The 52188-nt window shown below is 45.8% G+C and overlaps 1 protein-coding gene, 1 long non-coding RNA gene and 3 pseudogenes across 7 annotated transcripts; 2 read left to right on the top strand and 3 right to left on the bottom strand.

Annotated features, from left to right (window-relative positions):
- Positions 1-9594: 9594 nt before the first annotated feature.
- Positions 9595-11202, bottom strand: Hnrnpf-ps2 (heterogeneous nuclear ribonucleoprotein F, pseudogene 2; annotated as a pseudogene). Its single transcript, XR_015675438.1, has one exon. The product of XR_015675438.1 is annotated as a heterogeneous nuclear ribonucleoprotein F, pseudogene 2 (transcript).
- Positions 11203-14689: 3487 nt separating this feature from the next.
- Pgam1-ps9 (phosphoglycerate mutase 1, pseudogene 9) lies at positions 14690-15455 on the top strand (annotated as a pseudogene).
- An 8474-nt stretch (positions 15456-23929) lies between these two features.
- Positions 23930-25226, bottom strand: Cbx3-ps4 (chromobox 3, pseudogene 4; annotated as a pseudogene).
- Positions 25227-31485: 6259 nt separating this feature from the next.
- Positions 31486-39980, top strand: LOC147996340 (uncharacterized). Its single transcript, XR_015676191.1, has 3 exons — positions 31486-31797; positions 37578-37691; positions 38945-39980. It is a non-coding gene; the product is annotated as an uncharacterized LOC147996340 (long non-coding RNA).
- On the bottom strand, positions 36164-49048 carry Etv3l (ETS variant transcription factor 3 like). 5 transcript variants are annotated; one of them, XM_087630761.1, is made up of 7 exons: positions 48552-49048; positions 46651-46736; positions 42750-42848; positions 42436-42673; positions 42038-42227; positions 41514-41625; positions 36164-37109 (listed from the first exon to the last, which is right to left on the bottom strand). In XM_087630761.1, the coding sequence occupies exons 3-7, from the start codon at positions 42808-42810 to the stop codon at positions 36754-36756; spliced, it is 957 nt and encodes a 318-aa protein (XP_087486887.1). In that variant the 5' UTR covers positions 42811-42848; positions 46651-46736; positions 48552-49048; the 3' UTR covers positions 36164-36753.
- Between the last annotated feature and the right edge of the window lie 3140 nt (positions 49049-52188).

Raw genomic sequence — 52188 nt, 5'->3', positions numbered from 1 at the left:
TTATATTATTGAATGGTTTGTTTTTGTAAATGTCCCATGTTTCTGCTTTTGGGCAAAGTGATCTCTAAGTGTCAGCTAGGACAGTTTAGTTGATAGCACTACTCAGTTCTTGCTTTTGTTTTGTCTTTAAGTTGCATTTACTGCTTTCCTCTCCTGCTCTATCGGGAAGAGATGGAAAGGGGGAAGCTTGAATCTTTCAAGCGCAATTATGGATTTGTCTGCTCTCTGTTCTCCCCATTTCTCTTCATGTAACTTTTGCCATTAAATGTCCAATAGTTAGAATTACTTGTCCTGAGACTTGATGTTTGAGGGTGAGGGGACACCAGAGGGGGCCCTTACCTACTCAGAAGGGGAGGGGCATGGGGGCAAGGACTGTGGGAGGGGGTGACTGGGAAGGGAGCAGTGAGAGGATGTAAAGTGAATAAGTAAAACAAACGAAAAGTAAAAATCAAAAAACCCAAACAAAAAACAAAACAAAGCAAAAGAATTATTTATCCCTTTGACAAATTGGCCCCTTATCACTTTGAAGTGATCCTCACCATCCCAGATGACATTCTTGCCTCTGAAATACATTTTATCTGACACTAGCAGAACCACTCTTGCTTTCTATAGTACTTTCTGTAGTGCTCTGCAGAGGGCTAGCATGACGAATCTTTTCCTAACCTTTCACTTTTACAAAAAATTGTTTCTTTATATTTAATGTAAGTTTTAAGTAGGCACATGTATTTGCTCCCACTGTTATCTGACAGTTACATTCCTTTTAAATATATTTATTTTTATGACTTTTAATTATGCATATATGGATATGTGCACATAAATGGAGTTTCCCAGAGAGGCCACAGGGATTGGATCTCCCTAGAGCTGAGTTACAGGCAGTTGTGAGCCATGTGTTGTGATTGTTGGAAACTAAGCTTGGGTCCTCTGAGAGTAGTTTGTAGTATTCGCTCCTAAGTACTGAGCCATCTCTCCAGCCTTAAGCTCTGCCTTTTATTAACTTGTTAACACATGTGGTGGTTTGACTAAGAATGGTCTCCATAGACTCGTGTGTTTGAATGCTTGGCCCATAGGGAGTGGCTCTACTAGGAGGTGTGGCCTTGTTGGAGTCGGTGTCATCCTCTTGGAGGAAGTTGTGTCACTGTGGTGATGGGCTTTGACTTCACATAAGCTCAAGCTATGCCCAGTGGCACACAGTGTCCTGCTGCCTGCCGTTCAAGATGTAGAACTCTTGGCTCCTCCAGAACCACATCTGCCTGCATGCTGCCATGCTGATAATGGAGTAAGCCAGTCCCAATTAAATGTTTTCTTTTACAAGAGTTGCTGTGGTCACTGTGTCTCCTGGCAGCAATGGAAACCCAAACTAAGACAACACATTTACGATCAACGTGATTACTGATGTCATCTGAGTTAGTACCTACGCGTTTCCTACCTGTTTCTTCTTATCCCATTTGTTCTTCCTTCCTCTCCTCTTCTTTCCGTCTTGGGTGTGAACTAATTGAGATCTCTGTTTTTATTTGTGGCAGTTGGGGTTGATTCTAAGATTCATGTGTTAAGCAAGCACTCTACACCAGAACTGTATCTAAACCCACCCTAAATATTTTTTATTGTATTAAGATACATACTGTGTTTGTAGCATAGAATTTACAGCCTGCTCGCTGTTGACTGCACAGCTCAGTGGTTACGTGCGTTCAACACTGTGCAGCTGCCGTGCCATCCGAACTCCAGAGTGTGCTCATTATTACGGCAGGGCCTGTGCCTACTCAACAGTCACCTCATTCCTCATTTCTCGATGCCTCTAATGTTTGTGCCCATTAATTTTTGTATTCTAGATACTGCATATAAATGAAGTTAGACAATATTTGTTCTTTCATGGCTGGCTTACTTTGCTTAGCATAATATTTTCATATTTGGATCATGTTATAGCATATATTAGCATACCATTCCAATCATGAACACAGCACATGACAGTAAATAATGGAAAATCAATCAAGAAGGGGCCAATGAGATGGTTTAGCAGGCAAAGGCACCTCCTGCAAAGAACGGTCACCAAGACTCACTTGGTGGAAGAAGAGACCAAGTACCACAGATTGTCCTCCGACCTCCACACGAGTGCTGTGGATGTGCATACCACACACATAGATGTGCAAATGCCTTACAACATAAATAGATGAAACATTAAAAATCCCATTCCCATTTCTGTCTATTGTGAGTATATACTACATTTTGTTTATCTGTTCATCTGTTTTATCTATTATAAACAATCTGCTAGTCACATATGTGTATAAGTGTGTGTACAAGTGAGTCCTTGCTGTCAGTTCTATTGGACAGGTCCAGGTGTAGGATCACTGGATCACACTGCAGTCCTATTTAGTTATTAAAAGTGTATGATGCTCAGTTAGAGCAATAGTATTATTCAAATGATTGTTTTCTTGAGCATACTTTTAAAATGTATGTCTTTTGTGTATCATGTGCACTTGTTTTTTTTTTAATAAATATTTTCAGAAATTTCTTTTAAAAGATGTATGATGCTAGTAACCAAACCCAGGCCTCATATATGCCTGGCATGTATGTGCTGCAAAGCTGCACTCTGGTTTTGTGGGTGAGTGTTTGAAGAACCAGTCAGATCCACAACGGATGCACCATCTCAGCCATCACGAGTACACAAGGCTCTGTATTGCCATATCCTTTCTAGCATCTCTTTCCTGTTATTCAGTCGCTGTCATCTCCAGTAAGTAGCACCTTGCTGGCCATCTGTGTGGCTTGTTGGGGAAATATCCATCCAAGTCTTTTGTCTAGTTTGAGTCTGATTTTTTTAAAATGCTTCTTCCTAGTGTGCCCCTCTCCCACCTCCTCCTTATTTTTCTCTTTCTCCACAATAGGCTGGCCTAGAACTCATAACCTTCCCATCTTAGCCTCTAAGTGCTGGAATTTCTGGTATGTACAGTTTCTGATTTACAGTCTGGATATATTAATATTGTCAGTTAATGAATTTGAACTATTACTTAATTCTGTGTAGTATCTTTTCACTCTTTTCATAGTGCCTTTTAACACTTGAATTTCTATTAAGTTCAATTTATTTTTTGTGGCTATGCTTTTAGTATCATATTTAAAATAACTATATTACTAAATTCAAATTCATAAAGATTTTCTCATTTTCTGAGATTTTAAGATAGGTGTTCTGCCTGCACATATACCCTGGTACCATGTGTGTGCCTGGTGCCCACAGAAGTGACAAGAAGGTTTTGGATCCTTTGGAGCTGTTGTTACAGACAATTGTGATCCATTGTATGTGTGCTAGGGAATCAAACCTTAGTCCTCTGGTGCTCTCAACTACTGAGCCATCTCTCCAGCCTCCTAAGAATTTAAATTTAGTTGAATCATTTTGAGATGTTTTTGGCATATTATATAAGAGATATAAATATACAATTCTGAATATGAACATCATGATTCCCAATCACTGTTTGTAAAAACATTGTCTTCCCCCTATATAGTGGCCTTGTTATCATTGTTGAACATTGATAACCTTGATTATTGAGAAGGTTTGTTTTGACCTCCCTATTTTACTGTGTTGGTTTGTATGTCTGTCTATCCTTGGTAGAACCACACACACTATTTGATTACTGTTACTTTGTAATAAATTTTGAAATTTAAATACTTCAACCTTGTTCTTAAAATTTTTTTTCACATTTAAATTTTACCTGCATGCACATATGTGCCAATGGAGGCCAGATGAGAATGGTGGATCCCCTGGAACTGGAGTTACAGATTGTCCTTAGCTGTCATGTGACTACTCTGAACAAAGACTGCGTCCTCTTTGTTGTGTGACGAATCTTTTCCTGGGGAAATGCAGCACACATATCTACTCACCCCAGATAGGAAACTCAAGACAGACCACAGAATGGATATCACCAAAATTCAACTTGGTGAACCAATGAGTTTTATTGGAGTTACTTATAGGACAATGGGTAGGGGTTTACTTAAAGGAGCAGAAATAGCTCAAAGACAGGCATTAACAAAGCCCACCCCAGCATGGGTGACAGTTCACAAAAGCTAGGAACCTAGAGCACACTGCACAGCCTTCAGGCAGCTCAACAGGTTCCAGAGAGTCCCTTCCAGGTGCCTCAGTTAGGCAAAACTTCTTCCAGTCAGATAGGATGATTCCTACTTCTTGCAGGTTTAGAGTCTTTGCTGCTCTACTCTGCTTTGCAGTTCTGAAAGGGATTATCAGCTTTTATTGCTTACTTTGGCAGGGAGGAGCCTAGCAAATCTAGTCAGTTTCAGGGACTTCCTGAAGCTAGTTTGAGTAGTTTACCTTCCTGTTTAAGGAGCTTCCCTGCAGGAGTGAATGTTTCAATCTCTAAGGAAAATGCTACACAACACTCCATAAGAGTGGCAAGTGTTTTTTTTTAACCTGAGTGGGTTCTCCAGCCAACCCCTAAACTTTGTTTAGAATTTTCAAGTTACCTTAAAATCCATATGCATAAAGGGAAGGAGTTGGATGTATGATCAAAATGCATTATATGAAGTTCTCAAAGAATTAATAAATATATTTTTAAAAGTCCATACACCTTTTATTTTGAACGTTTCCATTTGTGTGCTTGGGATTTTGTATTACATGAGATCTTTAGATGGCTTTGGATATTGTGCTGGCTAGTTTTATGTCATCAACAAGACACAAGCTAAAGTCACTTTGGAAGAGGGAACTTCTATTGACAGAATACTTTTACCAGTTTGGCCTATGGGCATGCCTGTGGTACTTTTTTTTTTTTTTGATTGATTGATGACTTATGTGAGATGTGCCAGGTCACTGTGGGCAGTGCCACCCCTGGGCTAGTAGTCCTGGGAGCTATAAGCATGCTGATTAAGCCATGGGGAACAAACCAGTATGAAGCATTTCTCCATGGCTTCTGTTTCATTCTCTACCTCCAGGTTCCTGAGTTCCTACCCAGACTTCTTTTGATGATGGACTGTCATGTGGAAATGTAAGCATAAATAAATCCTTTCCTCCCCACTCTTTCTGTCATGGGGTCTATTGTCTTCTTAAAGTGCCAGGATTTCTAACCCACTGCTGTGGGTCTTCCTTATTTGTTCAGGTCTTCATTTATACTAGAAATGCTTTGCTTGTTTTATAAGATTGTTTTACATTAGAAAATTTTTGTTTAGTAAATTTTATTTTCTTCAGTGCTGGGAACTGAATCCAGGGTCTTGCACATCCCGGGCAAGCAATGTCAGTCACCAAAAGTGGGCTTCATCTCCAGAACTTACATCCCATTCTTCTCGGTGATGTTGTAAATGGGACAATTAAACTTTTTTTCATATTGAAATTGTCCATTATAAGTCTTCATGTGGTGATTCTGTGTCTAACAGTGCTGCTGAATTTGGGGCATATGTTTTCTTTAGGGTTTTCTGTATATGTGATTGTACCATTGGTTAGTAGAGATCATTTTACTTCTCCCTTAGCATTTGAATGAGTTTTATGTATTCCTTTGACTGAATTGCTGATGCTGGAATAGAAGCAATGAAAGTGTGTGTGTGTGTGTGTGCATGTGTGTGTGTGTGTGTGTGTGTGTGTGTGTGTGTGTGTGTGTTGCTAATTAGGAAAAAAAAGCTCTCTGCCGCTCACCTCATCACTGGCTGCCAAGCTGGGAGGATTTTGCATTTGTTCTTTATTATTGCTATGGTATAAATATGAACCAACCCCTGGAGGCTTGTGTGCTAAATGCTGGCACCCAGTTAGGGCCATTCTCTTGGTGATTCTGGACATGTTGCCAGATGGAGCCTATCTGGAGGAGTAGATTACTAGGTGTGTGTTCCTCACATTTCCTCATCCCATCCACCATGAGGTTAGGAGTTTCTTGTCTGTATGTTCTGTTCTATCATGTTCCCAGAATCAACACAGGTAAGGGCCATGGACTGACATCTCTGACTATTAAACAAAAGTAAAAATTCCATTCTTTAGGAGTTGGAGAGATGTCTCCGTGGTTAAGAGCACTGGCTGCTTTTCCAGGGGACTGGGGTTCAGTTGTCAGCATCCACATGGCCACTCACACAATCTGAAATTCCAGTTCTGGGGGTGGATCCAAATGCCCTTTTCTCACCAGGCATGACCACGGTACACATGCATACATGCAGGTAAAGCACCCACACACATAAAATAAAATGATAAAAAAAGTGTTCAACCTTTAAGTTGTTTTCTTGGATATTTTGGTCATAGCTATGTGAAAATAACTAACACAGAAAATTGGTGCCAGAAAAGTAGAGTTGTTGCTGTGGTTAAATCTGCCTGTGTAGCTCCTAAGTCTTTGTAACTACCTTGTTGGCAGGTTTTAGAAAGGTTTGGTCTCTAAAGAAGAGTAAACAGTTGAGGCTATAATAATATCTGAAGAAATACTATTTTTTCTAATTTAATAAGGTTCTATATGTCAGTCATTGTTCATATTTCCTGAGTGATCAGAGTCCCATTCAGAAAGTTTGTACCTATGCCCAGATCTTGAAGTGTCTCCTTCTATTTTTAACTCTATCAGTTTCAGATCTTATGTTGAGGTCTTTGCCATTTGAGGTTCAGTTTTGGGCAAGGTGAGAGATGAGAATCAAGTTTCCTTCTTTGTGCAGATACCTGGTTTCCCCAGCACCATTTGTTGAAGATGTTGTCCTTTCTCCAATGTAGATTTTTGGCATCTGCCTTAGTTTGGGTTTTATTGCTGTGAAGAGACACCATGGATTCTGTATCAGTTATTTCTCTGTTTCTGTAGACAAACACCATGACTGAGGCACTTTATAGAAGAAAGTGTTTATCTGGATAGTTCCAGAGAGACAAGAGGTCATTATGGTGGGGAAACATGGCAGCAAACAGTAGGCATGGTAGCAAGAAGCTAAGGGATCAATCTTGTGCCAAAAGCATGAAACGAAGAGAGTAAGAGAAGTAGCGTAAGGCTAAGAACTCTTAAAACTAGCTCCAGGGTCATGCTTCCTCACCTAGACCTCCACAGAGAGTCCACAGCTGGGGACTAAATGTTCAAATGGGGGACATTCTCATCTAAACCACCATGTTTGTAATTTACAACATATGCTGAACCATCCTTGCATCTTTGGAGAAAGCCAACTTAAACATGGTGAATAATCTTCTTGTGTGTCCTTGAATTTGGTTTGCAAATATGTTTTTTATTTGCATCTACAGTCACCAGTGAGATTGGTCTGTAATCTTTTTCTTTTCTTCTGGCTATGTCTTTCTCTTGATTCTGTATCAGGGTAATACTGGCTAGCTTCATAAAAATCATTGGATCATGTTCCTTCCTTCCCCGTCTTGTGGAATAGTTTGAGATGTATTGCTGTGTTAGCTTTTTTTGAAGGTCGGATAAAGCTCTCATGTAAGCCCTTCTGGGCCTTGACTTTCTTTGGTTAGTAGATTTCACGTCATTGTTGTTGTATTACTGTACTTTATAGATCTGCTTAACCATTCTTCTCAGTTTAGTCTAACTTTGGTAGGTCAGATGCATCTGAAAGTCATTCACTTCATTTATATTTCCCAACTTAGTGGATCCAATATATATATTTTAAGGGAAGACCTAATGATTTTCCAAAATCCATTGGTATCTTCTGTAATGGCTCATTTTTATCTCTAATCTTATTAATTTTGACTTTTTTCTTTTATTTGGCTGATTTGGCTATGGGCTTGTCAGTCTTACTTAGTTTTTCAAAGAACCAACTCATTAGTCATATATATACACACATATATTTGTGTGTGTGTCTGTGTGTGCGTGTGTCTAGGTTATAGAACTAAGGCTGTCTCTGGATATGTAGACCAGGCTGGTCTTGAACTCACAGAGATCCACCTACCTCTTCTTTGCCTCAGCCATCTAATGTTGTAGCCTTGAGGTTCCTGGAGCTGGTCTTTGGTCTATGTTAGAAGTCCAAAGAAGCTGGTTCTAATATCAGTACATGAGTGTGTCACTGGCAATGGCAGGCAACGGCAGAGTGAAGACAAGCAGGGAAGACAGGAGTTTCCTTCTGTCTCCATTTGTCTGGGTTGTCAGCAGAGGTACCTCCCATGTGTAGTGTGTGTCTTCCCACGTTAAATAATTTTATATATAAAAAGTCCTACCCAGGAGTGCCTTGCAGCTTGTCTGTCAAGAAGACAAGCCAGATTAGCCATCACACTTATCAAAAAGTGAATTTTTAAAAACACAGATCCTCCACTCCCACCCCACTAGTTGGTAAATATTTTTTTCATTATTTCAAACTACCACATTAGTCTGGAACTCAGTCTGTGGCTCAGCAGTAGAGCATATGCAACGCTATGAAAGGTCCTAGGTTCAATCTCTAGTCCTTCAAATAAAGAAAAAGGGAGAGCAGAGAGAGGAATTTAGACAGTTGCTGTACATGGTGGTGCACATCCTTAATGCTGAATTCAGGAGGACCATGAGTTTCAAGCCAGTAGTAAGACCCTGTCTTAGTTAGGGTTCTGTTGCTGTGAGAAAGCATCATAATCAAAATCAGCTTGGGAGGAAAGGGTTTATATTGCTTAGACTGTCTTGTCACCGTCTATCATCAGAGGATGTCAGGGTGGGAACTCAAAGGAGGATGCCAAGGCAGGAGCTGAAGTGGAGACCATGGAACAACACTCACTGGCTTGCTTCCCATGGCTAATGCAGTCTGCTTTCTTCTATCAACCAGGACTATCTGCCCAGGCGCGGTAAGCCCACTCTGGTCTGGGCTCTCCCCAGTCATTAATCAAGAAAATGCCCTGAACTTGCCTCAGTCTGAGGGAGGCAGTTTCTCAGCTGAGGTTCCTTTTCACAGTAACTCTTGTTTGTGTTGACCTGATCAGAAACCAACCAGGACAAACCCTATCATGTAAAGTAAGACACTTTAAAGAATTATCACATCAGTGACATAATTGCAGTGTCTTCTGGTTTTCCTTGGTGTTGACAAGTCAGCTGTCAGTATAATTGTTGTCCCTTTGAAGGCAATGTGTTGGCCTTTCCTCTTCTTCTTCTTTTTTTTTCATTGTGAAAAAGTCTTTAAGAAAAAAAATTTAGTTAACAAAAAATTTAACAAGTTTCACTTAGCAAAATACACCCAAAAGGAAATCACAGTACAAAGAAAGCTTTAAGTCAAGGCCTCACCAATTCCTACCGTATTAGTATTGTGTCTCAATTCTCAAAACTACCTTTAAAAAGCTTAAACTTAACCTAAAGATTTTAAATGGAAATATAAACTAGAATGAACATGAGAAATGCTTCTCTTTGCATCAGGGATCTAGCACCTTGAGTTCTCCAGAAAAGTGCATACCCGCAGTGTGTTCACTGTGGTGTGCTGAAGGATCCACTCACCACACTTAAACTGCTCAACTCAGATAACACCACTCTTAAGTATATTACCAAAAATGTTAACTGAGAAAAGCGGAAGAAAATAGTTTTAGTTTACTCAGTATTACATGCTAGAAGAAAAGTTTGCATGAGAAACACCGAACAGGTAATTTTTTAATCCAGATTTCACAAACTCATGGTGCAAAGTGGATCCTCCAGTTTCCTCTAGAGTTATAAACTGCTCTTGACTGTTTATTGGCTGCCTGTGAAATTTTCTGATTGAAATAACTCAAATGTTCCTACAATACTCATCATATCCACTCATGCTGTTTTGACCGCTGGAGCTGGCCCCGTAACACCCACTCATTGACTGGCTCTCCAGGCCACTGTAAGTTGCCTGGGCAACTGACACACCCATGCCTGCATCACCTGGCTGCTATAGGCCCCACTGCTAGCTCCTGTTGTTGAATTCAGGAAGAGTTGTATGTATCTGTGCTGCATTTGGCCCTGTCCTTGGACATGGCTGCCACTGCTTCTTCATGAGTAGCAAACTCAGCATCAGCTTCTCCAGTCACTCTTCCATCAGGACCAATCTCAGTATGAACCCTCACAGGGTTGAGTGGAGAGAAGAAGTTGTAAATGTCGTTCTCTGTTGCTTTGTAGGGCAGACCTCTCGTGTGGACGCAGTGGCCGGTGGCACTCTGCACTGTGAACTCACTGTCTCCGTATCTGTGGTCATACATTCCTGAGAGATAAGAGCTGAGGTCTCTGCCAAACAGGTCAGTGGTGAAGCCATAGCCATCACTGAGGCCACTGTGTTCTTCATAGCCCCCAGAGCCTGCACTATGGCACCAGACCTCATCCTATCCAGGCCTGCCTGTCTCACAATGCCAACGTACCTCCGGGCTGTGCCAGGCCTGTCATAAGGCCCAGGCCTCTGCACAGACATAAACTTCAGAGGTGGATCTGAGTGTGACCTAACTTCCTCCTGACTGCTCTTGAACACTTCAATATACCTGTGCCCTATTCTCTCCTTGTGCTTTCCAAAAGCTTTCTCGGCTAACTCTTGTGAGGCAAACTGAACGAAGGCCTCCCCTGTAATCTTGCCTTCCAGGTACACAGGTAGTGTGTTCCCATTTGGCACAATTTCCAACCCTGAGAAGAACTGAATGGCTTCTTCCTTTGTGCATCCACATGGGAGTCCCTGAAGGCTCACAAAGCCATCATTGGCACTGTAGGCACTGTTTGGACCACTGCGCTTCAACACCCAATCCATCCCGGTTCTGTGTGGCTTGAACACCTCAATATACCTGTGTCCCATGCTTTCCCTGTCTTCTTTCAGAGCCAATTTTACATCCTCTTCTGACTCAGGTTTAACAAAAGCCTCACCACTCTGCCTGCCTTCTCTAGTATAAATGAAATGAACACCTACGACCCCATCATGAATTGTGCAGTCGGAGAGGAAGTTTTGCACTTCCGGAATTGAGCAGGACCAGGGTAGGCCGAGGAGTTTGACCACATAGCCTTCACCTCCCTCAGGGCCCAGCATCATGGACACTTGACAGGGCTGATGTCACACAAGCTTGGACAATTTTTTGTAGCTTAAAGAACCACCACAGATGCCTTCCCAACTCCACCTGATGCCTTAAAAACGCAGAGGGCTCCGGGGAAAGTCCAGGTGCATCTTCTTTTTGTTCTCAACCTCCAGGAAGATGAGGAGCAGTCCTCCTTCCATGACGGAGCCGACGGAGCCAGAAGGATGCAAGACGGTGGTGGGGTGGAGCCTCAGGCAGCGGACATCCGGGCCGACTTTTCCTCTTCTAATCATTAAAAAGACCTACCCCCACTATTATTTCAATTTGTGACTCTGATAAATAATAAATATTTGTTTTTGTAATGATACTATCAGTATGCCAAAAATTTAGCAGCGGTTTCTTAAATTACCAAATGTTCTGTGTTCAAATTTCTAATCTTATAAATGCCATTTGCTTTTTTAAAAAAAATAATGATTTTAAGCTGAAACCATATAGATCTAACTGCCTATAGATTATAACTTGATATTTAAAGGTGAGCTGATAGCACAAACTTCATTTGGTAAGTGAAAGCAGAAAGACAAGAAGCTTGGAGCCAGTCTCAAGTACATACTGAAGCTGCCTTAAACCCTGTCTCAACGAAGAGGAACGAGGAGGAAAAGGATAATAAGGAAGAAGGAGAAGAAGAGGAGGAGGAAGAAGAGGAGGAGGAGGAGGAAGAGGTGGTAGAGGAGGAAGAAACAGCAGTTTAATTGCTTAGCTGTTTTTATGTGTATAGATGTGATCTTGCACCACATGTGTGCTTGGTATCTAGAGAGACCAACAGAGGGCATCAGATCCCCTGAGACTGCAGTTACAGACAGTGGCGAGCTGCCGTGTGTGTGCATGGAATTGAGCTGGAGTTCTCTGCAGGAGCAGAATATGCTCTTAACCATGGAGCCATCTTTTCAGTCTGTGGCATAATCTTTAAAAGCATACTGCTTTTAATTTAATATTTTTCTTATTGTGATGTCACAGTCTTATAGTTAAGATGTGGGCATGCGTTGTATGTGGGTGTGTGCATACGGCAATGTGCATGCTGGGGTCGGAGCAGAGGAAACTTGTGGAGTCATTGCCCTCTTCCCACCTTTGCATAAGTTTCAGAGACAGACTCAGCTGAGACAGTCTGGCTTGTGCCATCTTACCAGCCTCTCAGATGAGTTGTTAACTTCAAATTACTTCTCTGTAAAACATAGAAGGTAATATGGCTCCTATTATAGTGCTGCTATGAGATGCAACAAGCTTGGCTATGAGCGAAGTTAAAATGACTCCCCTCACAGAAGCATCTTCCAGTCTCCCAGCTTTCAAGAGGTAATAGATTATTTCTAAAAATTATTTTCACTACTTTATATTTCTGAGTGTCTGCCTTGCATGTCTGTATGTACACCATGTGAATGCCTGGTGTTTACAGAGGCCAGAAACAGGCATGCGATCTAGAGTTATGGACAGTTGCGAGCGAGCGAGCCACAATGTGAGTGGTAGGAATAAAACCCTGGTCTTCTGGAAGAGGAGCCAGTGTTATTAACTGCTGAGCCATCTCTCCAGCCCCAGAAGCGATACATCACCTTGACTGAATTCTGCAAATCGGAGAATCTTGAAAAGTAGTCATTTAGAAGATCTTTGGTTTTCTTCATTTTATCACTTCTTTCTGATTGATGGTACTGTCCGAGGTGCTGAAAGTGCTCCGTAACTTTGTGGTTCGTTTTGTTTTGCTATGAGATAGAGCCTCTCTATGTAGGCCTAACTGTCCTGCAACTTGCTATGTAAATCAGGCTGGCCTGGAACTCACAGAGATTCACCTGACTCTGCCTCCCAAGTGCTGGGATTAAAGGCTTTTGCCACCATGCCCCATTCCAGTAATTATTTTATCTCTGACTAGAATCAATCCAGTTAGAGGATTTTGGGATTAACTGGGATTAGTTATTTTTAAAAAATATTTTAATTTATTTTTGACAAAGCCATACTCCTCCAATATCCCCTCTTTTCTCCCTCAAGCACCTTCTTCACCACAAGTCTCCTTCCTACTGTTGTGACTTTTTAAAATGGCTCACTGAGTTTAGTTATGGCTTATTGTATGAGCATGGATATTATTTAATGGAGCTTGGAAACGTATCAGTTTCTATAGCCCAGAGCACTATGGCTTCCAAACTGTCAACCATAACTGCCAATAATTGCCTGCCAATAACTCCTTAACTAGGGGTGGGGCCTCATGAGCCCTTACTCAGTCATGATAAGGATGTCCTGGAGTGCAGGTCTGATGCAAGTATGACAAGTGCCATAAATGCAACAGCCACATGGGATCTAGAAGACAATGTCTCTTAGCATCCCTCCTCTAGCTTCTGGATTTTGCATTTTTTTATGCCCCATCTCCCTCAACATTTCCTGGGCTTCCATGGTGATATGGTTGTCCTATAGAGCTGAGGGCAGCATTGATTTATGGCTATAAACATAAATAGTTAGAAGGTGGTTCGACAACATACCTATTTAACAAAGTAACATGTTCCTCTCTAGGGCTATGACCTCTCCAGCCATGGGCCTTCGACCAGGTTTTCAATATGAAACATAAATTCCCTCTATGAAGTAGGCATAGAATCCAATTTGAGGACTATGTCATGATTCCAGGAGGTACTATCCAGGCTTCCAGAGGAGACAAGCAGCTAACCAACCCATACAGTCCTGACACCCATGAATCACAGTGATGACCAGCATGGCACAGTTACAGTAAGGTGCAGTAGTGGCACATGCCTTGGTGGAAACCAACAGGTCTCCAGTAGGAAATGAGACCTGCTCACTAAGACAGCAATCATGCCTAGACAGAATCTGGCCAATTACACGTGGCTAGAGAAGTTGTGGATCTTGGAGGAGAGTCTGAAACCATTACTTTTTTTTAACTCAGCACAGTCCCTAACTACATTATAAATATTTATCCTTACACCCACAGATAAGTGAAGTCCTCACGTCCCACCGAGGAAGTGTCACACTGCAAGAGATGGAGACAATTACAGAAAACCAAGACCAATCAAAATACAGAGTTTTAGAATCCGGTTTCAGTGGACACATCTACAAAGCATCCCCATACCTAAGGCTTAAGGAACAGCATAGGAGAGGAGGTAGAGTGAGAGGGTTAAGAAGTTTTGCTGTGAGATTGTGTCTGCTAAGAATGTCACATCTACATCCATAGAGTCTCACCAACACGAGTGCCTAAACATGACCTGAACAAGGACCACACTGATAGACATGCTAATGTGGAAGGAGGAAAGCCCAGGGGGCCTAAATACTACATAAAGAACTACAGGTAATTAAGGGATGCTAAGAGGAGGAGATCTTCCTCAGGGAAGAGCACACCAAAACCAAATGGTCAGCACTAAAAAAAATACATGCAAGCAGCATTATACAGACTGAGCAGGGCTTATTTATATATTTAGACATAATATGTAAATATACATATATAAAATAATTTTAAAAAGAGGTAATAAATTTTAAAACTGGGCATGAGCATTTGAAGAAAGGAAAAGAAAAAAAAGGGAAATGATTCCGTTATAATCTAAAAAAATAATAAAAATAATGTAAAGAGAAATTATTAAGAAATTTTGGAATTTGCCTGGGGCGCATGCACATATGGGACAGGCACAGGTCTGTCTAGCGAGTGGAAAGGTTTCAAGGAGAAAGTGAGCAGGAGAGGGACGGGAGAGTGCAAGCAGGCAAGCGTGATTGGGTGGTGGCTGCGGTGGTGGTGGCAGCGGCAGCTGTGGCCTGGCCACCGAGGAGAATCTCAGCGATCCTCAGTTGCTGCCGCATCCTCTGGTAGTCGCCATGGCTGCCTACAAGCTAGTGCTGACCCGGCCTGGCGAGAGTGCCTGTAACCTGGAGAACTGCTTCAGCAGCTGGTACAATGCTGACCTGAGCCCAGCGGGCCACGAGAAGGAGAAGTGTGGTGGGCAGGTATTGCGAGATGCTGGCTATGAGTTTGACATCTGCTTTACCTCTGTGCGGAAGAGAGCAATCCGGACCCTCTGGACAGTCCTGGATGCCATTCACTAGATGTGGTTGCCAGTGGTCAGGACTTGGTGCCTCAATGAGTGACGCTATGGGGGGTCTAACGGGTCTCAATAAAACAAAAACTGCTGCTAAGCATGGTGAGGCACAGGTAAAGATCTGGAGATGATCTTACAATGTTCCGCCGCTTCCAATGGAGCCTGATCATCGCTTCTACAACAACATTAGCAAGGATCGCAGGTACGCAGACCTTACTGAGGACCAGCAACCCTCCTGTGAGAGCCTGAAGGATACTACTGCCAGAGCACTGCCCTTCTGGAATGAAGAAATTGTCCTCCAGATCAAGGAGGGGAAATGGGTCTTGATTGCTACCCATGGCAACAGCCTTTGGGGCATCAGCAAACATCTGGAGGGTCTCTCAGAAGAGGCCTTCATGGAGCTGAACCTGCCAACTGGCATTCCCATCACCTATGAATTGGACAAGAACTTGAAGCCCATCAAGCCCATGCGGTTCCTGGGAGATGAGGAGACCGTGCGTAAAGCCATGGAAGCTGTGGCCGCTCAGGGCAAGGTGAAGAAGTGAAGGCGAGGAAGCAGACTCCTACCCCACACCCTCTCCCCCTGCCTGTTCCTGCCTCCTGCACCCTCCCCTGCACCTGCCACACTGACTACATCTTTAGGATCTTCAGTTTAAGTGGTAACTGCAGATGGGGACCTGTGGCTCCCATTCTCCTTTTAGTATTTTATCCCCTGCACCCACTCCCTTCACAGAATCTAGTCAGAATAACACCTCTGGCGTGCAGGCTCTTGGTCCACATCCAGGGACGGCTCCCTGTACCAGGAGAGTTGAGAGATAGTAATTATAGTTTTTCTTGGTTCTTTGTTTACTAAAGATTGCTAAGGAAGGAGTCAGGGAGGGACTGTACTGTGGTATGACCAATGAGGAGAAGCTGTGGTCCAGTTTTGTCCCTGTAACCTGCCCTGCACTCTTCCCACAATTAGGTAATTGAGGGCACAGTCATTCCAGTGGAGAGTGAAAGTAACATCATGGTGATTAAAAGACCCTACTTTCTCTCTGACCCTAAAGGAGCTGCTGGCCCTAGAAGGTTGGGATCAATCTTGTCAAGTCTATGTGCTACATTTACTTTTACAAAAATAAAGTATATATACATATATCAGCACAAAAGCAACTCGGAGGTTGCTAGTGGCAGTTGAAACAGTCCTATGTGGTCACCAGAAAATAACTCATTCCCCATATCAAATGGGATAAACTCCTTGTACCTCTTGCTGTGTTTGGGTCCCTTTGCCTTGTTTTGTAGAGGTGAGGTGCCCCTTGATCGTGTCCAAGCAAGTTTTTGTCTTTCACTGTCTGAATCATGTCCCAGCTGCTTGACCCTACTGTGTGGGCTCAGAACTTGTTTGGGCATAACAACTAAATCTCTTTCCAGATCAGTATGATAAAGGGGTGATGTGCAATACTTTAAAAAAAAGAAATTTTAAGGTAGAGCTTTTTTTGAAATTTTAAGAAAATTTTGAAAATAAAGATAAAAATGGTTAATAAATTAAAAGAAAGCAGAAGCTGGGAGGTGATGGTGGTGCCTTTAATCCCAGCACTTTGGAGGCAGAGGTGGGCAGATTTCTGTGCGTTCAAGGCCAGCCTGGTCTACAGAGTGAATTCCAGGACAGCCAGAACCATACAGAAAAACCTGTATAATAATAATAATAAATAATAATAATAATAATAATAATAATAATAAATCAACCACCCCAGTCCCAAAAGCAGTTGGTTATTCCCACAACAGTCATGTCACCATTGTGTCAGTGGGCATATGATGTAATATTGCATTATTCAAGGTCCACCATAGGGCACTGCTATTAATGCCTATTTTCTACCTCCACAGTAGCCTGTACAGCATCTTTGACACTTTGGAAGTTGGCCAGTAGTGGGGAAGCATTTGCCTTAGTTCTAGCTTTATTTCTCAATCTTCTGTACCCAAAGTATATGGTATTTTCAACAATATGATTTTACCATCTAGTTCTGTTAGGCAACCAAGAGTAAGGGTAATAGTCTGTATTGTTTGGTTTCATTTAATAACCTATAGCTTTTGGGAGCACCATTAACCTACTTTGATGTTTTAAAAGTCTCTTCACTTATAGATTACCTGTCACCACAATAGATACACACAAACATACTTTTCCCGCACCCCTAGTAGGTCATTTTTTGAAGCTGCTTGTCTTGCAGAGTTGAATTTTTTTGGTTATTGTTTAGTGGTATCTTTTGGGCAGGATCAGTTGGTAGGATCTTCTGTTATGGGACATGTAATGCTTAGTGGGCCATGCTAGTAGGGATTTGGAAGACAGTGTTGAGAGCTATGCCAATTGTGTTGGTCCAGGTCAAGAGGTTTCAGAGAACTATGCCAACAGCTGGGATGGAGACTGTTCTTAGGACATTTTGGCAAAGACTGTGGCTGTTTCCTGCCTTGTCTTAAGAAGTTTCCCTAAGCTAAATTAAAAAGTAATGAGCTGGTTCTTTTAAGTGGAAGAGACTGAGACAGCCTGATGTCGACTGTGATGTATGGTTGTTAGTAATCACGCTTACGTGTGTCTGCATGGAAAAGAGGCAAGTGATACAGAAAGAAATACTAAAACTGTACAGCTCAGAGAGAAAAGGACACAGGCAAGCTAAATGCCTCCATAAGATGGGTCCGCACATAAGTATGAAAGGCATTTTCTTGATTAATGATGCAGAAGGGTCCTGAGCAGTGTCATCCCTGGGTAGGTAGGTGGTCCTGGGGTAGATAAGAAAGTTAGTTGAGCAAAACATGATAAGCAAGCCAGTCAGCTGTGCTCACCCATGGCTTCTGCCTCTCAGTTTCTGCCTTGAGTTTCAGGCCCTGATTTCTCTCAGCAATGAGTGCTACCAGAGATTTGTAAAGATGAAATGAACCCTTTCCTCCTCAGGTTGCTTTTGGTCATGGTTTATTGTTGCGGTAATGGAAATCCTGAGACAGACGTGTGCCTGAGTGACAGACGTGTGCCTGAGTTGTCTGCAGAGGCAACAAGGGCTCTTCACCACTGAGCCATCTTTCCAGCCTCTTTGTAGTATTTTTAAAATGTAATCTAACTATGAATCTTCCTGTCAGAGCTGCATTACTAGTCTCTCAAATGTTATGCTGCTAGAAATGTTTAATTTGGTCCAGTCAGTGGTGGCACTCATCTTTAATCCCAGCACTCAGGAGGCAGAGGCAGGGGCATCTCTGAGTTTGAGGCCAGCCTGGTCTACAGACTGAGATCCAGGACAGCCAGTGCTGTATAGAGAAACCCTGTCTCAGAACACAAAATAAAACAAAACCAAAAACAAAACAAAACACAAAAAAGAAATGTTTTAACTTTCATTCTGGCTTCTTCAGTGACTCACTGGTCACTCTCAAACACTTGCATAGTTTCCGTGGCTTTTCTTTTTATTGCTTTTATTCTACTAAGATCTTATAAGATATAAGAAATCACTTTGATTCTTTTATATCTGTTGGGAATTCTTTGTGACCTTCACTGTGGTCTAGTTTAGAGGGGATTTCATCGACTTTTAACAATCATATGCATTCCGTATCTGTTGGATGGAATGTTTAACAGACACCTGTTAGTCCGTTTTCTCTATGGTGTAGTTAACTTGTTGATGTTTAGTTTATGTGGCCTATCTGCAGAGGAGAGTGGACTACTTATTATATAGTTATTTGTCTTATTTATCTGACAAAATATCCAATAAAAGCAATTAAGGAAGGAAGGAAGGGAAGGAGGCAGGGAGGAGCTTGTTTTGGTCACAGTTCTAGGGGATATAATCGCTCATGGCAGGGATGCTGTGACATCAGCAGCAAGAGCTGGATGGTCACATTATGAATGTCTGTGCTCTCTTTTATTCAGTGAAGGACCCTAGCCTATGAAATGCTGTTACCTACACTCTCCATATGGAAATGCATTAGTTTGTAAGCCAATTTAAAAAATAAAAACGAAAATGAAAAAGAAACCATGTATACAAACACACATTGCACATGGCAGTTCATGGGTATCTCCAGCATTTGCAGAGACTTCTCATTTGCATTATTACGTTGGGAAGCCTTAACTATGAGAGGAGCAAGAAGTCGGGATCCTCCTCAAGCATGGAACCCTGAAAGGAAGTTCTTCCCAAACCATTCGTGTTTTTGTTTATAATTCTAAAAACAAAAGTAAATAAAACATAAGACTTCCCAAGAATAAGAAAATTCATAAAGTAGGGGTTGGGGATTTAGCTCAGTGGTAGAGCACTTGCCTAGCAAGCGCAAGGCCCTGGGTTTGGTCCCCAGCTCCGAAAAAAAGAAAAAAAAAAAAGAAAATTCATGAAGTAGACACATGTTAGAAAGAAAATTAAAATATGTAAAAGGATTTGTGTGTGTTTGTGTGTAAGAATATAGTGTTTGTTGTATGTGCACACACACATACATTTGCCTATGTGTATGTGCCTGTGTGTATGTGTGTGCATGTATGTGCCTGTGTGTGCATGCATGCATATTCTTGTGTTACATACATGGGCTCATGCAGATGCATAAGCATTCATGTAGAGGCCAGAGCAGGATTTTGGATTTCTTCCTGTATTTCTCTTTTTCATTGCTTTGAGACCAGGTCTTTAACTGACCTGGCAACTTTATTGGGGTTACAGGTATGTGCAGCCAAGTCTGGCTATCTATCTATCTATCTATCTATCTATCTATCTATCTATCTATCTATCTATCTATCTATCTATCTATCTACCTATCATGAAACAATGTCTTTTCTGTGCATCCCTAGCTGTCCTGGAACTCACTCTATAAACCAGGCTAGTCTTGAACTCAGAGATCCACCTGCTTCTTTCTCCTGAGTTCTGGAATTGAAGGTGTGTGCTCCCACCTAGTTCTGCTTTAAAAAACCACTAATTTTTATTTTTTGAATTATAACATGTCATTCCCCTCCCTTTCCTCTTCTTATGTGCCCTTCCTTTCCTTTTTTCTCACTCAAATTCACAGTCTCTTTTTATTTAATTGTGAATGCACACATCTATGCATATATATTCCTAAATATATAATAAATACAACTTAGTCCTTACAATGTTTCTTTATACATATATGTTTTCAGGGGCAGCCATTTGGTATTTGATAACCAGTAGGTGTTTTCTTCCCTGGGGAAGGTTATTTCTCCCATTCTCAACATTCTTTAGTTCCCTGTAGTCCTTTGTTTAGGGTTAGGGCCCATGAGCTTTAGCATGTTGGTGTGGTCCTTGCTTATAACACGTTCAGGCAGCCATACTGGTGAGGCTTCATGGTTATACCTTCTGTCACATTTCTAGGAGACACAATCTCAGAGCAGACTTACCGGCTCTCTGACTTTTACAGTCTTTCTGCTCTGTCTTCTGCAGTGACCTCTGAAGCTTACATGCAGGAGCTTCATTATAGATATATCAATTTGGACTGGGATCCACATAGTCCCCCTGCATTTTGATTGGTTGTGGTTTTCTTTGAAATGGTCTCAATCTGCCGAAGAGGGGGAATTTCTTTGATAGGCGAGCACTGCACTTATCTGTGGCTATAAGTATTTAGAATGTAGTAAGGATTATGCTGGTTTAGCAAAGTGGTGGTCGGAGGTTCTCCTCCAAGATCCATGGCTTCTCTATCCCCAGATAGTAGGCTAGGTTTCTAGTACCAGGCACGGTTTACCTCTTAAAGAGCATCTCTGAAGTCCAATTAAGGAAAGTGGTTCTTACCGACATGGCAAGGTACACATGCCATTTGCATCCTTAGGGTTATCCTGCCATGTTTCATGTTGTTTTAGTTCATAGGCACCATAGCTTGGTGGGCTGTTTGCTTCCTTCCCGTGGAAGCTTGCATGGTGCCTACTGGTGCTGTGAAAGCTCATCCTCGGGGAGAGGCTTCTAGGGCAGATCCAGCTCGGGTCCTCTGGGTCCTGTGTAAAAGTGCATGGTGTCTTCAGCAGCAGGGACTTATCTCTTACCTCTGGGTGGCAACCAAGGCAACAGAAATAGTCCACAATGTTCTGGGAGTGTCTTGGACAACCCTAAGCGACCTATCAAAAGGAAGCTTCTCATGCCTGGCTTTGTTAAGTAGTTTATGGCTTTTACAGGGAGTGCTATCAGATAGGAAAATTTTCACTTAAACAATAAATTTATGTATACATAGATGTATATGTAATTTTAGGTAGATAGATAATATGATTCTTTATGTCTTTCCCACACATCTTTACTGTTAGTTTTCTCTCCTTATTCTGTGTTAATTTCCCCTTTTCTCCCTCACTAAAGCCTTTCCCCCACTTTCTCCATTAAATCACTTGTACCTCGATATTCTTTCTAATACTCTCTCCTGGCATGGCCTCCTTTACTGTCCTGGTTTCCGCAGTTACTACAGGCTATCTAGTTACATCCAAAAAACTTGGAGTTAGGAACTGAAGGTGAGAGATGCAATGGCTGTCTCTCGGGGTGTGGGACCCCTCCCTCCCTCAATATGAACATTTCTAGTTTCATCCAGTTGCCCGAACAATTCGTGATGTCATTTTTCTTTGAATAGTACCCCATTGTGTGCATGGATTACACCTCGTTGTCTGAGTGTCATTTGAAGGATATTCAGGCTGTTTCCCTTTCTCAGCTGTGTGGGCAGAAGGACGATGGCCACGGCTAAGCAAGCATCTACAGCCTGTAACACGGATATCGGCCGTCTGAGTTCAGGTCTTCCACCTTATGGACAAGTCACTCTTCCTGACTGAGCCATCTTTCCAGTTTCCACAAAAGATTTTTTTAAATGCCAATAAGACAAGATTAAGAAAAGAAGCTATTAGAATTATAGGGGATAGGAAAAGGGGAGTAACATGGGGGACAGGGGAGAAAGAAAAGAGTTCACCTAATATGAAAAATGTACATACACAGTGTCACACATATAAAAGAATAAATAAGTATATAAATCTTGAAAAAATATGAAACAATACTACTTAATATACAAGAGAGCTGGGAATATTCCTCAGAGCAGGGAGAGCGTGGTTACTTAGCATGTGCAAGGCCCTGGATTCAATCTCAAGAACCAAAAATAAACAAGTAAATAGAAGACATAATAGAAAAAAAAGGCAAAATATGGTGGGAGGAAAGTGAAAGAGATAAAGAGAGAGAGAGAAAAGAGACAGCAATGAAAGAAGGGTGGCATGGGAATAAAGAAGTAGAGGTTTTTTTTGTTTTGTTTTGTTTTTTCTTGGCTTCTTTCAGGACCTTGAAGCTTTCTGCCAGATCTACGCTCTGCATGTATGCATGGGTGCGTGGGTGGGTGGCTGGTTGGCTTCTTGGCTTTGTGGCTGTGTGTGTGTGTGTGTGTGTGTGTGTGTGTGTGTGTGTGTGTGTGTGTGTACGTGTGTACATATGTGAGTTCTTGTCTCGCCCATGACTGAGGCTTCTGTGGAGCCTTACTTGGACAATTGCCTGTCAGAGCTGCCTTCATTGTAGCACCTTCCCTTCTTTGCAGACTGGAAGGCTCTGTTGGCTACACTTCGCTTTTCAGCATGTAGTCCGGGTGTATTCTCCCAACACTAACCATTTTGCACCCCTGGGGTGGTTATTCTGGATAGAGTGTCTCTGAAGTTAGACAGTCAGAATGCCCATCTGCTTTCTAAACTAAGTACTTGTTAGGAGTCTGATGAAGGGAGCAGCTATTGACACCAAGTAGAGTTCTAGGGCTTCAGAGTCCTTAGACTGCAGGGGAGCTCGGAGCATGTACATAACTCAGAGGACAAACTCCTCGCTGACCTCAGCTCATGGCTGCCAACCTTCAGAGTTGTTTGCAATAATGAGGTGTAAGAATGAGGCCACCTTTTCTCCCTTTCTGCCCATTTCACTGGGCTTTCTTCACTTTTTTTTTTAAAAGGAATACAAAACTCTTTATTGACCACTGTTCACTGTTATTTACAATAAAGTAAATATACAGTTGGATGACATTCATTCTGACACTACAAAGTTCCTTTGCTGGCTAATTGAACCAGAATGCAAATACTGAAAAGATTGATCCTACCAGTAAGGAATGAGTCAGGGTAAAGGAAAAGCATGCAGGGCACTAATTGATATTAGCAAATTTTGTTCACTCGCTTAGTCAGCAGGTCTTAAATCGCCAACATCAGCTCCAACCATGATTCTATTTCCACATCAAACAGATTCCATGAATCATAACCTTTTAGTACAGATTTTAACTTTCTACAAAGGAATGGTTCACCAGAGGAACCTTTACACAGACCGGCTGACCTGGACCTGCCTCTGAAGACCAGGGGCCTCTTAAATCACAGCTCCACCTGCCTCTAGAGCGCTGGGATTAAAGGTGTCCACCACCACACTTGGCCCAAGTCTTGTAATTTAATCACACTACTACTTTGTCTAATTCCATTTTCTGAAGGGGGAGTTGGTATGGACAACATTCTGTAAATAAACTCCTGGATCAACTTGATAATACATCAATTCTGATGGGGTTGGTTTTAAACTATCCAAAAAATTACAGGCTCTGCTTAATCTGAAAGTTTATAGTTTCAGGAAAATGTTCACAATGATGGAATCTCATCAACTTCTGTTTTCATCCTCAGTTCTTTTGAGTATTAAAAACAAGACAAAACAAACAAGTTATGTGTTTTATGCATATGCCACATACAAACAAACAAACAAACAAAAAACCAGAATGGTCCTTCTGTGTCCCAGTTAAAAGTAAGTTCTGACTTGAGTAATGACTGTAAGATCTCCCCAGCATTTAAGAAAAGCTGCTCTTCAAAGCTGAGGAAGCACAACATGGTGTGGTTAGAGGGAGCAACTACAGGAATCTCTTACTTGCTCAAAGGAGTCAGTGCCTTTTGATCAAACCAAAAATGGGTTTGATCAAACCCAAAAATATCCCAACTACTCTCAATACTTTCGAAACCAGCATATCAAACTTGATTTTTCATTTAGAATGCTATTTTTCCACACTAGTAATTCAAAACCCATATATATAAATACATATATATGTATATATATGCAAATAATTATTGTGCTTCATCTTCGAGGCAAGAATGCCAAGCCAGCCTCTCCTCACAGATGGCAATGACAATCTGAGGACACTTCATAGTCCCCTCCTTTGCCAGTACCAAGTCAGCCTCCTCTGAGTCCTTCTATGAGAAGTATTAATTCTCCACTGCTGTCTGTGGCACCCATTTATTCGTTCAGGATCAAGACCTCTGGCAAAGCCTCTGGGTTTATTAATAGCATCTCCTTTCTTCTTTGATTGGCTCTCATCAGACTCACTGTAGATAAAGATTCCCTTTTCCTACCATCTTTTTCTTTACCAGACTTTTTTTTTCTTTTCTTTTTTTCAGAGCTGGGGACTGAACCCAGGGTCTTGCGCTTGCTAGGCAAGCGCTCTACCACTGAGCTAAATCCCCAACCCCCAGACTTTTGAGAATTAAGAAATGCTTCAATTAATTCTGGGCAATCTAAATTTTCTTCTGGTTCCCAAGTATTATCAGCACTGTGAACCCCTTCTGAAGAAATAAAACTTCACAGATATGAGGGAAAAAAGTTATAAAAACAAGGTTTTGAGAAATAACATCTAGTGGTCAGGATGCCTATGACAAACTTGTGACTTTTCTGAGAGATACATCTGACATCAGGATGCCCAGTGATATAAGTTTTTGGTGATTAAGATTCTGACTAAGCTAATTAAGACAAAGCAAAGCAAAACAAAACAAAACAACTGTTCTCGGAAAGACCCCCTTGCCCCTCCCTGTGGTAAATTCCAAGAACAACCGCAAGATGTCATCCTGACCACCCAGTTCACCCCACTTCTAAGGGCGTGCCAACTTAGCCCTTTCCCAGTGATTCTTCAAGGCCAGGTGTAGGGCTGGACGAGGAAAGTGACAAATTGAGCCAAGAACAGTCCCTTGAGCAGGCCAGCCAATACCTGACCAGATCCTTTGTCCTGTGTACCACCAATGAGAATAGGCCAGCTAACTCTGTTGCTGAAGTCTGCCCTCTGTAACGAATGAAAGTTGTGTGCTTTTTGGGTTCGGGGTTGTCTCTTCCTGCGTGGATGAGCAACCCCACTTATGTGGGTTAAAAACCTTATACCCTCATGCTATTGCAGCGGTCACTTTGTCAATCTGTGCTCTGTGGGTGGCGCTCCTGAGGTAGGGCCACTATGGGGTCTTACAACACTTCCACTTCAGGAAATGCTCCACCTTCCTATTCACTACATGATGGCCCAATACTTTTTCTACCACAGATTCTTCAGGCTCTGCCTCTTCAACTTTTTTTTTACTCTTTCCATTCTGTTTCTTTCCCATTTTTTTGGAGGCCACTTTTAAAACTTAATCGGAGACTTGAAGAATTCACCACTAGATGCTCAGGGTTGGGAATTCTGTAGTCTCCTTTCTTCACTCTCTAGTTTGTCAGCATACACTTCCCGACTCCCACCTCACCGCTCCCCCTCCACTGCTTTCCAGGCTGTCATCTAGGAGCTGTGGCAGACTGAGTTCGTGCTCCCTGCCTTGTGACTCTTCTGTCAGACCCATGGTTACTCAGTACCTAGCAGAGCTGGGAGAACTCTTCACTACTGACTAAAGCTGCTGGAGGAGTCACTGTCTCAGCGAGCTCTATGGCTGGATTTGAGGTGGGGGAGAGCACTTGTCTTATGCATAGGCCCGCAGCTCCCTTTTACCAGGACCACGTGGCTTACCTTTCAGGTGAGCTTCTTTTTCCCATGTCCCTGTTAGGGGTCATGCTGCCCGGGGCTTCTGTGTCTCTGTGCTTTCCCCCTGCACTTCCTGTCACTCCTTGTGGCTCTCTGAAGTTCTTCTCTTTTTCTTTTGGCTACAATCTATTTCTCATCCTAATTCGTCTCCTCTGCCAAGCCATACAGAAGCAGATTCTAACCTTTCTGTGGCATGCAGCCTCTCCATTCGTCAGGGTAACGTATCTGATATAACGAACAAACTCTAAAGTCCTGATGACGCCACTAGGTACGGTCTTGGGAACTTCCTATAATCACACTAGCAGATGGCAGGAAGGAAGGTTTAAGGTCTCTCTGGTGCATATGGATACATCCCGACCTCCTGCTCACAGAGACACCATGTGGCTGTCAGTGTCCTTAACACCAACAGCACAGTTGGTGTGCCTCCTTCCTCGTGCGTTCCAGTCCTGTAGGAAACCATTTTCTTGTCTTTTTGTTCATGCATGTTTAAATTCTATGTCCCAGGAATAATTGAGATTATTCCAAATTTATCATCTGTCGCCATTTCCTCTTCCTTTGCCCTTCCCCTTCTCTTTCTTCTCCAAGTCTTGCTGGAAGGTCTGGAAAGTTTAGGCAGTGAGGCCTAGCTGCAGGAAGTAGGTCACTGGAGGTGTGTTTGGTTTCTATCTCTTCCTTACTCTCACAGGTTCCTACCTGCCAGAGCCTTCTCTATATATACCCCTCACACTATGGTTTTGATGAAGCAACCAGGGCCTAAACCTTCTGAGACTATGACCCTGATTTGTTTACAGTAGAAATCTTGTTGCAATGATGAGAAAGTTAGCAAATATTGTGGGAACAGGGCCAAGGGTGGGGGCGTGAGAGGCAATGGAGTCACAGGACAATCCTGGGAATCAGACTGGAAACCAGCATCAGGGTGCAGATCTGAGTTTATTGTACAGCGCATAAGCTTACTACAGTGTTTGAGCCAATCCCACCCCCCTAAATCCTTGGCCAATCATATCTTGTCATACCATCACTATTCTCCAATGAAAACCCTGCCTGATGACATCTGTCAGAAGCGACACTGTCATCTGTTAGGACTTCTGTGAAGACAGTGGAAGCAGCCACCATCCTGGCCTCAGTTCCTTTTGCCATCTCACTGGTGTTCTGGGAGCCATGTTAGACCTAATGCTGTGTACAACAGATGGTTACTCTTCAAGTAGTAGCAGGAGCCCGAGGCACTTTCTCTCCATCCCACCTTTTCCTTCACAATGTTGATTATCACACCCCGCCCCCCCCCCCCCGACAAAATATGACTATAAAGTTCTAGAGTATTATCTGGCATTTATTTAGCACTTGATAAAAATGATTAAGAGTTCATGAGTGTAGTCTGTATGTGTGTTGCTCATTGCGCAGTTTGTACCGGCTCAGGGCAGCGTCTGTTCACACTGGCTCAGGGCAGCGTCTGTTCACACTGGCTCAGGGCAGCGTTTACTCACATGTCTTCCCAGTTCTACATTTGCCATGGTCAGGTAGCTGGTCACTGATTGTAATGGGGGAATTTACTTCTTGGCAACTGGCAAATGCTTTAAATCAGAATTAGAATGTTCTTTTTGGAGAATAGGATCCGATTTTTTTTCAATCTAAAACAGTGCCTGGCACTTAGGAGGAATTTATTAAATACTTGTTGAATGAATACGCCTATAGTTCTGAGCACTGCTTAACATGATTCTTAAACTCTTTTCATCCATGACTTGAACTGGTAGGGGCTCCTTGCAAAAATCTTTTTTGAAAAAAAGTATTTATTTATTTATTATATATAAGAACACTGTAGCTATTTTCAGACGCAACCAGGAGAGGGCATTGAATCACATTACAGATGGCTGTGAGCCACCATGTGGTTGCTGGGATTTGAACTCAGGACCTCTGGAAGAGCAGCCAGTGCTCTTAACCACTGAGCCATCTCTCCAGCTCCCTCCTTGCAAAATTCTTAACCTCTGGAGCCTCTGACTGTGGACGGTGCTCAAGCATTGCCTGCTTCCCGGACAGTCTCCAAAAGCAAACTTTAAAACTCCTTCCTCTAAATCCCTGTCTCTTGGGGATATTGAAAAAGGGGATGAAGAATGAGAAGCAAAAGCAGCATCAGATGTGATGCACACTGATTGGGATCATCAAGTTCTCAGGGTCAGCATCTGGGGTCTGTGTTGGCTTGCTCCTTAGATTTACAGCCTTGAGGTGTTTGTGAGCTTGCTAGGCTTTGGGAATGAAGATCTCAGTCTCCGTGTGCGTGCTAGACCAAGGAGGAGCACCTGACGGCAGGTGTTCAAGGTCAAGGGTGAGAACCTCTGCATTAGAAGCAGGTGTGAGGCGTTCTGGCTGTCACTTCCCTTCATACATACGGTGGAGGGAGGTGGGTACAGAAGAAAGAACGTTTATGACACATTCGTCTTCATAATTAAACCTACCAAGACACATTCAGTGTCTGCAGAAAACCAGGCTCAGAGGATAGACTGATGACATCACATAACTGAGTAAAGCTCTAAAGGGAGAGGGTGAAAAAGAGGGTGTATCCTGTCATCTTGTCAGAGGGATGAGCAGTCACCCAAAGCACAGAGGTATGGGCAGTTGGGACACGCCACAATGATGAGTGGTGGTGAGATGTACTTCAGTCTCTGGGATGCATGTGTGGGTACAGCATGAGCCCTTGAGCCTTGTGTTGGGTGAAGTTTGGACTTGAAAGAAGCTCATGAGCCAGATGCAGAGGCACACTTAATGCCCCAGCACTTGGGGGCCAGAGACAGACGTGCAGGTGGAGGCAGAGGCAGAGGCAGAGGCAGAGGCAGAGGCAGAGGCAGAGGCAGAGGCAGAGGCAGAGGCAGAGGCAGAGGCAGAGGCAGAGGCAGAGGCAGAGGCAGAGGCAGAGGCAGAGGCAGAGGCAGAGGCAGAGGCAGAGGCAGAGGCAGAGGCAGAGGCAGAGGCAGAGGCAGAGGCAGAGGCAGAGGCAGAGGCAGACCAGATTTTTGTGAATTTGAAGTCAGAGGTTGGCATAGAATTCCAGGCTAGCTACAGCCATGGCTGTAATGAGATGGCATCTCAAAGGAGAAGGAGAATGGAAAGAGAAGTGAAGTGGAAACTCCTAGTTTCTTTGAAAAGTTAGTCATATCAAATGAAAATTTGCCCAGGGAAGCAAACACGTGAAAGACTGTTTTCCTGAGGCAGATGAGAGGATGTTTGGATACAGCAGACATGTGAAAGGACGCTGGATGAAGGAGTATGAGTATGACCCCACAGACAGTGCTGGTCTCCCACTGTGCATTGGTTTGGTTTGATCTGTCCCGCTATTCTTCGCTAAAGACACGAATGTATTTGTTTACCTTATATATCGTGACTGAGAAAAACTGCCGTTGAGAAAAACTTGCCCAAGAACTGCTCTCAAGGCTCCATGGCCTCACCTCAGGCTGATTTGGGCACCTTCAGGATTGAACCACAGCTGCTGGTTCGTGCCTGGTGTCTGTCTGTCCAGAGGACCGGTCTGCAGCTGCTGAGTTGCATTTGGTGCTCGCTACGGGACTGAACTGCTGCCAAGGAAGACCAAGCTCACCCCCAAAGAACTACTGCTGAGCAGGCCCACTCCCCCACGTCCTACTAACTTTTCTCTTCCACTGCCTCTGCTGGGTGGTGGGCTAGAGGAGAGGCTGAGCCCTTATTAAAAGTAGGTTGCAAAAAAATTTATGCCTACAGAGAAGAAATTTCTTTGGAGGGCTAATATTTGTGTCCCATTTTTAATAAGATATAAAAAAAATACACAAGTAAATCATGTCCTGGATCATCAGGATGCTTCTTTCTCACTCAATACAAGTGATGCCAGGGACTGGGTTTGACATACGTGATGAGTTAGATAGCACCTAGTACTGTGGCTTCAGTGATCTCTGCAAATGAGAAGGGGTGAGAGGAGCTTGGTGTGTGAGTGCCTCCTGAGTGCTGGGAGGGGTGCACCACCACGTCCAGCCTTGGACTGGCGTTCTACTTACTATTTTAACAAAGACGTTAATTTTACGTGTATATGTTTTGCCTGCATGTACACCACATGTCCGTACTGCCTGTGGAGGTCAGAATAAGACATTGAATCCCCCTGAAACTGGAGTTATGGGTGGTGGTGAACTGCCGTGTGTGTGCTGGGACCCAAACCTGGGACCTCTCTAAGAGCAGCAGATCCGTTTCTCCAGCCCTCAGATGAGTGTTTTAAACAGATGTACGAGTACTTTAGAATAGAGTCTGGAAAGGCACAAGGTGGGCTAAAAGGCTGAAGGCGGATGAAGGTATACCAATGTAGAGCTGTCCAGATGAGAACAGATTTGAGTGGCATTTAGGAGGTGAAACCCATAGGACTTGAGAACTGCCTGGTACAGCAGCTGAGCGGGAAGAAAACACAGGTTGACACCTTGGTTTCTGCTTGGGTGTAGATGGACCAGTCGCATCATTAACTAAAGCATTAGATAGGAGGGGAGGTATGGAAGGGAGCCCTAGATGTGAGGCCACGTGGGAAATGTAGGCAGAGATGCTCAGTAATGGCTGGGCCAGAGATCTTGATGCTTGAGCCACATGGACCTGGAAAGAGTCAGTGTTCATATTGTGAATAAGACAAGGAAAGACATGGCGAGCTTCTGGGAAGCAGGTGTAGGATACAGAGTTGTAGGCAGCCCTCTCCAGAGCACTGAAGGCCAAGGTGTAAGAGGAGCCCAAATGAGGAGGAACAGCCTAAAGAAAGAGAGAACTGGGAAGGGTTCTGGTGGCAAGGGCTTATCAGTGACGTCACATGCAGCCTAGAACTTTAAGACAGGAGTCAAAATGTACCTCATCGGATTTACTGCTGCCTGGAAGCATGGCTCCACTTACCTCCCCAAGCCTCCAGAGTAATCCTGAATCCTTTCAACTACATGCTTAGAGTGACTCCGTCACTGAACTGGAGTCAACGTAGGCGTTTTGCCTAACTGATCATCCTTACTGTTATCTATGGGGTGGATGCCGTTGTTGGTCTGGGAGCAGTGTACCTGGGCTCTGGGGGAAAAGACTGGAGAAGGTGTGCTTGCTAGTTTATGTCAATTTGGCACAAACAAGACTTATCTGAAAAGAGGGAACCTCAACTGGAAAACAAAAATGCCTCCATAAGACCCGGCTGTAGAGCATTTTCTTAGTGATAGATGGGGTGGGGCACAGCCCATTGTGGGTGGGGCTGTCCCCAGGCTGGTGGTACTGTGTTTATAAGAAAGCAGGCTGAGCAAGCCAGTAAGCAGCACCCTCCACGGTCTCTGCATCAGTCTCTGTCCTCCAGGTTCTTGTCCTGCTTGAGTTCCTGCCCTCACTGCTTTTGATGATGAACTATTATGTGGAAATATGAATAAAATAAACTATTTTGTCTACAAGTTGCTTTTGGGTATTTCGTCTGGGCAATAGTAAGTAACCCTAAATAGGACACCCAGCTACACAGGGACACCCCTCCCGTTGTATTATGCACTATTAAGCCTGTTAAAATCACTGTTAACATCAATGTCAGTCTCTTGTAAGCACCCGTGGTGTTCATTTTGCAGTAAATAAGCAGACACCTGTGGGACAGGGCTATTTGATGTCTTAATCAGCAGTGGGTGGATTTTCAGCAGCTTCAGTGAACTCTGGATGACCCTGCACCCTTTTCACACAGGCCAGAGTGGGAGCACGTCCTTTAGTGGCCTGACAGAGGGACTGCTGTGAGGGGTGCGAAAGAGGCAGGGCAATGATTGGTGCAAACACAAAGCACCATTTGTAACCAACTGTGATTGGTGCTGTGTAAGCTGGCTGCTTAGCTCTGTGAGACGCTCCCGGCTGCCTCTGCTGCCTCTCCCTGCACTGTTGCAACATGAGTAGGCAGACAGGCGAAGAAGCTGCTGAACTGTACAAGAGCAGCCGGGGCGGGGAGATTGTGGAGCCTGGGAGAAGGCTCAAGGAATCCTGACTTTCTAGGACTATGCAAGAGCTAGACCCCTTCTAGAGCAAAGGACCTAGCGTTCTATAGCCTACAGGGCGGTATCGCCAACTGCTGCCCTTCTCTGCTGTCAAATGAGAGACATACAAAGACTAGCGCTTGACGAGTTTCTCTTTTACGCCTGTGACTTCTTTCCAGATGGAGGGAAAGGTCTTGGGCTGCTGGTGAGTACACTGGAGGCCTCTGCTTTGCATTTGGCACACTGGAGCAACATGCCTGGGCAGACTGTAAAGAGACTGCTTGGGTCTGCACCCAACCTCTGCTTCCTGGCAGGAATCTGCTTGAGCAGGTTTCCTTTCTCTGTACTTGTCCTTACCTGCACAGTGGGATGATAACAGAGTCTGCCTCCCGAAACCCTTGCATTGGTTGGAAGGATATACAGGAAGCACTTAGGATGCCGCTGGTATCTTACTGGTCTGTTGCTAGGAAGAGACACCATGACCAAGGCAACTCTTATAAAGGAAAGCATTTGATTGGGGGGCTTGCCTACAGTTTCAGAGGGTAAGTCCATGTTCATCATGGTGGGAGGTGTGGCAGCCACCACAGTGACACACCTCCTCTGACAAGTATACACTTATTCCAATAAGGTCACACCTCCTAACTGTCCCCCTCCCAAGCAATTCATCAACTGGGGACTCAGCATGCAGATATATGAGCCTAGGGGGAGGAGGGTATTTTCATTCATACCATCATAGTAAGTGGTGTGTAAATGCAGTTTTAGAAAACATATCTCCTTCTGGAAGTCAGTTGAGTGACAAGTGTCTGAAGCCACTGCAGTGTCACAATTTTTCACTCAATAATTTTATCCTGTCCCTAGCCTCCTGACAGCAGTGTATACAGGTAAGCACAGTAGAAGTCATAGATGCATATATGTATGCACAGTAGAAGTCATGGATGCATATAAGTAAGCACAGTAGGAATCATGGATGATACATATATGTAAACACAGTAGAAGTCATGGCTGATACATATATGTTAAGCACAGTAGAAGTCATGGAATGGTGGCACAAACTTGTAATCCCAGCCCTTGTGTGGCAGAAACTGGTGGATTACAACTAGCCTAGATTACACAGCAAGCTCCTGGCCAGCCAGGACTACATAGTGAGACTCTGTCTCAATAATAAAGAAAATCTGAAACCAAGCAAGTAACCAACCAAAGAAACAAATTCACAATAAGCGTTTAATTCCTGTCTGTTGGATTGTATTTACTGGTGTGTGTGTGTGTGTGTGTGTGTGTGTGTGTGTGTGTGTGTGTGCATGTGTGTGTGTGTGTGTATACAGCTGTGTGAATGTAGTGAGATCAGAGTATATGTACCTGAAAGATTCATATGACCCAGTGAGATGAATGTGACACCATGACTCACATGTTTGCGGTGAATCAGTGTAAATAAACGTACTGCGTGTGCCCATTGCTGCAAGGCTGCTCACGTGAGGCATAGCAGTTCAATGGTATATAGTGCCAAAATTTTGAAAATGATTATAACTGATTTTTATTCTCTGGTAGATACGCTTCTTATCATTTTAGTTCATACCCCTACTTAGAACAAAGTACCAGGGCAGCGTATGCCACTGCCAGCAGCCTTGTGCACCGTCTATTTGCATGATAGCATCATACTGCCATTCACCATGATTGATCTCTGCCATCTGCTTTCATGCAAGACATTCAATGACATTTCTGAATGGACAGAACCCCCTAACAGTATAGAGTATATCTGACCTAAAGTGGCACATGAAGGTAGCTTCCTTAGGGAATGAAAGGAAGAGGGTAGGGATTATTCACACGGCCGTCAATTCAGGGAAGCGAACATGGGCTACTGTTTCTAAGCATCTGTGGTGGTTTGGATAGGAATGGCTCCCATACACTCTTATGTTTGACTACTTGGCCCATAAGAAGTGGCAGTATTAGGAGGAGTGGCCTTGTTGGAGTGGCTGTGGCCTTGTCAGAGGACATGTGTCACTGTGGAGGCGGGCTTTGAGGTCTCATATCCTAAAGTTAGGCCTAGTGTGGCAGTCTCCTGCTACCTACGATCAAGATGTAGAACTCTCAGCTCCTTCCCCAGCACCATGTCTGCCTGTACTCTGCCATGTTTCCCGCTGTAACTGTAATGGACTAAACCTCTGAAAGTCGGCCCCAGTTAAATGTTTTCCTTTATAAGAGTTGCCATACTCATGATTTCTCTGCACAGCAACAGACACACTGAGGCAGCCTTCAAGCCTGTGCTTAGCTGAGTATTCTAGTGCAAAGACTCCTTCCACGTCATGAGGCCCTGTAGCACTGTTCCAAGAACACCAAATTTATGCAGCACCAAACTGGCAGAGTGTTCCTGGGAAAGAAAGTGCTTACTCATGGGGCCACATGAAAAAGCCTACATGGGAGACACTTCTAAAAAGTCCCTCTCCACACATAGCAGACTCTCAAACTAATGGATTTTAAACTCTCTAGCTAAGTGAGTATGGTGACTAATGACTAAGAAATTTATATTCCTAATCTTGCTCCTCGTCCCTGTGATTCGAAACAACCCCTTTTCTCTGGGATCTCAGAGGTCTCTTCTGGCAGCCCAGGAGTTAGACTGTCTCATCTCTCAAGACCTGCTGCGTCTCCCAGGGTTTCTGGTGCCACAGAGGAAGGCCCAGGAGCAGAGTGGTTGCTGACCATGCTTTGCTGTCCTGCTCCTAAGAAACACGGAGTGCTCACTGTGCCTTCCCCACAGGAGGTCGAAGGTCACAGGGTGACAATGTGCGTGGAATCTGGGGTAGGTGGCTGACATGATTATATTAAAAACGGACAACCTCCACTGCCTGTGTTGTCGCATTAGGCAATTGGTCATTTGATAGACTGACAACTATATTTAAAGGGGCTTGACAAGGGAGAGCACTGCATCTGCATCCGCATCCGCATTTTGCAGTTCACTTCCTCATCTCAGAGGCTCCAAGTTGGAGTCATTCCTGTACCAACAGACTTTGTACACAAGTCCTGAGCTTTGAGCTCAGAGTACCGACTCCAGCCACCAGAGGGCACTCTTGCAACGTGAAGACCAACAGCTCTCTGGAAGCTACTTCCCTATTTGACAGAAGACCTGGTTTTCCTGAACTTAGTAGCTGTCCACCCCCAACCCAGGGCAGTCTCTCCCCTTTCCCCAGGGGACATTTAGCACTGTCTGGAGGCATTTTGGGTTACTGCAGTCGAATTGACGCAGGTGCTGGTGGTACTATCTGCTGGGTACGGAGTCCATGTTCTGATAAGTATTCAGGACTGTACAGGGCAGCTCTCAGTAACAACAAATTACTTAGTGGGAAAAAAATGCCTGTGGTGGCACAATCTCTTCACTGAGATCTGTGGCCTACAGCACAAAGTGCCACCTGGAAGCAAACCCTTACAGTGGGCTTTACCTAGCTGTTGGGGAAGTCATAGAATGTAGACCCTTAAAGCATTTTTCATCACTGAAACACAGGGACCACAGTGACCACACACCACTGGGGAGGACGTGGGGCCAGGTAGAGAACACATCCTTTCTTTTTACGGAGAAACCCCTGTCCTCAGGGCTAGTCACAGAACAGGACACAAGCCCGGTGGGTGTACCATCCACTTCTTGGTGCTGCAGAGCACTGCTTTGTCTCCTAACCTGGGCAGGGCAATAGGAAAGCTCTGTGCTGGGCCTCACCTACTAAGGATGAGGCATGGCCTTGGGAGGAGTGAGAGGTAGGGTGGTGGTGCTGTTTTGTTTTTGCACTGGGCTGAGGGAGGGAGACAGAGACCCTTTCTCCTGACCTAGGCCCAGTTTGGGACTGTCTTGGCCTTTCAGTGGATGAGGGTATGTCATGCCCTCTGCCGTTCTTCTTACCTGTTCTAGTTGATTGACAATGTATGGTCACGAGGCCTAGTGAGGCTGCAGGAAGTAAATGTGAGAGAGGCTCCAAGAGGAACTTGGAATGGACAGTAGAACCCCTCTGGGCCTTCCCAGATCATGAGCTGTTCCACCAAAAGGGTAGAAGACAGACCCAGGCCATGTAATTGAGAGCCTAGAGGCAGGAGAGCCGCATGGCTCAGTGACTTTGGTTGTGCTGCGTCCTTCCCCATTGACTCATCTGAGGGTAAACAGAGACGCTCTTTCTTATGTGTTCTCTTTGTTCTCTGGTACCAGGTGCTTCAAGTCAGCCCTGCTGCCCATCCTCAGGAACCCAAAGGCAGAGGACATTTAGCACCAGCTTCCTTTCCCACTTGGACCATTAGAATTTTGCCCAGAGGTCCTCTGCGGGAGTCTTAAGGTCTTTGGCAACCCCCCCCCCCAACTCTCTCTGCTGTTCTTTCTTAGGGACGGGCTTCCCTCGTTTCGTGGCTCACCACTGCCCCTCTCTCTGGTGTGACACTAGGAGCTTCGCTGGGTGATTCCGGTCCCACTCGAAGCCTTAGGCCCTCCTCTGCGTTTCCCAGCAGGACTCCTGTGTTGCATTTGGCACCACCACTGGTCGGAACAGAGAAGGAACTCAGCCAAGACCAGGGTGCACCGGAGAAAGGCTGTGGGGCCAAGGGCATTTTTATTATTTTTATTTAGTTAGCGGTGGAGTATTACACAGATGCAAGAACCAACCCCTCCCGCTCTCTGCACCTGCCTGGAGCTTGGGGTCATGGAGGCAGAATCAAGAACTTTCTTGGGACAGAGGTTCCTAGTGGCTGAGCTGACAGAGGACAGAGAAATATGTGAAGGTGTGGGAAGGGTCCAGGAAACCTTAGCCAGGGTGGGGAATGAGCGGAGAGGGAGAAAGAGACCTAAGACTCAAGCCAAAAGCCCCTTCATTCCCTCTTGGGGGTAGGCATGAGACAATTTTAGTGACAGAAACCCTTAATCTCATTTCTTTCCAAAAAAAATTAAAGAATTTAGTTAACAATGTCTCCTTTATCTGATAGCAATTTGCTAGTAGGGGAGGAGCACCACCTCTGTTTCCTCACGCCCACATTTGACCTTCCTTGGTTCAGCTTCACCCTTTGGGTCCTCCAGTGATACAAAGTGGGGGCAGGATTAAGGGGGATCCGAAGGCCACATGGCTATCATGTTCTCTGGATTGGGGGCATAGGGATTCCTTTTCCAAGTTTGAGTCCCCGAGTCGCTAAGGAGAGTCCCTCATTGGAATCCAGGTGCCTGCTTGGCCCTGGGCCAGGATTTACCACCAATTCCCGGGGCCTGAGGAACTTCAGGGGCTTCAGTGCCCTGTCTCAGCCTGGCCAGAAGGTGTAGCCCTGGAAAATGCCAGGCACCTGGCATCCACATGGGGCCGGGGAGCCGAGGACCAGGCTTTAAGGACTCCAAAAGTGGCTGCTCTGAGGAAAGAGGAGGCAAGATGGGCCCTGAGAGGTGGGCCCAGTTACAGCAGAGGCAGGGCACAGGAGCAAAGGAAGCAAAGCTGGGCAGATCACCTTGGTGGTTCCAGAAACAGCAGCAAGGGCTCTGCCAACCTGGGCCCAGGACAGAGCCAAAGCCTAGAGACAGAAAGGGAAATGGTCAAGAGGGCACCACTCCCCGAGATGCTCTGCTGCCCTTTCCCTCTCCTGTGGTGATAGTGTGGCCCAGGGAGCGGCACCATTGGGAAGTAAGGCATTTTGGAGTAGGTGTAGGGGTGGGCAATGAGACCCTCCTCCTAAACACATGGGAGCCAGTCTTCTTGCTGCCTTCAGATGAAGATGTAGAACTCTCAGCTCCTCCTGCACCATGCCTGCTTGGATGCTGCCATGATCCTGCCTTGATGACCATGGACTTTGATACTATAAGCCAGCCCCAGAGAAATTTTGTCCTTATGAATTGCCTTGTGTCTGTTCACAGCAGTAAAACCCTAACTAAGACACCTCCCCTCCCACTGCTCCCTCTTCTTCCCTTCCCTCTCCTCTCTTGCTTCCCCCTTCTCCCTCCCCCTCCCTTCCATTCCCTTTTCCTCTGACCGAATCTCACAGAGCTAGGCTGGCTTGGATTTGTTCTGCAGCTGAAGATGACCTTTAATTCCTGATTATCCTGACCCCCACCTCCGGAGTGCTGGAGTCACAGACCTTGGGTTTCCTGCATTTTAGGTAAGTATTCTCCCAATGAGGCTGGGGTGGGGGATGGAGTGTGTGTGTGGGTCATCTGTCTACCTCTTTTTGCTCATTTGGTTCATATTTCTCCTGGATGGAATTTCCTGAGACTCTAAGAGCCTTGTGGGAGCGCTTGCTCCTGCTGTCCTCTCCCACCTCACCTTTCCTGGGACACATGGCTCTGTTAGAAATCATAGTTAGGGATGTATTCTTCCCTGAATATAGTCCAGATTTAATAGATTAAGTCCACAGTAAAAATGTGTTGAGAGACTGAGTGAATATTCTGTGTTCTAACCCAGTGATTCTACCCTTTATTCTTTCTAACCCTGCTCAAAGGCTCCAGATTTTATTTAACTGGATAAAGAATTGGTTGTGGGACAGGTGCTTGTCATCTAATTATGAAGGCCTCTGTTGCCTGGTCCATAAAGTCCTCTCTCCTGGTTAAGGTCAAGTGGCATCTGCTAAGAGTATGTGTAATAAGGGGCCCATGGAGTTCATGACTATGAGCCTGGGGCTGACCATGTGTGAGAACCACAGTCCTCTTCTGTCTGATGCTGGTCCCATAATTCCCTTGCCTCCTTCCATTCCATCCAGACCCACCTTCTTCCCCTCCCACCTGCCAGGCCCCTACAGGGGTTGCCCAGGCTGGAGTTCCTGGAAATAGCTAGACAGAGCTCCACAAAATGTTTTTTTCTGTTTCAGCGAGCCTGCCTAAAGTGTTCCTCTTTCAGCAAGGTCACATCAATTTGCTAAGAGACTAGTGGGGTCACATGGGTGTGATATAGTGAATAAAACCTGGGAAAACAGATCAGGTATTAATTAATATAGATGTTCATTAGCTAGGAATATTTCTCAAGTCACATTTGTGAGGGACTAAAATAGTCAGAATGTTCTCCATGAGAAAACATGTGGACTCCTTCTGCCACCATATTCTTTCTCTGTGGGCCAGTGTCATTCTCCTTAGACCCTTAGATGAGGTAAGGGCTGTTGTCCTACAGAAAGGCTGTGAGCCCAGGAGCTCCTGGGGTCAGGGTTGTGTCCATACTGTAGCCTAATGGGCATGAGGAGGAGATATTTGGAGTCTCCCCCATTTCCTGAACCTGGTTGAGTGTCCAACAGCAACTCCCTCTCCTGGTACTGCATGATCTGAGTGAGGATGGAGGGAAAGCACGAAGTGGAACTCCAGTCGAGAAGTGTGACAAGTGACTGCTACCAGCCCTCTGCTGACCTAAAACCTTTATATCCTTCAGGACCCAAGCACAGGGAGGGAATGTGTATATTCGTGAAGGAAAGGAAAGCAGCCGGCTCCAGAGGGATAAGCTTACTATTCTCAGCACTCTGGTGCTAGAAGAAAAGGGGCTTGGAGAAACAGAGAAGCCCTCCATGTGCTTGGTAGCTCTAGGATGCCAGACTGATGGCCCAACCACGCTGCATCCATGGCCTGCCCCATGCCCTACACTGTGGTGGGTAAACGTGGGTAGTCCCTATCTTCAAAACTGCCTGAAGTGGAGGGGCATAGACCTCTGCAGAAGACACTTGGGTTGGATCTTTCCACAGAAATCCTGACCTAGTTGCTCTGAGAGTCACTGGTGTCTATCAGTGACTGCCTTCTCCTTTTACCCCATCATGAAGTACCACCGATAGCTTGCTCCCAGTCCCTCTTTCTGTTCCAGGCTTTTGACCTCCTGGTCTGTTTCCTTCCTGCAAACTCAGCTGAGCCTGTGTGCACTTTGGAAGTTGGCTCAAAGTCATTTGCTAAGGAAGTCTTCCCTGCTGTCTCTATCACCCTCAGTGTCTGCCCCCTTTGCGCCAAGCAGCAGTAACACAGCGTATCCATCAGTAGAGCCTTTAGCCTCTTGACTAAAAGCCTCAGAAAGGCAGCATTGCTCACATCTCAGCTTTAGCAGCATTGACTGCTCTTCCAGAGGACCCGGGTTCAATTCCCAGCACCCACATGGCAGCTCACAGCTGCCTGCAACTCCAGTTCCAGAGGGATCTGACACCCTCACACAGACACACACATGCAGGGAAAACAACAATACACACAAAAATAAAAATAAATTACTTTTTAAAAGTCGTATTTAAAAAAAACAGTAAAACTTTCTTCCTTAAAATCATGGTGTTTCAGGGCTGGAGAGATGGCTCAGCGGTTAAGAGCACTGACTGCTCTTCCAGAGGTCCTGAGTTCAATTCCTAGCAACCTCGTGGTGGGTCACAACCATCTGTAGAGGGATTCGATGCCCTTTTCTGGTGTGTGTGAAGACAGCTACAGTATATTTATACATTAAATAAATAATATTAGAAAATTATGGTGTTTCCTTTGGGGTCAAGGCACAGTAAACACAAGAGGACACATTAAACAGGAGGTGATTGATTAAACATCTGATGAAAGAAGAAAGAACATGAACTTTGTCTGCCCACCTCTTTTCAGCTGAGGTCCCTTCTTCACCCCATCGTCCTAGAGTCTTCTTCTTAGATTGTTTAAAAACAAACAAACAAACAAACAAACAAACAATAACCCCCCCAACCAAACCAAACTACAACAACCCTCCCAACGGAAGCTTGAGAGATGACTCAGTGGTTAAGCTACTGTTCTCAGAAGCACTGAATTCTATTCCCAGCACCCCTGTCAGAGGGCTCACAACTGTCTATAATTTTAGCTCCAGGGTGTTCAATGCCTCTGGCCTTTTGAGGGCACCTTCACTCGAATGCACATACCCGTATGCAGACACACACCCCTACACATAATTTAAAATAATAAAAAAACCTTCCAATAAGAGAATGACTTCTTCCAGGGTCCCAGCCACACACAGCCTGCATACAGATGCTCGCTGGCTCATGACAGGGTTATGTGCTGATAAACGAGGTGTGGGTTAAAAATAACCCAGATCAAGAGCGTGTGGGGTGTATATAACGAACGGAATGAGTCAGTTCAGCCGCGCAGCGTGCGTGCTGTGGAGTGCGTGCTGTGGAGTGCTGACTGTTTACTGCCCTGCTGTGTAGGTGACTGGAGAGGCGGCTCCCTGCACCTCCTATTCATAGCCAGTGGAAAGGGCAAACTTCAAACTTCTAGATATGATATCTGTCACGGAATGCATACCGCCCCGACATTGTATCATAAGGTCTAGAAACCTTCAGTCAGATCGTTTTCAGTTTGAAACCTTTTGTAGTTTATAAAGTGAAATAGAAAGCGGGGGTGTGGCTCCGTAGGTAGAGTGCTCCATGAGCTTATAAAGGCCCTGGGTTCTGTTTCCCGCACCAACAAAAACAAATAAATGAAACGAAAACCTGAACACCTCTTCCCCCTGAACTCTCCGTTCTTCAAATGGTTTCTGAGGCCTTTTGGACCCGGTGAGCTGCTGGCCTGGCAGACTGTCTCCCACGCCCCCTTTGCTTTCCCACTCATCCTACCAATACGCTTCCCAGATTTGCACAGCTCCCACTTTTCCCTTTGTGCGGCATTTTTTTTTCCTGGAGCTGGGGACCGAACCCAGTGCCTACCACTGAACTAAACCCCCAACCCTGCGCGGCATCTTTGCACTTCTCTTCTCCCAGGGATCCCAGAGCGCTCTTCTGTGCCCTCCCAGCACCCGTAGTGATGGCAGCCCTCCCATCTCTACTTCCTACCAGCCTCTGCTTCTTACTCAGCTTATCTTTCCTGTTTGCGCCCCATGCCCAGTAAACAGCTAGACTCGCTAAACACTGCCTGAATGAAGATCTCTATCTCATGCCTTCTTCGGCATATGTTTAGCCAGGCAGGCCCTGGGAGGCTCCCCACCTCTGTTTGAGATCCCCATCAATTCTGTGCTCAACACTCACTGCTGAAGCTGCTGCTGTCCTTGTCCCCAGAGGCCTCTGGTGGCTGCGGTGGGGTTCTCTCTCGAGCTGGCTGAGTTCCTGTGGCCCGTGTGCACAGCATGCTACGAAGGGGCTGAGAAGGGAGGAGAAGGAAAGCTTGGGTGGGACAGGCTCTCTCTGGAGTGTAGTCTTGTAAGTCATAGCAAGGCTATCACCCAGTTGTTAATATGATGAAATAGTCCCATACCGATCCCCAAGCAACCGGTGGCTGCTGTGGGTTGCCCACTGTCTCGGTCTCCCTGGACCCTCCCCTGCACAATTTTAGCCTTCCTTCTGGACCCACCACTAAAAGATAATACCTAGCACAGAAATCATCCTTCCTCACAGGTGGGTGTGGATCACAAAGAGCAGATCCCAAAGCTCTCAGGGACTAGAATATGGAAGACCATTGGAGACCAGGAGGGCTCTAAGGTAGTGGCCAGGGGCCTCTAGGACTGATGACTACAGGTCCTGTCAGAGTTCTGCGAACAGGGACTCATGCCTACCTCACTCTGCTCAGCCACAGGTACCAAGGCTGTCTGACAAAGGGCAGGGGGCCTCAACAGCAGGCAAGGGGTGGAGGGTGTCCACACTTTCCATGGAGGACAGTCGGCTACAATGAGCTTGCTAAAGTTGAACTTGTAGGTAAACCTCTTGCCTTTGGTCTTGTGCAGGATCCTCTTGTTGTAGTAATACCTAGAGAATTGAGAGTTGCCTCTGTGAGGAAGGGAGAGACTGGAAGGCTTCTCCATTAGTCTGGAAGTTGCTGGAGGGCACCAGCCATCTTCCCACAGTGAGGGCGTTACCCAAGCCCTGCAAGAGTGGCAAGCAGCCTGGAGTGCCAGGAACCACAGCCCTTTTCCTTGAGCTCTGCCTCTCCCGTTGCTGGCCACTGTCTTCTCACCTGAGGGCCCGGCTCAGCTTGTCATAGTTCATCTGTGGTTTGCACTTCCTGCGGCCCCAGAGGCGAGCCACTTCATCTGGATCCTTGATGACAAACTCCCCGTACTCTCCCTGCTGCCAGGCGATGACATGGCGGAACTCTTCCTTCTGCAGCAGTTCCAAGATGAAGTGCCACAGCTGGATCTGCCGGGAACCTGGCGACGACTCGGCTTTGTAGGCCCAATCCGGGAAGGCCAGACCTGTGGGGGGGCAGTGTGAGCATCACCTGCTGTCCTCAGGCCCTACCAAAGTCAGCTTCAAGGCAGGGAGGCCTACCTGAGATCCAGTAGTTGACAGGGGCAGCCCGGATGCCTTCCGAGAAGCAGTTGCAGTACATGGTGGGTGGTAGGAGAGGGTTGAGTTTGGACTGAAGGCCTGGGGAAAGTAAGAGAAAAGGGAAAAGATGGAGGTGAGGAAGGAAGGAAGGAAGGAAGGAAGGAAGGAAGGAAGGAAGGAAGGAAGGAAGGGGTTCAGGACAGAAAAGAGAAGCTAAGGCAAGAATTCTCGTATATACAGACCAGCTTCTGTGCAGACCTCCTTACTTCTCAAAGACTGCCCCAGGGCAGTGGCTTGGGTCTAAGCCCAAGGCAAATGGTCCTCCATTCTAACCCCACATGGAGTCAGACAGAGGGACAAACTGTCCATAGGGCTCAGCAGGATTTTGTTTTTACGAAGAGAAGAGGGAAGGATCCCCCTCCCCCCCTAAACTTTGAGTACAGAATGCATACCAGTGGCATAAATACACACTGGTAACGGTTTCTGTTGTTTTAGACAGGTTCTCGTGTAGTCAATGCTGAATCTCGATCACTATTTAGCTGAGGCTGACCTTGAACTCCTGATCCTGCTACCTCTACCTCCTGAGTGTTGGGATTACTGGCCAACTTGGTGGCCCATTCTAGTAACTTCACAACAATTTCACGTCGGAGAAAGGTGGGGATTTTTGTGTTGTTTCCACCGAAGCCCAAATGCCTGGTGCATAGCGTCAGTCAGCTGTACCCAGCTGGGCCATATCCCTTTCTAGAGCAGTAAAAGTTGTGTGTTCTCAGCATGGCCATGCAGACCCAGCTTTGAGAGCTTCTCGGGTTTTCTGGAGATGGCAGCCACCATGGACGAGGCCAGCCAGGTCCTAAGAGTGACTGACTCACACATCATAGATCGTCTTGGTGGGTAGCACCTCCTGGAAAAAGGAGTCTAGATCTTGATTTTGGGGCCATCAAGATATCCCAAGGAGGCCAGGTTGGCTGAAGAGGAGCCCAGTGGGGCCAAAGACAGCATGAAACCTTCATGAATTTGTGTGATGTATTTTGTGCACTGAGATGCTAATCCCACGTAGTTCCCCTTTCAGCCTATCTGTTGTTCAAGCCATCACTCAATAGGGTCACTTTTTGACAGCTGTGCTCTCCCTCAGAGCACAGGAACCCTGCTGTCTTGTTTAGTGCTAGCCCTTTGGATTACATCCTGGCATTATGCCTTGTATTCGTAGGTGCCTGGTAAGCTATGGGCAAGGAGGAAGGGTCTTGCAGTTCTCAGGGGCAGGGTGATGGGGAGCAGAGGAAGGTTTTAGAGCTATTCCAGTAAGACAGGCCTGCCTGAGGTGGGAGGAGAGGAGGCATTGAAGCAAACCTGGGTTAGAGAGAGGATGCTGGCTTCTACTGCCTCTAGTCGATGTGAATAGTGTGAAGAGGACAAGATGAATGAGAGGGGAGAAGGAGGGCCATGGAGAAGGATGTGGAACCTGCTCTTGGGGTGGCTCAGGTGGTGCTACTTTTGGCTCTGGGACTCCCAAGCTGGTGAGTTCAGAATGAAGAAAGCATTATTCTCAACTAGACCATAGTAGAGGTCTCTGGGACACATAGACATTGGACAGACATTGGTATATAGCAACCTCCTGCCATTCCAAAGGAGACTTAAGAGAGGAGGGAGGAAGAAAGGACAGGAGGGGGCAGGCAGAGAGGAAGAGAGAGACTTAACAAGACCCTTCAGCATAGCTGCATAGCTGTAGTCACAAATCTTCCTTTCTGAGTTTCCCTGGGACTTTCAAGCATGTTGTGTGTGGCAGTGTTTCTTGACTTTAATGAGAATTACAATCATCTCAAGTCTTCAAAATGTGGATACTGATCACACGGGCTGGTGGGACCTGTGATAGTACATGTCTGACATGCCCTGAGGTGTTGTGGCCTTGCATCCCTGGATGGTGGATTGAGTGTCAGAAACCTCTAGAACATAGTAGGTCTTAGAGGCCACTCTGAGCCCCAGCAGTCATGGCACTTCCCCAAGGCCTTTCTACAAGTTAAAGACTGGAAAGCAAGACCTCAGAGCAAGGCTCCTAAGATTCTAGTTGGGTATGGGCTAAAAGCCTAGAGTGTCCTGCACACAGGAGACATAGGCAGGGAGATCTTCACAGGTGGAGGCTAGCTTTGGCTACACAGAGTTCCAGGACCTGAGTTACACAGTAAGACCCTGGTTTTTAAAAATGAAGGATAAGGAGGAGGAAGAGGAAAATAAGGGAATCCAGAGCCTTGGACATGTAGGGTTAGTGACATGAATGTGCTCTGGAACTAGGCACATGTAGGGTCACGAGGGGGGATGACGGAGGGAGGGAGGGAGAGAGACAGAGAGGGAGGGAGACAGAAAGAGGGAGGGAGACAGAGAGAGAGAGGGAGACAGAGAGAGGGAGGGAAACAGAGAGAGGGGGAGAGGAGAGGAGAGAGAGAGAGAGAGAGAGAGAGAGAGAGAGAGAGAGAGAGAGAGAGAGAGAGATTGATTTACATGATCCAGCCATGGAGATAGGCAGGTTGCTGACACCTCCTCTCCTACCTGAGCAAAGGCTAAACAGTTTTAGGGCATGGCTGATCCCAACACTTGGAAAGCAGAGGCAGAAGGGACAAGAGCACAAAGGCCAAACTCAGCTACATAGCAAATTTGAGGTCTCCTCAACAAATAAAACAAAAGAGAGCCCAAAACACAACAAAAGCAAATAACCCCCAAACCTAAACATGAAACCAGAGTGGTAGGGGGTGAGGGGTGACTCTCCCACTCTTTATGCAGTAGCTTCCTCCCAATACGGGCATGTTTGCAAGTTGCTCATGAGTCCTCCAGAAGCTTGCCAGTTCTGGTGTGGAAAGCCTTAGCTCCAGGAAGTCTAGCCAAGGGTCTCCTGTAAATTCCTCCTTTCCTGCCTGCGGCCCCAAGCTGTCAGTGGAAGAACCCCAGAGAAGAGTAGCTTTCAGCTCCACTGCTAATCATATCAACTGTCTTTGTCACTTAACCCTAATCCCTTGTGTGTCACTTTAGAAAATAAATCTTTGAAAATGTATTCGTGTGTGTGTGTGTGTGTGTGTGTGTGTGTGTACGAGTGCCATGGCATGCCTGTGGCAGTCAGAGTACAACTTTGTGGAATCTGTTCTCTCCTTTCCCTTTTAAATGGTTTCAGGGATGTAACTCAGGTCACCAGGCTTGCTCTGCAAGCCCTTTATCTGCTGCCATCTAGCTGATCCCTTGTGTCACCTTAATCTACACACTGGTGTAGGACTTCCCTGGCTGGGAGCATCTTACTCTGTCTTTTCATGACCTGTTCCCTGGGCCCCGGCTCTGGCTCTCGTGGGCTATAGGCAGCATGTACAGAGATCGGGTGCATTCTGTTTACTGGCTGCGAACAGCCCTGCAGCACCCATGGTGAGATTACTACAGTGGCTTACAGGATGAATACTGGGAACCGTAAGTCAGAAAGGACCATAGCCCAGTCTGGCATGATCGTCGTTGCTCTCCAGAGCATTTTGCATTTCTGGAAAGGCTACTGCAGCAAGCCGTTGTTCTTACCATCGCCATCTGTCTGATTACTAATAATGTTAGTCCCCTTGGCCCGTATAAGCGTTCATTACAACACAAGTAGGTTCTAGGTCATTATTTAATAGAAGCAATAGAGATAACGAGGAGAACAACAGGGAAGGAGGCTTCGGCTGGGCGTGCCGCCAAAGCAAACCTCCCAAGCTGCTTCACCCTTCACTGTCGCAGGGGGTGTGAACTTGGGGCTGTCACCAGCTCAGGATGAGGTGCCGCTCCTGTTATGTTCCTTCACTAATTCCTCACAATGGCCTTCTGAGGTTGGGATTGGCTACACTTTGTAAGCTGAGGAAACAGAGGCTCAAAGGATTAAGAGACTTGCTCAAGATCTTACCAAGTGGTGGAGCTGGATGGGAACAGGTCTGTCTGACTTCAGGCACTGAACTGTGATTGGTCAACCAGGGCAGGAGAGTTGAAACTCTAAGGAGAGAGGCAAGGCTGACAGGAGGCCCTGGCCCCAAAGGAAACCAAGCCTGGGATGTGGGCTCCTTGCCAGACAAAATTTCAACAGTAGCACTAGAGAGCCAGAGGCCAGCCAACCTAATAGGCAAGCATGAGAAAGACAGAAGCACACAGAGACAGACACACATAGAGGTACACACAGACACACACAGACACATTCACACAGACATACACAGACACATTCACATAGATACACACAGACACATTCACATAGATTCACAGAGATACAAACACATACATACACACAGACAGATACACACAGAGACATCCACAGGTACACATGCAGAAACACAGATATACACATACAGGATATACACAGATACACACAGGAGCATATACATATAGGCATACACACAGATACACATGGATACATACACAGACATGTATGCATATACACACACAGACACACTTGAAAGAGACACATACATATAAACACACAGACACACATGGATGCATACACACAGACACGTGCATTTTCACACACAGACACACATGGACACAGACACACATACATACACACAGACACATACAGAGACATCCACAGACACTCATGCAGAAACACAGATATACACATATAGATACACAGGAGCAAATACATACAGGCATATACACAGACACACATGGACACAGACACACACTGATACATACACACAGACACATGTATATACACACAGACACAATTAACAGAGACAAATACACATAAACAAACAGACACACATGGATGCAAACACACAGACACATATACCTAGATAAACACACATGGGCACTTACAGTGAAAGTAATTTTTGTAGTGCTAGATAGGGTAGCTCACACTTGTAGAGACAGGATGCTTGCCCATAGTTCAAGGTCAGCCTGAGCTACAAAGAGTTTGGGGGGCAGCAAAAGTGCCATAGGCAGGCCCTGCCTCAAACAAAATAAATCAATAAAAGTTATGAAAAGAAAGTCATGCTGTCATCGGGACCTTTGATGCCAGGGACCAAGTAACCAGATCGGCTGGACAAACTGAGCTTTTCAGTGCTCCACTGAAGCAGCGGCAGGTAGGACTGTTGATGTGCAGAGCAGCGAGAGGCAGAGAGACACATGCCTGAAAGAGCCAGGGAGAGAGCTAGATCCTGGACAGCGAGACCAGACTGTGACCAGGGGCTAAAAGGAAGAGAACCTAGAGGAGATGACAGTGACAGCCACAGTGACAGCGGGAGAGACTCAGAGGCAGAATAGGCTGTCCTTCCTTCCCTCCCCAGTCTGATTGGAAACTTCCCATCTCTCCCCTGGCTCTTAGGTGGGGATGGCTGGCTCTGAGGCTGCTGCTGCCATTAGCTAAGGCTGCAAAAGGGGCCAGGACTTGGGTGGTGCAGCTGAGGATCCTGGCTGAACAGCCAGCTTCCTTTTGCCTCTGCTCAAGTCCTTCTTCCCTGCCCTGGCATCCCTCCCTCTCTTGGGGATTGCAACTTTGGGGAGAGCCTCCCTCAGCTCCTTCCTCAAGGGTCTTAGATCTCCACCTAGCCTCTGGTGGTAGCCCCACCCCTGTGACCCAAGGTTTAGAACTCCAAACACTTGATGTTGATTCCCATAGGGTTGATAGGAATGGCCGTTGAAGGTTAGGAAAAATCTTGCTCTCAGGGATGCTTAGGCGAATGAGCCATGGAGGTGGTTGTCACAGGCTTTAGCCTGGGGCCCTGTCCCTCCTCCAACCTTCTTGGCTAGGGTTCGCCCTCCCCCTCCCCTCCCCTCCCCTCCATCCAGCTCTACTTCCCACCTGTGGCCTCCTCTTACTGGGTTGTTTCCTGTGCTTCCTCCTCAGCTCTCTGTGTGGCCTTTGGAGATCCATTCTCTCTTCCGGGATGGCTGGTCTCTCTGGGTCTCAGTTTCACCACCCATCACCCAGCCCTGTTCTGTGATGGCTGGCCTTGCCACTTTTGCCTCTTGTCCTTTTCTGTTTCTCTCTACCCTGGGCTGCTCCCTTTCCACAACTGCCTCCAGCACTCGCTCTCTTCCCACAGCGCTGGTCTCATTCATCATACTCTTATCTAACCTTCCTTAGGGGATCCTCCTGAACACCTCCACCCTGGCCCTTAGACTCCCCATCAGGAACAAGAAATCCCAGGTGGCGCACTAAGGGGCAGCAGGGCAAGGCCGGCAGGAGATGAAAGTTCCAGCAAACAGTTAAGCTGGGTGAGCTCACTACTGCCCTAGGGTAGGGTGTTAGAGCAGCCGGAAAACCAGGGCAACAGCAGAGGCATCCGGCACCCGGACATCCGGCACCCAGGCATCCGGGCACCCAGGCATCCGGGCATCCGGGCATCCAGGCATCCGGCATCCGAGTTTCCAGGCATCCCTAAAAACCCAACCCCATGTCTATATGCAGCCCAGACCTTCAGGGTAGACCTGAGTCTACACTTCCCATCAAGTTTGTCTCAGCTGATTCTGTGTTTGAGTCTCTATGCTGAGGAGGCCCCAATGTCCTTGGGCAAAGCCAGAGAGATCAAGCATCCGCACCCCCAGCCTCAGGCTTGGGGAGAACTTGGGACTTTCTCTCAGCATCTCGCCTGCTTCTCTAGCCTGCATCTGTGCTCACTACCATAAGGTCTCTCTTACCTCAGCATTCTTGGCCCTAGTTCTTTGGGAAAGGGTTCGGGGGTCTGAGGAAGGAAGAGGGGCAGGTGAACGGAGCAGGATCCTCTTGTTCCCCAGAGGTACGAATCTCTTCAGTTCATCCAGCCAGGCTCAGAAGGTAGCACAGCTTCTCTGTCCTGTCTCTACCCACTCTGCGATACTCCCCAACTCAGCTGCCCCAATCTGCTCCTCTGTCAGCCTCAACAACTGTCCTTTTACTCCAGGTTGTTCCACCCGCTCTGGCAACAATGGGCCTGGGCAGAGGGCATGGCTCCTGGGGACCCGACGTTGGCTGAGATCTTGGTTGTTTTCTCACCATTCACCCCAAAGTCTGGTCTGTTTCAGAGAGTAGACACTGGCCCCCACCTTCAGAGAACAGCCCCCTGCTACACTGGACCAGTGTCTCTGTGACATCCTCCCACAGATGCCGGGTGCTCTCTGCCGCGAGGGCACAACTCCAGCCCTGAGCCACTCCTCTGGAGAGAGATAATAAGCCTTGTCACACCTGTGGGCTTCAGCTCCTTGCATCCCCCTTCCCAACTGTTCCCAAACTGGCTCCATATCCGGGTGCCCAGAGGAGCCCTCGTCTCAGACCGGCTAGGGTGGCTTACCTCCTTGTACCATCAGTTCTGCGCGCAGTCCCGTTCCTTCTGGCTCGCTCCTTGCCCTTGCTCATCATGCGTTAGGGTTACTTAAAATGAGAGCGAGATCTCCAAGCTCCCAGGGGAGTCGATGTGGTTTGCAGACACTGCCATTAACCCTTTGAGGGCCAGCGGCATGGCCAGATGCCTCCTTATCTGGGCATCCCACACACATGTACACTTTGCAACAGAGTAAGGCCTCTTCCTATTGGGTGGCTGACTCCTGAAGCACCTGTTAGGTAGACTTCCTCTTTTTCTATTCTTCTGAAGGTTACTGACCCACTGGGACGTCTTGTGAGCTGTTTGGCCATCCATTCTTTCAGCCGCTCTTCTATATAAGCTTTCTGTGGAGACTGGAGTTCAGATCGAAAAACTGACCTCATACCTCCCAGATTTAAACGTGACTCCCACCTCTGCTTAAGCTGCCCGCTCACTCATTCACTAATGCCAGATTGTCACAATCTGTAACTTTACTTTTTTGACTCAAATAAAATGATAGTTGATATATATATACATATATATATATAATTATTATTATTTTTTTTTTACGGGAGACATGGCTAGGCAAATTCCTCCACCATTGAGTCCTATCTCCCATGTGATAGTTATTCACTTTAAATTTTCTAAAAATTTAAAGATACTTAATATGTTTATTCTCTTATGGTTCTAGAGTTGTTTTTTTTTTAAATTTTAGTCTTTATTAATTTGGCTTGAAGTTAGACAACAGGAAGAACTTCCAACTAAGGATTAAGCCAGCTAGGAGACAGTGACAATAGGGGCATCAGACAGCTCAACAAGGAACAAGATAAGGGCTAGAATTCCCAGGACATCCTGGGGAGGAGATGGGAGCTTAGCTGAGATGCCTGAGGAAGAGGATCTCAGGTTGATACCTGGGAACCGAGCCTCCCTGGAGCCTGTCAGGGCTGTGTTCAGCTTTCCAGCCCGAAGCAGGGAGAAGGCTGATGGATGTCGTTGGGGATCAGTATGCTTTTCCTGTCTTCACTGACTCTGGGAGGCCATGGCCCCACCCCTGAGCCTACCGCCTCTGGAGCTGATGGGAGATGGGACAGAGGGCGTAGAATTACATTCTGAGCTTGTTTTCTGGTTAAATCAACCGAAGCTAACATGATGGACAGGTGGGGGAGAGGGGCTGATTGATGGAAGGCAAGAGCTCGGGCCTCAGCAAGGGAGGGAGGGGGGTCCTGGTGGAGGCCAGAGTCACATAGGAAGGGCAACAGAACACAGTGGTGGGCGAAGGGAGACACACGGTGTCCTCCTGTCTGTCTCAGGTGCTGGGTCCTCATTAGGTGCTGGCCCGCCCCTTGCCCCATGCTCTTTCACTTGAGGGCACTATGCCTCCTGTCCACCCATAGACAGGAGGCTTCTCCACAGGTTACTGCTACCATAGGGCAGAGTCCCTTACAGGACACAAGTCGAGGCTAGGGTGAGAGCTGGAGGGACTGGCTGCTTCTCCGTATTTCCATCTCGTCTCCTCTGCTGCTTGTTTACCACCCCAGCATAGTCTTCCTCTCCTCTTCCCGGACACTGGACAAGGCAGCCCTCCTTGCTGCCAGCCTCCAGCTTCTCTGTCTTCCTGTCCCATCCATGTCACTATATGCAGACTAGTGTGGGAACGGAGCTAGCAGCCAGGCACTGGGCTTGCAGGTCGGCTTCTCAGCTAGCCGGCTAGTTCTTTCACAAAATAGAAGCAAAGTGGGTGGAGTCCTGGGGTAATGGGTCCCGGTCACTGAGCAGGACACCAGGAGGTACCTATACCCCTCCTGCACCCACCCACCTACCCAACTCCTCACACAGCCTCCAGTTACTTCATTTTTTTTTTTAAGTTCTGGAGACAGGACCTCATTCTAGCTGAGTATGGCCCTTTCTGGCCTTAAATTTATGGCAATGCCCCTGCCTCAGCATCCAGGTGAGATTTCAAGTGTGCACCACCATGCCAGCTTAGTTGGGGTTTTTAAGATGGTTTAAAATATGCTGAGTATGGTGATTTATGCCTGTAATCCTGGCACTGTGGAAAGCTGAGGTGGGAGGATCACAAGTTCAAGGCTAAGGTGGCCTACAGAATGAGTTTTGATTCCAGCCTGTACAACTTATCAAGATCTTGTCTGTAAATAAAAAGTAAAAATAAGATTGGGGAG

This window comes from Rattus norvegicus, chromosome 2 (assembly GCF_021556685.1).
Source record: "Rattus norvegicus strain SHRSP/BbbUtx chromosome 2, alternate assembly SHRSP_T2T, whole genome shotgun sequence".
Lineage (NCBI taxonomy): Eukaryota > Metazoa > Chordata > Mammalia > Rodentia > Muridae > Rattus > Rattus norvegicus.
Note: the sequence above shows the minus strand (reverse complement) of the source record. Positions and strands in the feature narration are given on the sequence as shown.

Coding starts and splice junctions, on each gene's coding strand:
- Etv3l (XM_087630761.1), bottom strand. CDS start 42,810: ATGTACTGCAACTGCTTCTCGGAAGGCATCCGGGCTGCCCCTGTCAAC. Junction 42,228..42,435: donor AAGCTGAGCCGGGCCCTCAG/GTGAGAAGACAG, acceptor TCAATTCTCTAG/GTATTACTACAACAAGAGGA. Junction 37,110..41,513: donor GGACAGCAGCAGCTTCAGCA/GTGAGTGTTGAG, acceptor TTCTGTCTCTAG/GCTTTGGCTCTGTCCTGGGC.